Here is a 72,089-nt window from a genome sequence, read left to right as displayed (position 1 = left end):
CTTCCCAAATTGTGGACCAAATCCAACACAGCTGTTCCCACTGACGGCTATTGCATGAATTGACAACGATTATAGCCATTCATTAATCACAATACATTCCTGACGTCACATCATCCCTTTGACATTTATATGCGTGAAAGGCGGAGTTTAGTTTCAATGGCTGAAATGTGTATTTAAGAAGACTGCACTGCACAACTTCTCTACCCAAGGAAGCAGGAAGAAGTTTGATGTGGCAGGTAGGATCCCATCAGGGAACTGGCAATGCTCATAAGAAGGAAGACCGAATCTCCAAGTCCGTTGCATTGACCCAACTCGAACACTTGCTTGAATTTGAAAATAGTAAAGTGCTACTTGTTGGGGCAGTCAGACAGACATGATCGCCATGATTTGTGTCCACAGTGGCACTACATGGATGTGCCTTTAGACATTTCCAGGTGAGCAGGCGAATACGTCAGCAAGATTACTCAAACCTAAGCACTCACTTGTGTTCTCAAAACAGTAAGTGCTTCTCGTTGGGGTGGTCCTGGTGACTTTCCAATCTACCATTGGTCAAAATTGTTCAGTGCAATGTCTTGACCCCAACCAAGCTAAGTTGTCAGCAAAATTACTCAAACCTAAGCACTCACCTGTGTTCTGAAAGCAGTAAGTGCTTCTCGTTGGGGGAGTTCTGTTGGTTTTTCCTTCGACCATTGGTCAAAATTGATCAACGTAATGTCTTGACCCCAACCAAGCAGTAAGTGCTTCTCGTTGGGGTCGTCCTGGTGACTTTCCAATCTACCATTGGTCAAAATTGTTCAATGCAATGTCTTGACCCCAACCAAGCTTTGACATTTATATGCGTGAAAGGCGGAGTTTAGTTTCAATGGCTGAAATGTGTATTTAAGAAGACTGCATTGCACAACTTCTCTACCCAAGGAAGCAGGAAGAAGTTTGACGTGGCAGGTAGGATCCCATCAGGGAACTGGCAATGCTCATAAGAAGGAAGACCGAATCTCCAAGTCTGTTGCATTGACCCAACTCGAACACTTGCTTGAATTTGAAAATAGTAAAGTGCTACTTGTTGGGGCAGTCAGACAGACATGATCGCCATGATTTGTGTCCACAGTGGCACTACATGGATGTGCCTTTAGACATTTCCAGGTGAGCAGGCGAATACGTCAGCAAGATTACTCAAACCTAAGCACTCACTTGTGTTCTCAAAGCAGTAAGTACTTCTCGTTGGGGTGGTCCTGGTGACTTTCCAATCTACCATTGGTCAAAATTGTTCAATGCAATGTCTTGACCCCAACCAAGCTAAATTGTCAGCAAAATTACTCAAACCTAAGCACTCACCTGTGTTCTGAAAGCAGTAAGTGCTTCTCGTTGGGGGAGTTCTGTTGGTTTTTCCTTCGACCATTGGTCAAAATTGATCAACGTAATGTCTTGACCCCAACCAAGCAGTAAGTGCTTCTCGTTGGGGTCGTCCTGGTGACTTTCCAATCTACCATTGGTCAAAATTGTTCAATGCAATGTCTTGACCCCAACCAAGCTGAATTGTCAGCAAGATTACTCACACCTAAGCACTCACCGGTGTTCTAAAAGCAGTAAGTGCTTCTCGTTGGGGGAGTTCTGTTGGTTTTCCTTCTACCCTTGGTCAAAGTTGTTCACTTTAATGTCTTGACCTCAACCAAGTTGAGCATGCTGATATGTCAGCAAGATTACTCAAACCTAAGCACTCACTTGTGTTCTCAAAGCAGTAAGTGCTTCTCGTTGGGGTAGTCCTGGTGACTTTCCAATCTCCCGACCATTGGTCAAAATTGTTCAATGCAATGTCTTGAGCCCAACCAAGCTAAATTGTCAGCAAGATTACTCAAACCTAAGCACTCGACTGGTTTCTGAAAGCGGTAAGTGCTTTTCGTTGGGGTAGTCTTGGTGACTTCCCAATCTACCATTGGTCCAAATTCAAGTTCAATGCAATGTCTTGACCCCAACCAAGCGAAATTGTCAGCAAGATTACTCGAACCTAAGCACTCACCTGTGTTCTGAAAGCAGTAAGAGCTTCTCGTTGGGGTAGTTCTATTGGTTCTTCCTTCTACCACGATTGTTCGATTTAATGTCTTGACCTCAACCAAGTTGAGCATGCTAATATGTCAGCAAGATTACTCAAACTGAAGCACTTGCTTGTGTTCTGAAAGCAGTAAGTGCTTCTCATTGGGGTAGTCTTTGAACTTTCCAAACTGTCTTTTCAAAAGTTGATGATATCAAATCATGACCATGTCAAATGGAGGCCTTGACGATTTTTCTGTTCCAGAACCTATTCACGAGAGTTTCAGCATTCACTTGCAATAGCATGACGTTCTTGGTCATTAACACACCCCAAACAATTGTACCGACTGGGATTTTTACGGCACCAAGTGCTTTTGTTGGGGTATTGTTGCTGCACAAACATCAAGTTCCCGGCCGGCCATTGGGAGATGGTGAGAACTCAATTCCTGGATGATTTGTGCTGCTTTTGCATTACTGAAAAATATTCACGTAGTCACTTTGTGATGACCTCAAATTGAAACACCAATGTTTTTCTTTTCACAAGTGCTTCCTTTTGGGGTTGTCGCGCCAGTGAATTTCTCAGAAAACAGCTGTTTCCACTGATAACGATCGCATGAATTGACAACGATTATAGCCATCCATTAACCCCAATACATTCCTGACCCCCCCCCCCCCCCCCCTTTGACAGTGAAATGTGTGAAAGGCGGAGTTCAGTTTCAATGGCTGAAATTACATTTAAAAAGACCGCACAACTTCTCTACCCAAGGAAGCAGGAAGAAGTTTGACGTGGCAGGTCTGGTCCATCAGGGAACTGGCAATGCTCATAAGAAGGAAAACCTGCACTCCAAGTCCGTTGCATTGACCCAACTCGAAAGCTTGCTTGAATTTGGAAATGGTAAGTGCTGCTTGTTGGGGCAGTCAGACAGACATGATCGCCATGATTTGCGTCCATAGTGGCACTGTATGTTTGTGCCTTTAGACATTTCCAGGTGAGCATGCTAATATGTCAGCAAGATTACTCAAACCTAAGCACTCACCTGTGTTCTGAAAGCAGTAAGTGCTTCTCGTTGGGGGTAGTCCCGGTGATGTTCCAATCTACCTACCATTGGTCAAAATTGTTCAATGCAATGCATTGACCCCGACCAAGCCAAACTGTCAGCAAGATTACTCAAACCTAAGCACTCACTTGTGTTCTGAAATCAGTAAGTGCTTCTCGTTGGGGTAGTTCTGTTGGTTCTTCCTTCTACCACAATTGTTAAATTTAATGTCTTGACCTCAACCAAGTTGAGTATGCTAATATATCAGCAAGATTACTCAAACCGAAGCACTCGCTTGTGTTCTGAAAGCAGTAAGTGCTTCTCATTGGGGTAGTCTTTGAACTTTCCAAACTGTCTTTTCAAAAGTTGATGATATCAAATCATGACCATGTCAAATGGAGGCCTTGACGATTTTCCTGTTCCAGAACCTATTCACGAGAGTTTCAGCATTCACTTGCAATAGCATGACGTTCTTGGTCATTAACACACCCCAAACAATTGTACCGACTGGGATTTTTACGGCACCAAGTGCTTTTGTTGGGGTATTGTTGCTGCACAAACATCAAGTTCCCGGCCGGCCATTGGGAGATGGTGAGAACTCAATTCCTGGATGATTTGTGCTGCTTTTGCATTACTGAAAAATATTCACGTAGTCACTTTGTGATGACCTCAAATTGAAACACCAATGTTTTTCTTTTCACAAGTGCTTCCTTTTGGGGTTGTCGCGGCAGTGAACTTCTCAGAAAACTGCTGTTCCCACTGATAACGATCGCATGAATTGACAACGATTATAGCCACCCATTAACCCCAACACATTCCCGACGTCACCACCCCCCTTTGACATTGAAATGTGTGAAAGGCGGAGTTCAGTTTCAATGGCTGAAATTTGTATTTAAGAAGACCGCACAACTTCTCTACCCAAGGAAGCAGGAAGAAGTTTGACGTGGCAGGTCTGGTCCATCAGGGAACTGGCAGTGCTCATAAGAAGGAAGACCTGCACTCCAAGTCCGTTGCATTGACCCAACTCGAACGATTGCTTGAATTTGGAAATGGTAAGTGCTGCTTGTTGGGGCAGTCAGACAGACATGATCGCCATGATTTGTTGCCATAGTGGCACTGTGTTTGTGCCTTTAGAAATTTCCAGGTGAGCATGCTAATATGTCAGCAAGATTACTCAAACCTAAGCACTCACTTGTGTTCTGAAATCAGTAAGTGCTTCTCGTTGGGGTAGTCCTGGTGACTTTCCAAACTACCATTTGTCAAAATTGTTCAATGTCATGCCGAGCTAAATTGTCAGAAGTAAGTGCTTCTCGTTGGGGTCGTCCTGGTGACTTTCCAATCTACCATTGGTCAAAATTGTTCAATGCAATGTCTTGACCCCAACCAAGCTAAATTGTCAGCAAAATTACTCAAACCTAAGCACTCACCTGTGTTCTCAAAGCAGTAAGTGCTTCTCGTTGGGGGAGTTCTGTTGGTTTTTCCTTCGACCATTGGTCAAAATTGATCAACGTAATGTCTTGACCCCAACCAAGCAGTAAGTGCTTCTCGTTGGGGTCGTCCGGGTGACTTTCCAATCTACCATTGGTCAAAATTGTTCAATGCAATGTCTTGACCCCAACCAAGCTGAATTGTCAGCAAGATTACTCACACCTAAGCACTCACCTGTGTTCTAAAAACAGTAAGTGCTTCTCGTTGGGGGAGTTCTGTTGGTTCTCCTTCTACCCTTGGTCAAAGTTGTTCACTTTAATGTCTTGACCTCAACCAAGTTGAGCATGCTGATATGTCAGCAAGATTACTCAAACCTAAGCACTCACTTGTGTTCTCAAAGCAGTAAGTGCTTCTCGTTGGGGTAGTCCTGGTGACTTTCCAATCTCCCGACCATTGGTCAAAATTGTTCAATGCAATGTCTTGACCCCAACCAAGCTAAATTGTCAGCAAGATTACTCAAACCTAAGCACTCGACTGGTTTCTGAAAGCTGTAAGTGCTTTTCGTTGGGGTAGTCTTGGTGACTTCCCAATCTACCATTGGTCCAAATTCAAGTTCAATGCAATGTCTTGACCCCAACCAAGCGAAATTGTCAGCAAGATTACTCGAACCTAAGCACTCACCTGTGTCCTGAAAGCAGTAAGAGCTTCTCGTTGGGGTAGTTCTATTGGTTCTTCCTTCTACCACGATTGTTCGATTTAATGTCTTGACCTCAACCAAGTTGAGCATGCTAATATGTCAGCAAGATTACTCAAACTGAAGCACATGCTTGTGTTCTGAAAGCAGTAAGTGCTTCTCATTGGGGTAGTCTTTGAACTTTCCAAACTGTCTTTTCAAAAGTTGATGATATCAAATCATGACCATGTCAAATGGAGGCCTTGACGACTTTCCTGTTCCAGAACCTATTCACGGGAGTTTCCGCATTCATTTGCAATAGCATGACGTTCTTGGTCATTAAAACACCCCAAACAATTGTACTGACTGGGATTTTTACGGCACTAAGTGCTTTTGTTGGGGTATTGTTGCTGCACAAACATCAAGTTCCCGGCCGGCCCTTGGGACATGGTGGGAACTCAATTCCTGGATGATTTGTGCTGCTTTTGCATTACTGAAAAATATTCACGTAGTCACTTTGTGATGACCTCAAATTGAAACACCAATGTTTTTCTTTTCACAAGTGCTTCCTTTTGGGGTTGTCGCGCCAGTGAATTTCTCAGAAAACAGCTGTTTCCACTGATAACGATCGCATGAATTGACAACGATTATAGCCATCCATTAACCCCAATACATTCCTGACCCCCCCCCCCCCCCCCTTTGACAGTGAAATGTGTGAAAGGCGGAGTTCAGTTTCAATGGCTGAAATTACATTTAAAAAGACCGCACAACTTCTCTACCCAAGGAAGCAGGAAGAAGTTTGACGTGGCAGGTCTGGTCCATCAGGGAACTGGCAATGCTCATAAGAAGGAAGACCTGCACTCCAAGTCCGTTGCATTGACCCAACTCGAACGATTGCTTGAATTTGGAAATGGTAAGTGCTGCTTGTTGGGGCAGTCAGACAGACATGATCGCCATGATTTGTGTCCATAGTGGCACTGTGTTTGTGCCTTTAGAAATTTCCAGGTGAGCATGCTAATATGTCAGCAAGATTACTCAAACCGAAGCACTCACTTGTGTTCTGAAAGCAGTAAGTGCTTCTCGTTGGGGGTAGTCCCGGTGACGTTCCAATCTACCTACCATTGGTCAAAATTGTTCAATGCAATGTATTGACCCCGACCAAGCCAAACTGTCAGCAAGATTACTCAAACCTAAGCACTCACTTGTGTTCTGAAATCAGTAAGTGCTTCTCGTTGGGGTAGTCCTGGTGACTTTCCAAACTACCATTTGTCAAAATTGTTCAATGTCATGCCGAGCTAAATTGTCAGCAGTAAGTGCTTCTCGTTGGGGTCGTCCTGGTGACTTTCCAATCTACCATTGGTCAAAATTGTTCAATGCAATGTCTTGACCCCAACCAAGCTGAATTGTCAGCAAGATTACTCACACCTAAGCACTCACCAGTGTTCTAAAAGCAGTAAGTGCTTCTCGTTGGGGGAGTTCTGTTGGTTCTCCTTCTACCCTTGGTCAAAGTTGTTCACTTTAATGTCTTGACCTCAACCAAGTTGAGCATGCTGATATGTCAGCAAGATTACTCAAACCTAAGCACTCACTTGTGTTCTCAAAGCAGTAAGTGCTTCTCGTTGGGGTAGTCCTGGTGACTTTCCAATCTCCCGACCATTGGTCAAAATTGTTCAATGCAATGTCTTGACCCCAACCAAGCTAAATTGTCAGCAAGATTACTCAAACCTAAGCACTCGACTGGTTTCTGAAAGCGGTAAGTGCTTTTCGTTGGGGTAGTCTTGGTGACTTCCCAATCTACCATTGGTCCAAATTCAAGTTCAATGCAATGTCTTGACCCCAACCAAGCGAAATTGTCAGCAAGATTACTCGAACCTAAGCACTCACCTGTGTCCTGAAAGCAGTAAGAGCTTCTCGTTGGGGTAGTTCTATTGGTTCTCCCTTCTACCACGATTGTTCGATTTAATGTCTTGACCTCAACCAAGTTGAGCATGCTAATATGTCAGCAAGATTACTCAAACTGAAGCACTTGCTTGTGTTCTGAAAGCAGTAAGTGCTTCTCATTGGGGTAGTCTTTGAACTTTCCAAACTGTCTTTTCAAAAGTTGATCATATCAAATCATGACCATGTCAAATGGAGGCCTTGACGACTTTCCTGTTCCAGAACCTATTCACGGGAGTTTCCGCATTCATTTGCAATAGCATGACGTTCTTGGTCATTAACACACCCCAAACAATTGTACTGACTGGGATTTTTACGGCACTAAGTGCTTTTGTTGGGGTATTGTTGCTGCACAAACATCAAGTTCCCGGCCGGCCCTTGGGACATGGTGGGAACTCAATTCCTGGATGATTTGTGCTGCTTTTGCATTACTGAAAAATATTCACGTAGTCACTTTGTGATGACCTCAAATTGAAACACCAATGTTTTTCTTTTCACAAGTGCTTCCTTTTGGGGTTGTCGCGGCAGTGAATTTCTCAGAAAACAGCTGTTTCCACTGATAACGATCGCATGAATTGACAACGATTATAGCCATCCATTAACCCCAATACATTCCTGACCCCCCCCCCCACCCCCCCCCCCACCCCACCCCCCCCCCCCCCCACCCCCTTTGACAGTGAAATGTGTGAAAGGCGGAGTTCAGTTTCAATGGCTGAAATTACATTCAAAAAGACCGCACAACTTCTCTACCCAAGGAAGCAGGAAGAAGTTTGACGTGGCAGGTCTGGTCCATCAGGGAACTGGCAATGCTCATAAGAAGGAAAACCTGCACTCCAAGTCCGTTGCATTGACCCAACTCGAAAGCTTGCTTGAATTTGGAAATGGTAAGTGCTGCTTGTTGGGGCAGTCAGACAGACATGATCGCCATGATTTGCGTCCATAGTGGCACTGTATGTTTGTGCCTTTAGACATTTCCAGGTGAGCATGCTAATATGTCAGCAAGATGACTCAAACCGAAGCACTCACTTGTGTTCTGAAAGCAGTAAGTGCTTCTCGTTGGGGGCAGTCCTGGTGACTTTCCAATCTACCATTGGGTAAAATTGTTCAATGTAATGTCTTGACCCCGACCGACCAAGCTAAATTGTCAGCAAGATTACTCAAACCTAAGCATTCACCCATGTACTGAAAGCTTCTCGTTAGGGTGTTTCTTCCTTCTACCATTGGTCACAAACGTTCAATTTAATGTCTTGCCCTCGACCAAGTTGAGCATGCTAATATGTCAGCAAGATTACTCAGACCTAAGCACTCACTTGTGTTCTGAAAGCAGTAAGTGCTTCTCGTTGGGGTAGTCCTGGTGACTTTCCGATCTACCGTTGGTCACAATTGTTCAATTTAATGTCCTGGATGGTATTTGCTGCGTTTGCATTCCTGAAAAATAGTCACGTAGTCACTTTGTGATGACCTCAAATCGAAACGCCGATGTTTTTCTTTTAACAAGTGCTTCCTTTTGGGGTTGTCTCGCCAGTGAATTTCTCAGAAGACAGCTGAAGGAATGGGGTCAAAAAACAAAAATCCTGCGATAGCGCGCTTCCCAAATTGTGGACCAAATCCAACACAGCTGTTCCCACTGACGGCTATTGCATGAATTGACAACGATTATAGCCATTCATTAATCACAATACATTCCTGACGTCACATCATCCCTTTGACATTTATATGCGTGAAAGGCGGAGTTTAGTTTCAATGGCTGAAATGTGTATTTAAGAAGACTGCACTGCACAACTTCTCTACCCAAGGAAGCAGGAAGAAGTTTGATGTGGCAGGTAGGATCCCATCAGGGAACTGGCAATGCTCATAAGAAGGAAGACCGAATCTCCAAGTCCGTTGCATTGACCCAACTCGAACACTTGCTTGAATTTGAAAATAGTAAAGTGCTACTTGTTGGGGCAGTCAGACAGACATGATCGCCATGATTTGTGTCCACAGTGGCACTACATGGATGTGCCTTTAGACATTTCCAGGTGAGCAGGCGAATACGTCAGCAAGATTACTCAAACCTAAGCACTCACTTGTGATCTCAAAACAGTAAGTGCTTCTCGTTGGGGTGGTCCTGGTGACTTTCCAATCTACCATTGGTCAAAATTGTTCAGTGCAATGTCTTGACCCCAACCAAGCTAAGTTGTCAGCAAAATTACTCAAACCTAAGCACTCACCTGTGTTCTGAAAGCAGTAAGTGCTTCTCGTTGGGGGAGTTCTGTTGGTTTTTCCTTCGACCATTGGTCAAAATTGATCAACGTAATGTCTTGACCCCAACCAAGCAGTAAGTGCTTCTCGTTGGGGTCGTCCTGGTGACTTTCCAATCTACCATTGGTCAAAATTGTTCAATGCAATGTCTTGACCCCAACCAAGCTGAATTGTCAGCAAGATTACTCACACCTAAGCACTCACCAGTGTTCTAAAAGCAGTAAGTGCTTCTCGTTGGGGGAGTTCTGTTGGTTCTCCTTCTACCCTTGGTCAAAGTTGTTCACTTTAATGTCTTGACCTCAACCAAGTTGAGCATGCTGATATGTCAGCAAGATTACTCAAACCTAAGCACTCGACTGGTTTCTGAAAGTGGTAAGTGCTTTTCGTTGGGGTAGTCTTGGTGACTTCCCAATCTACCATTGGTCCAAATTCAAGTTCAATGCAATGTCTTGACCCCAACCAAGCGAAATTGTCAGCAAGATTACTCGAACCTAAGCACTCACCTGTGTCCTGAAAGCAGTAAGAGCTTCTCGTTGGGGTAGTTCTATTGGTTCTCCCTTCTACCACGATTGTTCGATTTAATGTCTTGACCTCAACCAAGTTGAGCATGCTAATATGTCAGCAAGATTACTCAAACTGAAGCACTTGCTTGTGTTCTGAAAGCAGTAAGTGCTTCTCATTGGGGTAGTCCTTGAACTTTCCAAACTGTCTTTTCAAAAGTTGATGATATCAAATCATGACCATGTCAAATGGAGGCCTTGACGACTTTCCTGTTCCAGAACCTATTCACGGGAGTTTCCGCATTCATTTGCAATAGCATGTTGTTCTTGGTCATTAACACACCCCAAACAATTGTACTGACTGGGATTTTTACGGCACTAAGTGCTTTTGTTGGGGTATTGTTGCTGCACAAACATGAAGTTCCCGGCCGGCCCTTGGGACATGGTGGGAACTCAATTCCTGGATGATTTGTGCTGCTTTTGCATTACTAAAAAATATTCACGTAGTCACTTTGTGATGACCTCAAATTGAAACATCAATGTTTTTCTTTTCACAAGTGCTTCCTTTTGGGGTTGTCGCGGCAGTGAACTTCTCAGAAAACTGCTGTTCCCACTGATAACGATCGCATGAATTGACAACGATTATAGCCACCCATTAACCCCAACACATTCCCGACGTCACCACCCCCCTTTGACATTGAAATGTGTGAAAGGCGGAGTTCAGTTTCAATGGCTGAAATTACATTTAAGAAGACCGCACAACTTCTCTACCCAAGGAAGCAGGAAGAAGTTTGACGTGGCAGGTCTGGTCCATCAGGGAACTGGCAATGCTCATAAGAAGGAAGACCTGCACTCCAAGTCCGTTGCATTGACCCAACTCGAAAGCTTGCTCAAATTTGGAAATGGTAAGTGCTGCTTGTTGGGGCAGTCAGACAGACATGATCGCCATGATTTGTGTCCATAGTGGCACTGTATGTTTGTGCCTTTAGACATTTCCAGGTGAGCATGCTAATATGTCAGCAAGATGACTCAAACCGAAGCACTCACTTGTGTTCTGAAAGCAGTAAGTGCTTCTCGTTTGGGGCAGTCCTGGTGACTTTCCAATCTACCATTGGGTAAAATTGTTCAATGTAATGTCTTGACCCCGACCGACCAAGCTAAATTGTCAGCAAGATTACTCAAACCTAAGCATTCACCCATGTACTGAAAGCTTCTCGTTAGGGTATTTCTTCCTTCTACCATTGGTCTCAAACGTTCAATTTAATGTCTTGCCCTCGACCAAGTTGAGCATGCTAATATGTCAGCAAGATTACTCAGACCTAAGCACTCACTTGTGTTCTGAAAGCAGTAAGTGCTTCTCGTTGGGGTAGTCCTGGTGACTTTCCAATCTACCGTTGGTCACAATTGTTCAATTCCTGAAAAATAGTCACGTAGTCACTTTGTGATGACCTCAAATCGAAACGCCGATGTTTTTCTTTTAACAAGTGCTTCCTTTTGGGGTTGTCTCGCCAGTGAATTTCTCAGAAGACAGCTGAAGGAATGGGGTCAAAAAACAAAAATCCTGGGATAGCGCGCTTCCCAAATTGTGGACCAAATCCAACACAGCTGTTCCCACTGACGGCTATTGCATGAATTGACAACGATTATAGCCATTCATTAACCACAATACATTCCTGACGTCACATCATCCCTTTGACATTTATATGCATGAAAGGCGGAGTTTAGTTTCAATGGCTGAAATGTGTATTTAAGAAGACTGCACTGCACAACTTCTCTACCCAAGGAAGCAGGAAGAAGTTTGACGTGGCAGGTAGGATCCCATCAGGGAACTGGCAATGCTCATAAGAAGGAAGACCGAATCTCCAAGTCCGTTGCATTGACCCAACTCGAACACTTGCTTGAATTTGAAAATAGTAAAGTGCTACTTGTTGGGGCAGTCAGACAGACATGATCGCCATGATTTGTGTCCACAGTGGCACTACATGGATGTGCCTTTAGACATTTCCAGGTGAGCAGGCGAATACGTCAGCAAGATTACTCAAACCTAAGCACTCACTTGTGTTCTCAAAGCAGTAAGTGCTTCTCGTTGGGGTGGTCCTGGTGACTTTCCAATCTACCATTGGTCAAAATTGTTCAATGCAATGTCTTGACCCCAACCAAGCTAAATTGTCAGCAAAATTACTCAAACCTAAGCACTCACCTGTGTTCTGAAAGCAGTAAGTGCTTCTCGTTGGGGGAGTTCTGTTGGTTTTTCCTTCGACCATTGGTCAAAATTGATCAATGTAATGTCTTGACCCCAACCAAGCAGTAAGTGCTTCTTGTTGGGGTCGTCCTGGTGACTTTCCAATATACCATTGGTCAAAATTGTTCAATGCAATGTCTTGACCCCAACCAAGCTGAATTATCAGCAAGATTACTCACACCTAAGCACTCCCCTGTGTTCTAAAAGCAGTAAGTGCATCTCGTTGGGGGAGTTCTGTTGGTTCTCCTTCTACCCTTGGTCAAAGTTGTTCACTTTAATGTCTTAACCTCAACCAAGTTGAGCATGCTGATATGTCAGCAAGATTACTCAAACCTAAGCACTCACTTGTGTTCTCAAAGCAGTAAGTGCTTCTCGTTGGGGTAGTCCTGGTGACTTTCCAATCTCCCGACCATTGGTCAAAATTGTTCAATGCAATGTCTTGACCCCAACCAAGCTAAATTGTCAGCAAGATTACTCAAACCTAAGCACTCGACTGGTTTCTGAAAGCTGTAAGTGCTTTTCGTTGGGGTAGTCTTGGTGACTTCCCAATCCACCATTGGTCCAAATTCAAGTTCAATGCAATGTCTTGACCCCAACCAAGCTAAATTGTCAGCAAGATTACTCAAACCTAAGCACTCGACTGGTTTCTGAAAGCTGTAAGTGCTTTTCGTTGGGGTAGTCTTGGTGACTTCCCAATCTACCATTGGTCCAAATTCAAGTTCAATGCAATGTCTTGACCCCAACCAAGCGAAATTGTCAGCAAGATTACTCGAACCTAAGCACTCACCTGTGTCCTGAAAGCAGTAAGAGCTTCTCGTTGGGGTAGTTCTATTGGTTCTCCCTTCTACCACGATTGTTCGATTTAATGTCTTGACCTCAACCAAGTTGAGCATGCTAATATGTCAGCAAGATTACTCAAATTGAAGCACTTGCTTGTGTTCTGAAAGCAGTAAGTGCTTCTCATTGGGGTAGTCTTTGAACTTTCCAAACTGTCTTTTCAAAAGTTGATGATATCAAATCATGACCATGTCAAATGGAGGCCTTGACAATTTTCCTGTTCCAGAACCTATTCACGAGAGTTTCAGCATTCACTTGCAATAGCATGACGTTCTTGGTCATTAACACACCCCAAACAATTGTACTGACTGGGATTTTTACGGCACCAAGTGCTTTTGTTGCGGTATTGTTGCTGCACAAACATCAAGTTCCCGGCCGGCCCTTGGGACATGGTGGGAACTCAATTCCTGGATGATTTGTGCTGCTTTTGCATTACTGAAAAATATTCACGTAGTCACTTTGTGATGACCTCAAATTGAAACACCAATGTTTTTCTTTTCACAAGTGCTTCCTTTTGGGGTTGTCGCGGCAGTGAACTTCTCAGAAAACTGCTGTTCCCACTGATAACGATCGCATGAATTGACAACGATTATAGCCACCCATTAACCCCAACACATTCCCGACGTCACCACCCCCCTTTGACATTGAAATGTGTGAAAGGCGGAGTTCAGTTTCAATGGCTGAAATTTGTATTTAAGAAGACCGCACAACTTCTCTACCCAAGGAAGCAGGAAGAAGTTTGACGTGGCAGGTCTGGTCCATCAGGGAACTGGCAGTGCTCATAAGAAGGAAGACCTGCACTCCAAGTCCGTTGCATTGACCCAACTCGAACGATTGCTTGAATTTGGAAATGGTAAGTGCTGCTTGTTGGGGCAGTCAGACAGACATGATCGCCATGATTTGTGTCCATAGTGGCACTGTGTTTGTGCCTTTAGAAATTTCCAGGTGAGCATGCTAATATGTCAGCAAGATTACTCAAACCGAAGCACTCACTTGTGTTCTGAAAGCAGTAAGTGCTTCTCGTTGGGGGTAGTCCCGGTGACGTTCCAATCTACCTACCATTGGTCAAAATTGTTCAATGCAATGTATTGACCCCGACCAAGCCAAACTGTCAGCAAGATTACTCAAACCTAAGCACTCACTTGTGTTCTGAAATCAGTAAGTGCTTCTCGTTGGGGTAGTCCTGGTGACTTTCCAAACTACCATTTGTCAAAATTGTTCAATGTCATGCCGAGCTAAATTGTCAGCAGTAAGTGCTTCTCGTTGGGGTCGTCCTGGTGACTTTCCAATCTACCATTGGTCAAAATTGTTCAATGCAATGTCTTGACCCCAACCAAGCTGAATTGTCAGCAAGATTACTCACACCTAAGCACTCACCGGTGTTCTAAAAGCAGTAAGTGCTTCTCGTTGGGGGAGTTCTGTTGGTTTTCCTTCTACCCTTGGTCAAAGTTGTTCACTTTAATGTCTTGACCTCAACCAAGTTGAGCATGCTGATATGTCAGCAAGATTACTCAAACCTAAGCACTCACTTGTGTTCTCAAAGCAGTAAGTGCTTCTCGTTGGGGTAGTCCTGGTGACTTTCCAATCTCCCGACCATTGGTCAAAATTGTTCAATGCAATGTCTTGAGCCCAACCAAGCTAAATTGTCAGCAAGATTACTCAAACCTAAGCACTCGACTGGTTTCTGAAAGCGGTAAGTGCTTTTCGTTGGGGTAGTCTTGGTGACTTCCCAATCTACCATTGGTCCAAATTCAAGTTCAATGCAATGTCTTGACCCCAACCAAGCGAAATTGTCAGCAAGATTACTCGAACCTAAGCACTCACCTGTGTTCTGAAAGCAGTAAGAGCTTCTCGTTGGGGTAGTTCTATTGGTTCTTCCTTCTACCACGATTGTTCGATTTAATGTCTTGACCTCAACCAAGTTGAGCATGCTAATATGTCAGCAAGATTACTCAAACTGAAGCACTTGCTTGTGTTCTGAAAGCAGTAAGTGCTTCTCATTGGGGTAGTCTTTGAACTTTCCAAACTGTCTTTTCAAAAGTTGATGATATCAAATCATGACCATGTCAAATGGAGGCCTTGACGATTTTTCTGTTCCAGAACCTATTCACGAGAGTTTCAGCATTCACTTGCAATAGCATGACGTTCTTGGTCATTAACACACCCCAAACAATTGTACCGACTGGGATTTTTACGGCACCAAGTGCTTTTGTTGGGGTATTGTTGCTGCACAAACATCAAGTTCCCGGCCGGCCATTGGGAGATGGTGAGAACTCAATTCCTGGATGATTTGTGCTGCTTTTGCATTACTGAAAAATATTCACGTAGTCACTTTGTGATGACCTCAAATTGAAACACCAATGTTTTTCTTTTCACAAGTGCTTCCTTTTGGGGTTGTCGCGGCAGTGAACTTCTCAGAAAACAGCTGTTCCCACTGATAACGATCGCATGAATTGACAACGATTATAGCCACCCATTAACCCCAACACATTCCTGACGTCACCAACCCCCTTTGACATTTAAATGCGTGAAAGGCGGAGTTCAGTTTCAATGGCTGAAATTTGTATTTAAGAAGACCGCACAACTTCTCTACCCAAGGAAGCAGGAAGAAGTTTGACGTGGCAGGTCTGGTCCATCAGGGAACTGGCAATGCTCATAAGAAATGCCGGTAGTACGTGGGGCCCTTCGTCATCTTCGTCATCCCGTGATCAATCTTTGTCCTTTTTGTAAACAACCGCCACGCACGCCGCGCCACTGCTGTCACTTGAAATTCAAATTACAGTAATCCCTTGCTACATCGCGGTTTCACTTTTTTTTGAGGGAAAAAAAAAACCATAATAAGTCCCTCCTTATTATAAGTCGCCCTCCCCCCCACCCAAACTGTGAAAAAAAACTGCGACTTAGGGTGTTTTCACACCTGGACCCTTTTAAAAGAACCGAACTGAGACCTCTTTAAGTGGACCAAAAAGTGGACCAAGAGGAAACGAACTCAGTTCTTTTTGTGTTCACATTGTGAAAGTGTTTCAAAGAGCACCGAGTTCTCTTTCTGGTTCAGTTCAGCCTTGATGGGGCCATCTTTCTGTTCACACTTGGTCCTCTAGAGCAGTGTTTCCCAACCAGTGTGCCGCGGCACACCGGTGTCACGTGAGAGATGTTCCGTGGGAAATTGTCCAACATTAAATACCGAGCGAATTGTAAACAGGATTACCAAACCACAGGTCAGTTTCCGCAAGGCTAATCGTGCATGCGTGGCAAATCGGAGAATTTTGGGATTTCATGTTGTGCCATCGGCACATACTCAATTTATGTGCGTGTTGCTGTTAGTGTTGGCTCGTGAGTGAACAATTCGTTCAAAAAAGGTTGGGAAACACTGCGCTAGAGCTCTCACACTCCCACTGCACTGCATTCTGGGTAGTTTTCATTTGGAGCAAAATGGCTGCCGCTGTGCTTGCACTGGTGTGTTTTCTTGTGATATTAGCGCACAAAACAAGGGAAAATAGTACATATGAACACAAAAAGCGTTTGAGGAAACTTCAAAGAAGACTGGCATGGCGGAGAAGAACTTTGTTGCAACAAAAAATGATCAATCAACATTTGATTCTGGCAACATTTTAGGTAGGTAGGTAGGTAGGTAGGTAGGTAGGTAGGTAGGTAGGTAGGTAGGTAGGTAGGTAGGTAGGTAGGTAGGTAGGTAGGTAGGTAGGTAGGTAGGTAGGTAGGTAGGTAGGTAGGTAGGTAGAACTGAAATAGACAGAATTGAGAGACATATAGAATTCGCTGTGGGCTTCACGAACCAGCAATGTTGAAAAACACTGTATGGTAAGAGGGGAACACTAACCCTGTCTTCATTGAAAGCCTGGACTCTCCCACCACAAACCAATAACTCAGTTTTTTCCTCCTTGAAGACTACCAGCCGGTCTGTTGTGGTGGTTGGAAAGGTCACACCCTCTTGTGCAGCAAGAAGAAGATCTCTTAAAGCATCTTGACGTTCTGTCACAGTAATAACTCCACCCAATGAAACTGCCTCCCACTTTGGAGTTTCCAGGCTCCTACTTTGAGCTGCAAAATGTTTTGCTGCCCTCCAGACCTGGGCGACAACCTTAACCAGGCGGGTCAGGTTGCTGAACCGTCCTTCATCCACCAGGTTTCGGGCAGTAATGCCAGCAGGTGGCCTCCGACACTCCAGATCTAGTGGGTCTTTCTTCACCTGTGCTCTTGTGAGCGCAGATGTAAATACTTTCTTCTGCATCTTCCCAACACTCTCTTTGGCAGTTGCTGATACATCCTTTGCAGACTTAACTGGCCACTCGTCAGCTGGAAGACTCAGGAACTTTGGGCCTTGCTGCCACAGTGAATTTTCCTCCAACTCTTTTGGGCCAGCCCCACCGAGTGATAATATCCGCAATGTTCAAAGTTCCAGGGATCCACCACCAGTCCTGAATCTGTGTGCTGCCCTGGATTTCTCCAATCCGGTTGGCGAAAAAAGTATGGAATCCATAGCTTTCACGTTGTATCGCACCCAGTACTGTTTGGCTGTCAACAAAGTGATACCACTGCTTGACTTGGATTCGGCCCTGTTGCTCGAAATACCTCTTCAACCGGGCAGCGAATACTGCTCCACAAAGCTCTGCCTTGACTGCCTCCCCCTTGTGGTCCAACGGAGTCAGCTTAGCATTGGACTCCACCAACCGCACTGTAATTCCTTGGTTGTAGGCCCACCGCAGGTACAGGACAGCACCATACCCATGCTCACTGCCATCGGAGAACGTGATTGCATCAGGCTTATCCAGCATGCCCGCTGGTGTCAGGGCTCTGTAAAACTTGACCTTCCTCAGCTGAGCGTATTCTTCAAAGAGGCAGATGGCATCTTCTCTGAGCTTTCCTGACAGCGGCAAGTCCCAAGTATCTTTGATGGTTCTAGACTTGGGTTTGGCCTCCTGAAAAGCTCTTCGAACCAAAATGGCCCGTTTTTGCTTAACAGGTGTTGTTAGACCAATAGGGTCATACAGTCCAGAAACTTGGCTCAGCAACTCTCGTCGTGTCAGTGGGTCTGGTGTCTGAGCTCTCACCTGTTCCAGATGAAGGTCTTGGCCCAGCCTCATTTTCCTCCTCCTCTTCGAGAAGTTTACTCTGACCATAACATGAAGCTTGTCGTCTTCCAGAGTGTAGCCGAGTCCAAGAGCTTTATTGTCCTCTTCTTTAAGTTGATTCGGCAGAATAACGGTCCTGGGAGTAGCCACCTGCTCCTGCTTTTCAGATGACTCCTTCCTATTTTGACCAGAGAAGACCCACGGCTTTAGCTCGAAGCCTCCTGCTCTCAGGATCTGCTCTACATTCTCCGTGATGACTTTAAGCTGTCTCAAGTTGCCATGAGAGGTCAAGATGTCATCAACGTAGCTATCTTCCTGCAGTACACGACGCACTTCCTCAAGGTGGCTGAACTGGGGGAGATTAGCAGTCTCTCTCATGGCAAGCCTGCTGGCTTGTCCCCAATGTTAACTCTCGTGACAGCGTATTCGCCCAGCTCCTCTTCCTCAGAATCACGCCACAGGAACCTATGCAGATGCACCTCTTGTTCTTCCAGCCAAACAGAGCTGTAAAATTTTTTTCTGTCTCCCAGCGCAGCAAACGCTCCCCTCCTGAATCTGAGAAGCACAGCGCGGATTGGGTTAAGGACATCTGGGCCCTTCAGAAGGAGATCATTTAGGCTCACCCCTCTGCACTTCTGACTACTGTTCCGAACCAGCCTCACCGGAGTTGTAACGGAGTGTGGGTTAGGTGCAATGAGGTGGCTAATATACCATACTGGGCCAGTCCATGCACGGAGGATGTCTTTGGTCAACTTCATAGCAGCTCGGCGTTCGACCATCTCATGGACTTGAGCTGCATAGGCGGCCTTCCACTCTGGTTCCCTGGCCAGCCGCCTCTCAATCCTCAAGAATGTGGCCTCAACTGCGTTCCTGTTCCTTGGCAATGTAGCTGGATCTTCGACCCAGGGGTACTTGGTGTGCCAGTGAGGGCTCTCACTGTGAACATCAGCAGCAACATAGGTGAGCCCACTCCTTACTACCTCCAGCTCCCTTTCTTCAGCGAGGGTCATTTCTTTACCACCTGGCTGACAGTTTCCACAACGACAGCCCCCACTCTCCTTGCCTCTGAAGGGCCTCCCAGTCTCTTTTCCAGCGATGAAAGTCTCGCCTGATGCCAGTGAACTTGGGGAGGGGGGTTGGCTTTAGCCTAATGGCTGTTGGGTAGCTGATGGAAGCTGCACTTACACTTCTTTCAACATCTTCTTTAGCTTTTGCTCCAATGAACCATGCTTTTCTGGACATTAACTTGGGAATGATGCTTTCAAGCTCCCTCACACGCAGTTGGAAGTCTTTCTGCTCGGCGGGAGGGGCCCAACACTTCCACTGTGTGTGCAGCTCCTTTGCTCTCTTAATCAATCTTTCCATGTAATGAAACAGAAAGTCAAAGGCCTCTTTACTTCCATCAGGTTCAAGGGACATCACAGTCTTTACTTTCTTCTCTGCAGCCTCTACTGCCATCGTCACTTCCTCTTCTCCGAAGTTAGCCCAGAGTGTCCTTTGAATGAGGTCCCTCAGCTCTTTCAGTTTCATCTCACACCCTTCCGCAGTTTTCACAATATCGGCCTTTTGCTGTTCGCTCAAACCGGGAACTTCATCAGGGTCCTCCTCCAGCTCCATCTCTGCAAGCTACTGGGTCTCCACATCCTCGTTTGCTTCCATGACTTTGCTGGACTCAATTATAAGGGTCTTGAAACTGTCTCTGAGCTCCTCTTCAGACATTATGGCATGCATCCGGACAATGTTGTTGGCCAGCCTGGAGAATTGCCGCTTTGCAGACGTCCTCTTGGCTTTGAGCTGCTCCAATGACTGAGTCGGCCATCTTTCCTTCCCACCAGGATTCAATTGGCGTGAGCTGATACTCAGCGTGTTACCAGGCCTCTGGATTTCCAGGCCTGGTCAGCTGCTGCTCAGGATACTCCGGTCTTCACACCGGTTTTTCACTGTCAAGTGGCCCACACTTTTGTGGGGTTAAACTGCAGCTCCCCACTTGAAAGGCGCTTGGACAAAAGGACTTGAACTGGACTTCACTCAGTGATCATGACTGGTTTTTCTTTCTTGTCTTTGTTTTATTTTTGATTATTTTCAGCCAAACACAGCCAAACACAGCCAACACAGCCAAACACAGGTGAAAAACCTTGAAATAAACACAAATAGATGGTCAAACTCTAAACCATAATTAAGCAATACAACCCAAAATCAAATACTTAAGTTTTAAATACTAAGTCAGAATGACTTAGCCAAACAGCTTTCAACCCTGGTAAGTACACACAAACTTTTTTCCCGATTTCTTTTTTAGCTTTTACTTTTTAAAATACACCACATAATTTACCACAATTTCACTATAATGTTTAGCATAACCATAACCCATATCAATTTTAAATATTAATTTCCAAAGGCACCCAGATATGAGCTGTAGCCCCATATTCAAATGTCCAAAGGCTCACCGGCTCCTTCTTTTGTTTCGTTTACCAAGCTTTCCGCTGCAGTCCTGCCCTTTTGTCCAAGCGCCTTTCAAGTGGGGAGCTGCAGTTTAACCCCACAAAAGTGTGGGCCACTTGACAGCTGTCGTCGTTCCAAATTTCCAAAAGACATTCTATTTCATCTTCTCCCCAAACTATGCCGCGTCCAGGTGGCGTGGCAGAACTTTGAACGGCACACTCTATACATTTACTATTACCACGGTCACGACTACGACTTGCTGCTGCCATTGGATTTTCTGTTCTCTACAGTCTTGTCTTCGCGCCTACCTGCAGTCACGTGACCAATCTACGGCAAGCCAAGGAGGTTACAATACAGTGCAAAAAGGCGAAGTGAACCCAGTGCGCTTTGTGTTCACAATGCAAGATTAGGCGAACCGCACCGTTGACTTTTTAGCGAACCGTACTGAGACCACCTTCTGAGGAGGTCTCAGTACGGTTCGTTTTAAAGGGGTCTGAGTACGGTTGGCGCGTTCACATATGCGCAAAAAATGCTGAGTCATCGATCTGAGTTCGCTTCGAGGGCTGAAAGGGACCAAGTGTGAAAACACCCTTATAGACCGAAAATTACGCTAATAAATTGTTTTGCCACATCTTGTGGCTTCTGGGGGCCAAGGGACTATGTGATGAGGATCTTAATTTGTACAACAGCAGTGGGCAATAGTGATAATTTGGGGAGAAAATCTGGCAAACAACGGTTGACATGGCACCCATATGCACGTTAGGTTAACTTTAGGCTCTAAATTGCCCATATGTGTGAATGCTCAGTTTGACAATTAAAGCATGAAACACAGCTGTGACATTCCATTTAATGTTGCACTATGATCATGACAAAGTGGAATAAATACATTAAAGTGGATATATGGCACACAAAAGCGTGCATTTTGGCATTCAAAACATCGCATCACCTGCAGCAAAGCTATGACAAAAATGTTGTGCACACCTGTACATGTACATTAACATTCAACTCTTCAGTTGATTTTTTAACGACATGATTACCGTATTTTCCGGACTATAAGTCGCTCCGGAGTACAAGTCGCACCAGCCATAAAATGCCCCAAAAAGTGAAAAAAACATATACCGTATTTGCCGGTGTATTGGTCGACCTTTTTCGATCCAAAATCGACCGAAAAAAATCGACCTCGACTTATACACCGAGTCATAAAATTTAACTTCGTATTCATCGCTTCAAATGTGATGGTAACCAAGGCCGTTTCTCATGCATCTCATTGTGCGTTGCACTTAGAAAATTTGAACCGGGCGGCGTGCGTGAGTGCGCGGCCCGCTGGAAGTCGAATGAGGCTCAGCGATCTCCTCTGCGGTGCTTATAAACAGCCGATCCGCTCGGCGGGGGCTATTTTCGGCCACTCGGCGCGTGCGCACGGCCTCCCGGATGTGCCGGGCGGCGTGCGCGAGTGCGCGGCCCGCTGGAAGTCGAATGAGGCTCAGCGATCTCCTCCGCGGTGCTTATAAACAGCCGATCCGCTCGGGGGGGGCTATTTTCGGCCACTCGGCGCGTGCGCACGGCCTCCCGGATGTGCCGGGCGGCGTGCGCGAGCGCGCGGCCCGCTGGAAGTCGAATGAGGCTCAGCGATCTCCTCCGCGGTGCTTATAAACAGCTGATCTGCTCGGCGGGGGCTATTTTCGGCCACTTGGCGCGTGCGCACGGCCTCCCGGATGTGCCGGGCGGGTGCGCGAGCTCGCCGGCCGCTGGAAGTCGAATGAGGCTCCGCGATCTCCTCCGCGGTGCTTATAAAGTGCCGATCCGCTCGGCTTGGAGCTATTTCCGGCCTCCCGTTGGTGCCGGGCGGCGTGCGCGAGCTCGCCGACCGCTGGAAGTCGAATGAGGCTCCGCGATCTCCTCCGGCGGTGCTTATAAACAGCCGCATACGCACGGCCTCCCGGAATTTGAACACATTTCGTCAATAAATTTCGCATATTGAATTTTGAAGTTTAATATAATGCAACAATTGAGCTCGACTTATACAAAGGATATATCATAAAATCGTAAATTTCCGTCGAATTTTAGGGGGTCGACTTATACACCGAGTCGACCTGTACACCGGCAAATACGGTATAAGTCGCTCCGGAGTATGTCGCATTTTGGGGGGCAATTTATTCGACAAAATCCCACACCAAAAACAGTCATGAACGAGCAACAACAGGCTAAACAATAGCAACAACAGGCTAAACGATAGGTATGCTAACGTGACAAATACAAACAAAGAGCTGAGAACGGGCCTGACGTAACATATAGAGTGATTAAGGACAACTATTACATGAATAACATGTTTATAAAACCATCGGTGTCACTCCAATTCATTAAATAGCAACAACAGGCTAAACGATAGGTATGCTAACGTGACAAACACAAACAAAGAGCTGAGAACGGGCCAAATAATAATAAATAATAAATATAAGAGGAGCAAAAATAGAGCAAGTGTACATACAGCAGACAGTGGACTTGGATATGGTGCTTTAAAGTGTTAATTGCTTTATTTGATGTTTCTCTATTTTTTATGTTTTGAATATGTTCAAGATAAAGATATAAAAGCATGTGAAGTGATCAACTATACTAAAAATAACATGGGAAGTGGTCAACTATACTTGTAAGTAAGTGATGTCTTAATGCTCAAGTAAATATTTGTGAAATAAAACATATATAAGTCGCTCCTGAGTATAAGTCGCCCCCCCACCCAAACTATGAAAAAAAGCGCGACTTATAGTCCGGAAATTACGGTACCCGCAGTGCAATTATAATCAGGGCATTCCATGTTCTTACTTTCTACGAGATTAGATGAAATTAGAAACATTGGTCATAAATTGAAGTTTTTCTTTATGTTAATATGTAAATAACGTAATGTAATAATAATATGTAAAGTGACACCATATAACATTATTATAATCAAACACGTGATCAGTAGTCACTAGCTGGATATGGGCACTTTGATTCACTTAAATTAGGATTCTGCACAGCAAAAAAAGGAAAAGAAAAAAGCGCTTCATCAGAAAGAACATCCTGACACTAACCAGAAAGAATTTCTTATTGTTCTCTGGAAAGAACATTGTTGTTATTTTTGTGTAACACTGACTTTGACCTTGTATGAGGGTATGATTTACCGAAACTATGGAGCAGGAACCCAACAAACCAGATTCAGTTATGATGTTATTTAATATTATTATTATTACCGAGCAACTGTCAGTGTAAAATAGTGTAAACTACATGGTTGATTGTCAAGTAAACACACACAAATTTGGCAAAATGCTTATAATATAGCTCAAGCTCGCTGGATCATTTATTATCGGTTTAAGAACAATATGTTGACGTTATGGCAGCACATGGTTATATTTTAGTAGGTTTGGGTTCTGAGCGGGAATTGAATTTCCAGTGTGCATCTTGAACTGGAAAGGTTTGGGAAACCATGAGTGTGGGGGGGGGGGGGGCAAGATGTGTAACAGCTCATTTGGGTTGTCTTCTCAAAGAACATTGTTGTTATTTTTGTGTAACACTGACTTTGACCTTGTATGAGGGTATGATTTACCGAAACTATGGAGCAGGAACCCAACAAACCAGATTCAGTTATGATGTTATTTAATATTATTATTATTACCGAGCAACTGTCAGTGTAAAATAGTGTAAACTACATGGTTGATTGTCAAGTAAACACACACAAATTTGGCAAAATGCTTATAATATAGCTCAAGCTCGCTGGATCATTTATTATCGGTTTAAGAACAATATGTTGACGTTATGGCAGCACATGGTTATATTTGAGTAGGTTTGGGTTCTGAGCGGGAATTGAATTTCCAGTGTGTATCTTGAACTGGAAAGGTTTGGGAAACCATGAGTGTGGGGGGGGGGGAGATGTGTAACAGCTCATTTGGGTTGTCTTCTCATGCCACAAGTTTTTCTGGGTTTTTGGAAAGGCTTTGCAGCAAACTACTTTGAAAGCTTTGCTCTGGTAATTCAGGAACCAGGAACTCCACTAAAAGGTCACAGATGCTGTAAACCAGATGTCTAGCAAAACAGAACACAGGAATTTAATTAGAACAGCAATTGACTACTGAATCACTAGAATCAGATCATTAAACTTTAATTCACATGATGCGTTCATTGGGTCCACACTTACCTGTTAATGTAGGGGTTTTGGAACGAATCAAAGACAGACTCCCAACTGAGTTTGTACTTTGTGGAGCTGAGCAAATCTGTGACTATGTCTGTGAACACAAAGGCGAGGAAAGGAAATAAAATGACTGCCTAAATTATTTTCATATCAAAGTATGGGAAGCACCTGTTCCTTGTGTACATTTGGGTTTGGCTATGAAAAAAACAGCAGTGTTGACTTCAACAAATTTGACACATCCATCCATCCATCCATCCATCCATCCATCCATCCATCCATCCATCCATCCATCCATCCATCCATCCATCCATCCATCTTCTTCCGCTTATCCGGGGTCGGGTCGCGGGGGCAGCAGCTTTAGGAGGGACTCCCAGACTTCCCTCTCCCCAGCCACTTCATCCAGCTCATCCCGGGGGATCCCAAGGCGTTCCCAGGCCAGCTGAGAGACATAGTCTCTCCAGCGTGTCCTGGGTCGTCCCCGGGGTCTCCTACCGGTGGGACATGCCCGGAACACCTCCCCAGGGAGGCGTCCAGGAGGCATCCTGATAAGATGCCCGAGCCACCTCATCTGGCTCCTCTCAACGTGGAGGAGTAGCGACTCTACTCCGAGTCTCTCCCGGATGACCGAGCTTCTCACCCTATCTCTAAGGGAGAGCCCGGACATCCTGCGGAGAAAACTCATTTCGGCCGCTTGTATCCGAGATCTCGTTCTTTCGGTCACGACCCATAGCTCGTGACCATAGGTGAGGGTAGGAGCGTAAATCGACCGGTAAATTGAGAGCTTTGCCTTTTGGCTCAGCTCTCTCTTCACCACAACGGACCGGTACAGGGTCCGCATTACTGCCGACGCTGCACCGATCCGCCTGTCGATCTCACGCTCCATCCTCCCCTCACTCGTGAACAAGACTCCAAGATACTTGAACTCCTCCACTTGGGGCAGGATCTCATCCCCGATCCGGAGAGGGCATTCCACCCTTTTCCGATCGAGGACCATGGACTCGGATTTGGAGGTGCTGACCCTCATCCCGACCGCTTCACACTCGGCTGCGAACCGTTCCAGCGAGAGCTGGAGATCACGGCCTGAAGAAGCCAACAGCACCACGTCATCTGCAAAAAGCAGAGACGCGATGCTGAGGTCCCCAAACCGGACCCCCTCAACGCCTCGGCTGCGCCTAGAAATTCTGTCCATAAAAATTATGAACAGAATCGGTGACAAAGGGCAGCCTTGACGGAGTCCAACCCTCACTGGGAACGAATCCGACTTACTGCCGGAAATGCGGACCAGACTCTGGCATCGGTGATACAGGGACCGAACCGCCCTTATCAGTTGGCTCGGCACCCCGTACTCCCGAAGCACCCTCCACAGAACCTCCCGAGGGACACTGTCGAACGCCTTCTCCAAGTCCACAAAACACATGTGGACTGGTTGGGCGAACTCCCATGCACCCTCGAGGATCCTGCCGAGGGTGTAGAGCTGGTCCACTGTTCCACGGCCAGGACGAAAGCCACACTGCTCCTCCTGAATCCGAGGTTCGACCTCCCGACGGACCCTCCTCTCCAGCACCCCTGAATAGACCTTACCAGGGAGGCTGAGGAGTGTGATTCCCCTGTAATTGGAACACACCCTCCGGTCCCCCTTCTTAAAGAGGGGAACCACCACCCCAGTCTGCCAATCCAGAGGCACTGTCCCCGATGTCCACGCAACGTTGTAGAGGCATGTCAGCCATGACAGCCCCACAACATCCAGAGCCTTTAAGAACTCCGGGCGGATCTCATCCACCCCCGGGGCCTTGCCACCGAGGAGTTTTTTAACTACCTCAGTGACTTCGACCCCAGAGATTGGAGAATCCGCCTCAGAGTCTCCAGGCCCTGCTTCCTCAATGGAAGGCGTGTAGGTGGAATTGAGGAGGTCTTCGAAGTATTCTCTCCACCGACTCACGACGTCCCGAGTCGAGGTCAGCAGCACGCCATCCCCACTGTAAACAGTGTTGACGTTGCACTGCTTCCCCCTCCTGAGACGCCGGATGGTGGACCAGAATTTCCTCGAAGCCGTCCGAAAGTCATTCTCCATGGCCTCACCGAACTCCTCCCACGCCCGGGTTTTTGCCTCAGCAACCGCCGAAGCCGCGTTCCGCTTGGCCATCCGGTACCTGTCAGCTGCCTCCGGAGTCCCGCAGGCCAAAACGGCCCGATAGGACTCCTTCTTCAGCTTGACGGCATCCCTTACCGCCGGTGTCCACCAGCGGGTTCGGGGATTGCCGCCACGACAGGCACCAACGACCTTACGGCCACAGCTCCGGTCGGCCGCCTCAACAATGGAGGCGCGGAACATGGTCCACTCAGACTCAATGTCCCCCGCCTCCCCCGGGACGTAGGAAAAGCTCTGCCAGAGGTGGGAGTTGAAGCTCTTCCTGACAGGAGATTCTGCCAGACGTTCCCAGCAGACCCTCACAGAGCGTTTGGGTCTGCCAGGTCGGACCGGCATCTTCCCCCACCACCGGAGCCAACCCACCACCAGGTGGTGATCAGTTGACAGCTCCGCCCCTCTCTTCACCCGAGTGTCCAAAACATGCGGCCGCAAATCCGATGACACGACTACAAAGTCGATCATCGAACTGCGGCCTAGGGTGTCCTGGTGCCAAGTGCACACATGGACACCCTTATGTTTGAACATGGTGTTCATTATTGAAAATCCGTGTCGAGCACAGAAGTCCAACAATAGAACACCGCTCGGGTTCAGATCAGGGGGGCCGTTCCTCCCAATCACGCCCTTCCAGGTCTCACTGTCATTGCCCACGTGAGCATTGAAGTCACCCAGTAGAACGATAGAGTCCCCAGAAGGAGCGCTCTCCAGCACTTCCTCCAGGGACCCCAAGAAGGGTGGGTACTCTGAGCTGCCGTTTGGTGCATAGACACAAACAACAGTCAGGACCCGTCCCCCCACCCGAAGGCGGAGGGAGGCTACCCTCTCGTTCAGTGGGGTGAACCCCAATGTGCAGGCGCCCAGCCGGGGGGCAATAAGTATACCCACACCTGCTCGACGCCTCTCACCGTGGGCAACTCCAGAGTGGAAGAGAGTCCAGCCCCTCTCGAGAGGGCTTGTACCGGAACCCAAACTGTGCGTGGAGGCTAGTCCGACTACATATATCTAGTCGGAATCTTTCTGCCTCGCACACCAGCTCGGGCTCCTTTCCAGCCAGAGAGGTGACATTCCATGTCCCAAGAGCCAGCTTCTGCAGCCGGGGATCAGACCGCCAAGGTCCCTGCCTTTGGCTGCCGCCCAGCTCACATTGCACCCGACCCCTTCGGCCCCTCCCACAGGTGGTGAGCCCATGGGAAGGGGGACCCACGTTTCCATTTCGGGCTATGCCCGGCCGGGCCCCATGGGCGAAGGCCCGGCCACCAGACGCTCGCCTTCGAGCCCCGCCTCCAGGCCTCGCTCCAGAGGGAGGCCCCGGTGACCCGCGTCAGGGCGAGGGAAAACAAAGTCCATTTATGTTTTTCATCATAAGGGGCTTGGGTGAGCCGTGCTTTGTCCTGACCCCTCACCTAGGACCCGTTTGCCATGGGTGACCCTACCAGGGGCATGAAGCCCCCGACAACATGGCTCCTAGGATCATAGGAGCACGCAAACCCCTCCACCACGATAAGGTGACGACTCGCGGAGGGGATTTGACACATTCAGGATTTATGTGGTCTATCACTAATCACAAAGTTATTAAAAAAAAAAACATATCACCAATCGATTTACAAGGTGGGGAAATGTGCTGTTTTAAATGACTTGTTTATTTCCTTCACTTGTGTATTACTGCGTATGAACTTTTTACCACGTTTAACAATGTCTGCCATGCCAGTTGAAGAATCTTTTCTAAAGACATACTGGAGCAGCCTACTAAGAGAGCACGGAAGTAAGCCTAGTGGTCATGAACCAGTGTATTAGTTTTTCAGCATTAGTGAATTGCAAGAAAGTTTGAATAATGCAATTCAAAGTTACGCAAGTGAGAAAATGCTCCCTTTGACACTTTTTTGGACACGAGTGTTAAATGGTATCCTCCTGGTCAGAAGGTCAAAATTGGAATCAAATGATTGGCTCCCTAACACTTTTTACATTAAATAAAGTTTTGCAATTTTCAGAATAACAGATGGTGATATTTCACTTATCTTTGTTTTTTAAAAGTTCCTCTCTAATATTTCAAACAGTGGCACTTAATGAAATAGTTATAAACTTACTTGATTTAAAATTCCTGATTGTTTGGCAGACTTTGGCCCACCCACATTTAGGCTGAAAACTGCGACGTCAGACTGATATTAGTGTCAGAAGAGTGTATTTCTTTATATTAGTACATGCCACTTGGTTTCTTCACAAATCAATCCAATTGTTATGTCTCCACAGCAACTATTATTTTTAACTACTTTAAAGTGGTCAAAAATAGCTCCAGAATAAATCTATGAAAGCTCTTGAATGTTGAAAATGTCTGAGAAAGGTTGTAAAATGGCATTTTGTAAAAAGGGCATTAAGGGGCAATTACTTTTTTTTTTTTTTAGCTCCGAAACTGATTGATATTTTCATAAGTGACTGCTGAGCAAACAAAATACCTAAACCGGGCTTGTTCTTGAAAATTGGACCATCTGGTTGTTAGCGGTCTTTTAAATTCTACCAAAATCAAAAAGTGAAAAGTGTCAACAGCATCTCTAATAGGGCGTTCAGAATTGGAAAAACAAAAAAAGGACTCTGAAGTTTTACATCAATCTCAATGGCTCTTGGATTAAAAAAGAATCAGTACCGTATTGGCCCGAATACAAGACGAACCTGATTATAAGACGACCCCCTCTTTTTCAAGACTCAAGTTTGAAGTCTTTTTGAACACGAAATTTAATATTTATACAGAAAATAAGTACAGTGCATCTGAAACAAATGATTATAACAATATATTCGAGAGAAAAAGCATGTTATTTTGCCTCATTCAAATCATGCAAAAACTGTCTATCACATCTTAATATCTGAACATTTAAATATGCAAACTAAAGTGCAATCGCATTTGTAAATAAATGGCTTCTGTTTTTTGAAATGTAAATAAACCTGTTTCTCTATTTTCTGTTATCGCTTCTCTTATTTTCTTCTCTTTTCTTTCTTACCGCCAGTGTTTCCTCTAAGCTGCGCAATTGTGCACTGGTCACGCAGTCTCTGCGCACAAGAAAGTCCATGCTACGCACACAAAAAAAAATCTGCATAAACTGAGTGATTAATATGTAATGTTAGACGTAATCTCACCTAATTAGATTAATCAATTAAGTGGACGAATGATTTTCTTTCTGTGCTTTCAGGAATTGACGGGTGTCCAGCCAATGATATGGTTCACTTATGCTACATAGCGAATCATAGGATTGACAGTGCTTGAACATGTGTCCTGCCCATCTGTGCCGCGCAGGTTAGCTAGCTAACGACTGTGCGGCGGAGTCAAGTGATGCAAATGCTAAATTAGCTAATGGTGGCGAAACGAATGAGCAGCGACACATCCACTGGCCAAGCCAAAATAAATAAGAGATGCGGCAGTTCTTGTAAGATTGAATGGCTGTCGGAGTGTGTGCAAGTACAAGAGGAAACGGTGAAACTGGGTGAGATTTTTTCGAATGAGGAAGGTCTCCTCTGCAAAACATGGAGTGAAGCCAAAGTGGCGGGCGAGTTTACGGAGGGAAAAATATGGAAGGAATGGAAGTTGGACTACCTCAAGCGTCACATTCAGCAGAAATGTCATTTGAAAGCTGTTGGAATTGTACAAAGACTCAAGATGGAACGGGATCGGTACATTATTGCAAGAGAGCGCAAAAGACCGACAGAAAAGGACAAAACACAAAACAAAATCCGATCCCCCGAGCAAGTTAAAGTTCGCATTGACAATATTTTATTTATTTATGTGGATATGTATGTAGGTAGGTAGGTAATTATTTATGTATTTATTTATTATTTAATCTGGTGGTGCACAAAGTGGTCCACAGTGTGCACAGGGACCTTGTGTGTTTGCACAGACACTTTAAAAAGTAGAGGGAACACTGCTTACCGCTATTTTTTATTTTTCTTCTTCGTGCTACCGCTATTTTTATTTTTAGTCTTCGTGACAGGGGTTCACTTTGGCCTGGGGAATTAAGTTCAGCATTCGCTTCAAAGATATTTGGCGCCATCTAGCGATGTGAATGGGTATAACATCTAGACCCCGAATGTAAGATGATCCCCACTTTTTCAGTCTTATTTCAATGCAAAAAACACCGTCATATATTTGGGCCAATACGGTATGTGCCAAAATGCCAAATATCACATTTAATAATCAGTTTATACCTAAACAAAACAACTTGAAATGAAATCATAAAAATCATAGCCAAGCAAAAAAGCCTCATCCACACATCATTGCTGTGAAAACTTGCAAGTGACAGTGTTGCAACAGTTATCTTGTAGTATTTGGATTGATTTCATTCAACCTTAGCGCTTCCACTATAGTGAAACTCAAATTGTGTACCTGGCAGAAGATTCATAAGACAATAATAGGCTTGATTCTTGGTGTTGTCCTTCTGCTGCTGACTTCGTTCTATTTGAGGTGAGGTGGGCAAAACTCCTCCTGGCCATACAGACTCCTGGATAACCTGAAGGTAATGGACCCAATATCTGGTACATGTCAGATTGGCCACACTCACATCCAGCCATCTGAAATTTGAAAATATACAAGAGTTTCAGGTTTGAAACATTGAAGAAAACTGGATTTTAGGTTAATCATATTTTATAATAATACATTTATTTGTATTTTCTATTTTTTTTCAGGCTAAGAAAGACACTTTATTAAAAAAAAAAACAGAAAAAGTGATATCATGCAAACGCCAGTCTGTTGCACTCACGTCACGACAGGTTAACACAACGGTCATCGAGGTCATTGTGCTGTGACCTTGTCATTGAGCCTGACTTGAGCGACACTGAACAATCAGCTCAGAACAGGATATCCATTTGCGATGCGGCCAATGCCTCATTGCATCCCTATACAGATATAAAACTTTAAGTAGGGCAGAGTTCCCACTTGGCATTATTAAATTGTGACCTAGACCATTTCAAATAAGGAAAAAATATATATCTTTGTATAAATTTCCAGGTGAGCATGCTAATATATCGAAAGATTAGTCAAACCTAACCATTCACGTGTGTTCTGAAAGCAGTAAGTGCTTCTCGTTGGGTTAGTCCTGGTGACTATTTGGTCAAAATTGTTCAATGCAATGTTTTGACCCCAACCAAGCCAAATTGTCAACAAGATTACTCGAACCTAAGCACCCGCCTGTGTTTTGAAAGCAGTAAATGATTCTTGTTGGGGCAATTCTGTTGGTTTTTCCTTCTACCATTGGTCAAAATTGTTCACTTTAATGTCTTGGACCTCAACCAAGTTGAGCATGCTAAGTTGTAGGAAAGATTACTCAAACCTAAGCACTCATTTGTGTTCTGAAAGCAGTAAGTGCTTCTCATTGGGGTAGTCTTGGTGACTTTTCAAACTATCTTTTCAAAAGTTGATGATATCAAATCATGACCATATCAAATGGAGGCCTTGACGAGTCTCCTGTTCCAAAACCTATTCTCGGGAGTTTCAGCATTCATTTGCAATAGCATGACGTTCTTGGTCATTAACACACCCAATACAATTGTACTGATTGGTATTTTATCTGCAGTAATTGCTTTTGTTGGGGTATTGTTGCTGCACAAACATAAAGTTCCTGGCCATTGGGAAATGGCGGGAATTCAATTCTTGGATGATTTTTGCTGGTTTTGCATGCATCAAAATATTCACGTAGTCACTTTGTGATGACCTCGAATTGAAACAACAATGGTTTTCTTTTCACAAGTGCTTCCTTTTGGGGTCGTCGCGGAGGTGAATTACTCAGAAACAGCTGTTCTCACTGATAACGATTGCATGAATTTACAACGATTATAGCCCATTCATTATACGCAATACATTCCTGAAAACACATCATCCTTTTTACATTTATATGCATGAAAGGCTGAGTTTAGTTTCAATGGCTGAAATTTGTATTTAGGAAGACTGCACAACTTCTCTACCCAAGAGAAGACTTAAACTTAGTGTCAAACGGTACCAAGATCGAACGAGTTAATGAGTATCAAATGCTTGGCATAACACTTGATTGTTTACTTAACTGGAAACAACAAATTACAAACTTGTGCAAACAAATATCAAGAAATATGGCCATTCTGTGGAGGCTGCAAAATAAAATTAGTACATCTGCTTTAAGAATAATGTATTTGACACTCATAGAGCCACATCTACATTATTGTTCAGAGGTCTGGGGTCACGCATACCAGACATCAATAGAACCACTTTACAAACAACAGAAAAGAGCACTGAGGATCATTTGCAAAAAGCCGTACAATTCTCACACGAACAACCTCTTTATAAACACTGGAATACTGAAGCTCCAAGACTTAATCACTTTTGCAGGACTGTTAAATGTGTACAAAGCTTCTAGATGTATGCTACCAGCAAATATTCAAAGCCTATTCACCCTGAGGGACACAAAACACGACCTCAAAGGATTATTAAACTTTGACCAACGACAAGTGTCCAGTACACTCAGAGGTCAATCGCTGACGGTTGCCGGTGTAAGAAATTGGAACAAACTAAACTCTGACCTAAAACTATCCGAAAATTTCAAGGACTTCAAGAAAAAACTGAGAGCCTCTCTCATATCAAATTACGTAAGCTGAGTCCGCGGCAACCCTGGGACGAAAGCATTGATAGCTGTTTGTTACACTCGATACAAATCATTCAAATTCCAAATATTAGCATCATACATAACCATAAATTTTTGATGTTGGCTATTTTGAAACTAAATGTGTAAATGCACTAATGTACAAATATTAGCATCATACATAACCAGAAATTTTTATGTTGACTATTTTAAAATTAATGTGTTACATAATATCTGTGAAGACTCTCATGAAATTGCTGTGTGATAAATATCTGTGAAAACACGAAAAATCTTTGGATGAAAGTTTTGGGACGGGACTCGATAAGCAAGACTGCTTCCACCCGTTCCGTTTTCGGCAAGTACGAAACGAACTCTAAGCTTTGTAAAGAAAGTGTGACTTTGATGATGTCTGCGTACAAGCTGAAATAAACAAAAAAAAAAAAGGAAGCAGGAAGAAGTTTGACGAATTAAAACTGGCAATGCTCATAGGAAGGAAGACCCGAACTCTAAGTCTGTTGCATTTGCCACACTTATTAGAACAGACACTTGCTTGAATCTGAAAATAGTAAGTGCTGCTTGTTGGTGCAGTCAGGCAGACAAGATCGCCAATATTTATGTCCATAGTGGCACTATAAGGATGTACCTTTAGAAATTTCCAGCAAGATTACTCAAACCTAAGCACTCAATTGTGTTCTCAAAGCAGTAAGTGCTTCTCGTTGGGGTAGTCCTGGTGACTTTCCAATCTCCCGACCATTGGTCAAAATTGTTCAATGCAATGTCTTGACCCCGACCAAGTTAAATTGTCAGCAAGATTACTCAAACCTAAGCACTCGACTGGTTTCTGAAAGCTGGAAGTGCTTCTCGTTGGGGTAGTCTTGGTGACTTCCCAATCTACCATTGGTCCAAATTCAAGTTCAATGCAATGTCTTGACCCCAACCAAGCGAAATTGTCAGCAAGATTACTCGAACCTAAGCACTCACCTGTGTCCTGAAAGCAGCAAGAGCTTCTCGTTGGGGTAGTTCTATTGGTTCTTCCTTCTACCACGATTGTTCGATTTAATGTCTTGACCTCAACCAAGTTGAGCACGCTAATATGTCAGCAAGATTACTCAAACTGAAGCACTTGCTTGTGTTCTGAAAGCAGTAAGTGCTTCTCATTGGGGTAGTCTTTGAACTTTCCAAACTGTCTTTTCAAAAGTTGATGATATCAAATCATGACCATGTCAAATGGAGGCCTTGACGATTTTCCTGTTCCAGAACCTATTCACGAGAGTTTCAGCATTCACTTGCAATAGCATGACGTTCTTGGTCATTAACACACCCCAAACAATTGTACTGACTGGGATTTTTACGGCACCAAGTGCTTTTGTTGGGGTATTGTTGCTGCACAAACATCAAGTTCCCGGCCGGCCATTGGGAGATGGTGAGAACTCAATTCCTGGATGATTTGTGCTGCTTTTGCATTACTGAAAAATATTCACGTAGTCACTTTGTGATGACCTCAAATTGAAACACCAATGTTTTTCTTTTCACAAGTGCTTCCTTTTGGGGTTGTCGCGGCAGTGAATTTCTCAGAAAACAGCTGTTCCCACTGATAACGATCGCATGAATTGACAACGATTATAGCCATCCATTAACCCCAACACATTCCTGACGTCACCACCCCCCTTTGACATTTAAATGCGTGAAAGGCGGAGTTCAGTTTCAATGGCTGAAATTTGTATTTAAGAAGACCGCACAACTTCTCTACCCAAGGAAGCAGGAAGAAGTTTGACGTGGCAGGTCTGGTCCATCAGGGAACTGGCAGTGCTCATAAGAAGGAAGACCTGCACTCCAAGTCCGTTGCATTGACCCAACTCGAACGATTGCTTGAATTTGGAAATGGTAAGTGCTGCTTGTTGGGGCAGTCAGACAGACATGATCGCCATGATTTGTGTCCATAGTGGCACTGTGTTTGTGCCTTTAGAAATTTCCAGGTGAGCATGCTAATATGTCAGCAAGATTACTCAAACCGAAGCACTCACTTGTGTTCTGAAAGCAGTAAGTGCTTCTCGTTGGGGGTAGTCCCGGTGACGTTCCAATCTACCTACCATTGGTCACAATTGTTCAATGCAATGTATTGACCCCGACCAAGCCAAACTGTCAGCAAGATTACTCAAACCTAAGCACTCACTTGTGTTCTGAAATCAGTAAGTGCTTCTCGTTGGGGTAGTCCTGGTGACTTTCCAAACTACCATTTGTCAAAATTGTTCAATGTCATGCCGAGTTGAATCGTCAGCAAGATTACTCAAACCTAAGCATTCACCCGTGCTCTGAAAGCAGTAAGTGCTTCTTGTTGGGGTAGTCTTGGTGACTTCCCAATCTACCATTGCACAACTAAACAAAAGGAGGAGTTAAGTTTCAATGGCTGAAATTGGTATTTAAGAAGATTGCACAACTTCTCTCTACCAAGGAAGCATGAAGAAGTTTGACGTGGCAGGTATGTCCATCAGGGAACTGGTAATGCTCATAGGAAGGAAGACCTGCTCTCCAAGTCCGTTGCATTGACCCAACTCGAACACTGGCTTGAATTTGGAAATAGTAAGTGCTACTTGTTGGGGCAGTCAGACAGACAGACACGATCGCCATGATTTGTGTCCATTGTGGCACTATATGGATGTGATCTAGACCATATAGAATGAGGGAAAAAACTGTATTTTAGAAATTTCCAGTTGAGCATGCTTAGTTGTCAGCAGGATTACTCAAACCGAAGCACTCACTTGTGTTCTGAAAGCAGTAAGTGCTTCTCGTTGGGGGCAGTCCTTCCCAAATTGTGGACCAAATCCAACACAGCTGTTCCCACTGACGGCTATTGCATGAATTGACAACGATTATAGCCATTCATTAACCACAATACATTCCTGATGTCACATCATCCCTTTGACTTTCCAATCTACCATTGGTCCAAATTCAAGTTCAATGCAATGTCTTGACCCCAACCAAGCGAAATTGTCAGCAAGATTACTCGAACCTAAGCACTCACCTGTGTCCTGAAAGCAGTAAGAGCTTCTCATTGGGGTAGTTCTGTTGGTTCTTCCTTCTACCACGATTGTTCGATTTAATGTCTTGACCTCAACCAAGTTGAGCACGCTAATATATCAGCAAGATTACTCAAACCGAAGCACTCGCTTGTGTTCTGAAAGCAGTAAGTGCTTCTCATTGGGGTAGTCTTTGAACTTTCCAAACTGTCTTTTCAAAAGTTGATGATATCAAATCATGACCATGTCAAATGGAGGCCTTGACGACTTTCCTGTTCCAGAACCTATTCACGGGAGTTTCCGCATTCATTTGCAATAGCATGACGTTCTTGGTCATTAACACACCCCAAACAATTGTACTGACTGGGATTTTTACGGCACTAAGTGCTTTTGTTGGGGTATTGTTGCTGCACAAACATCAAGTTCCCGGCCGGCCCTTGGGACATGGTGGGAACTCAATTCCTGGATGATTTGTGCTGCTTTTGCATTACTGAAAAAGAAAAATATTCACGTAGTCACTTTGTGATGACCTCAAATTGAAACACCAATGTTTTTCTTTTCACAAGTGCTTCCTTTTGGGGTTGTCGCGGCAGACGTGTATGACCTTAAATTAAAAAAGGCATTACTTCCTGGACTTAATACCGTAATTTTCTGACTAAAAGTTGCTCCGGAATATAGGTCACATTACCCATAAAATGCACAATAGCGTGAAAAAAAACATATAAGTCGCTCTGGAGCATAAGTTGCATTTTGGGGGTAAATTTATTCAACAAAATCCAACACCAAGAACAGACATGAACGAGCAACACCAGGCTAAACGATAGGTATGCTAACGTGACAAACACAAACGAAGAGCTGAGAACAGGCCTGACGTAACATTCAGAGTTATTAAAAAAAACTATTACATAAACACGTTTATAAAACCATGTGTCACTCCAATTCATTAAATCCATCGATCGTTCTTTGTCAACAATGGGTGCGCGCCGCTGATATATAAATATTCCACAGGCCCATATAATATAAGATATATAAATTTGATATCAAATAACTATTATATAAGCAATATTATCAAACTATCTGTGCACTCTAAATCATTAAATCCATCGATCAAATTCCTCGTCCTTTGTCAACAATGCCGCGCGTGCGCCCTGACGTCAGCCCTGACGTCAGCCCGTCGTTATTCCACAGATCTAGTATATAACTATATTGTAGCGTTAACGAACAACAAGGAAAGACGTGGGTTTGGTAAACGGCTCTTTATTTAACAAAACAAACTTCCAGGCGTGTGGCGGCATGGACTTCCAGCCACGGAGGTGGAAGAGAGTTACATAGAATAGGAAAAGCCATGACCGAGCCCCATCCACCCAGCCACCCGGCCGAGCGCCGGCCGCCGACTTCTATCCACGGAGGTGAAAGAGAGCACCGTAGAGTAGGACCGGGCGTGCATAAAAGCCATAATAGTTTTTCAAACCTTCTGTGTCACTCCAAATCCTTAAATCCTTCAAACTCTTCATCCTCCGTGTCACTTAGAAACAAAGCCTCTAATGATGCCGGTAGTACATGGGGCCCTTCGTCATCTTCGTCATCCCGTGATCAATCTTTGTCCTTTTTGTAAACAACCGCCACGCCGCGTCGCGCTGCTGACGTCACTTGAAATTCAAATAACAGTAATCCCTTGCTACATCGCGGTTCGTTTATCGCGGTTTCACTTTTTTTTTTAAGTTTTTGAAAAAAAAACATAAGTCGCTCCTTATTATAAGTTGCCCTCCCACCCAAACTATGAAAAAAGACGCGACTTATAGTCCGAAAATTACGGTAATTAGTTGCACCAAACCTTGGCAGTAATAAAAGAAATCAAGTGTGACAGATCTGACAGTGGGTTTAAAGTTAATGAGGATTATATAGTTGTTGATTTAAAGTGGTTTATTTTTAATAATGTGTTTTCACGTATTTCTTTGTTGACATATATTTACTTCTATTCACACAATGGTATCAACAAACTGGAATGTATTAATTGTACTGGCATTCATTTCCATTACAAACATTAACTCGATTTATGAACGTTTCAGTGTACAAACGGAGTCACACAACCAATTTTGGTAAATTCGTTATTTGAGGTTCCACTGTACTATGTGTATACTTTGTAGAGCTGAGGTCTAGACTTGCCCCCAGTAACAGTATATTTTGGTCATGGTTAAAGCTCAATAATATTTGTGGTTTTCAGCATCTTAGACAAAAATCACACTATTCAACTAAGTTATGTGTCACTGTAAACACATTCACAGGGTACTGCTTGTACCCTGACAGTAAAAAAAAAAAAAACATTTTGCCATCAGGACAAATTTACAATTTGTGTGAGATTCCACTGTAACTTACTCGCAATGTCAGTTACGTTTGTAAAACAATGTAAACCAGTCTTTGGCAACAAATGTACACCCATGGTGGCAAGCAACTGGTGGTCGTACCTGCATCTATACAGCCTGGCACAACCCAATGAGGCATTAAATGCTCCTTGCCTGACCAGGCCAGTACAAATTTAAAAAAATTTATACAATGAAGTCGACATGTTCATTGCTTCTTAATATTAAATATTCAAAATTTTGGGGTATGTCCACTTAAATTGCTAAATCATAAGCGACTCAGAGAATGAATGGATGGATCGTTTCCCGTACTGTGCACATTTATTCGTGTGTCAATCTTAATCCTTAAGGCATGAACAAGATATAACACCCAGGAAATGTAAAATATTCTGTTAGATTTTATACTGAGGGGGGAAAAACAACATTCAACAAAAGTAACTTCACAGAACTAAAACAGATTATACAGGATTATACATTATCATGAATACACAGGGCCATTTAAATATTCTGGCACGACTACCTTTTGGCTCATGGTGGTCCACCCAAAAATGCTTCATGTAATACCCAGCATAGTCACTTCAAAGCAAAAAGGTCAACAGTTCATTCCGTTAGTGTACCAGAAAAATATTGAGGTGTGACTTAATTCGGACCGAACAGCTATTGAATGTACAGTTAGCACGGTTTCTAATTAGGAGCTTGGTCGGTCATCGCTTGTGAGAACAATACCACAGGAACATCCTGAAAACAGTTTACATTTCGAGATAAAATCATTCTGGAGCCTGTGAGCAAAAAGGAAGAAATCACCAGTCATTATGCGGATGTGGCAGGACCATAACTAAAGAATTCCTGGGTAAAAAGAACACTACTTCTTTATTTGATTACCCACAAAAACCACAAAGATCAAAGCCTATTGTTAGAGTGAAGGCACGTCAGCGTACAAAATGACAAGCGCTTGGTTGAAATAAGAAATGTTATTCAGCAAAGGTTCTACAGGGAATTTGAGCAAGTCAATCAAGACGGTTTTGAACATTAGCATCACAAAGAGGCAAGTTTGTCTTGGATAGATCCTGATTTTATATTCCCTTGAAGGCCAGAAAGTTTTTTTTTTTTTACAAATTATCCGAGCTAATTAATATGTGGGGGCACAACAACAGATAAATGTGTAAGGAAAGAGACGATTGTTGGAATACATTCTTAAAACGCTGTCACGTTACAAAATTCTCCTTCAAAAACGCATGCCAATGGGAATAACATTCCATACCTGCAAGGCGTCCAGTCACTTCAGAACAGTGAGATGTGCTCTAATTTGCTCAGATTTATTGACTTTCCAGATTTAAAGGCCTGGAGAATAATTATGTGGAAAAATGAAAAATTGACCCTGTTGATGTCAACTTCTATTGACTTAAATTGCTAAAAAATACCCTAAATCTGACACAATACTTAATGCAGTAGAGAGGACACGCATTCACTACGAAACAAAGTGATACAGCTGCAAAGAATCTCCTGACACTGCACTGATTTTCTTGGAAAATAATTAAAAAAAAAAAGATGTAGCACCAGGTACTGAGTAAAATCAGCTCTACTTAAAATGAGAGGTGGAAACAAAATGTCATATCGGTCAGTAAGCCCAAGTGTAAGTTAATTGGCCAGCTGTAAATCAGTCAAGGCACTGCAAGCTTTCTATACATCCTAAATGTTCCACTTTGACAGCTATTTTAAAGGGTGTATGCGTAATTACTTATACACTCGTTGTCCACAAAATTAGGCTTGTATTTAAAATAAAATATGACCAAACAATATCTTTATCAAAATAACACATTTAATAACCTATTAATAATCAGTTTGGTTTGACAAATGAGCTATTGTGTTGTGGTTAAAAAGTAAATTGCATCAATTTAGTGATATACTGGTACTACTTCTTGTACAAGTATTTTATTGTTCAGGTGTATCTAATAAAAAGTCCACTAAACGTACCAGCCAATGCAGTTGAAAAACTAACAGTTTTAAGGGGGAAGTAAACCCCCAAAATGTCTTTATTATAATATGTTGTATGTTCCTCCACTAGTCGAAACACTGCATTGTGATTAACATTTCATTTTGGGAATACGAGTCAACTAGCAAAATTCACCCATTTTTTCCATCTCAGCGGTGACCATTTTGCCACTTCCTGTCGACTGAAAATGACATCACAGTTTCGCCAGGTCATGGGTTACAACCAGTGAGTCAGCTTCAGAAAACTAGTGAGATGTGATTGGTTGTGACCTGAGACCTGGCGACTCTGATGTCATTTCCAGTCAACATCAAGTGTTAAAATGGCTGTCTCCTGAGATATTAAAAATAGGTGGATTTTGCCTGTTAATTTTCTATTTGACAAACAAACCATTAATCAGAACATTGTGTTCTGGCTAGTTGTGCTGCACGGAACATATTATTACAAAGAACATTTTGGGGTTGACTTCCTCTTTAACACCTACTGAAGTGGTTTTCACCTCGCTGTGATGTCTGCTCCCAGCGAAGCATACAGCTCAATCAGGCAGTCTGGTTCACCAGTGCCACCTTTAATCAGGCCATGGTGAAAAGCTTGAGTCATAAATGCCCCTTCCATTTCATTTGTGGTTTGAATGTGGACACATGCAGTTTGATTGGGACTGTCATGGTGCCTTGATTCACACGAAGGTCAAATCATAAACATAGCATCTGAGCTGTGGCCCAGAACATCACATACGGTACACACAAATTTATATTAACACTGTCTTGGTTCAGGGCATATCACATTATATACACTGGGGGCGGCTCGGTGGAGCACTGGCTAGCACAACCGCCTCACGGTTAGGAGGGTGCGGGTTCGATTCCACCTCTGGCCCTCCCTCTGTGGAGTTTGCATGTTCTCCCCGGGCCCACGTGGGTTTTCTCCGGGCACTCCGGTTTCCTCCCACATCCCAAAAACATGCTTGGTAGGCAGATTGAGCACTCCAAATTGTCCCTAGGTGTGAGTGTGAGTGCGAATGGTCGTTCGTCTCTGTGTGCCCTGCGATTGGCTGGCAACCAGTTCAGGGTGTCCCCCGCCTACTGCCCGATGACTGCTGGGATAGGCTCCAGCACACCGGCGAGCCCAGTGGGGACAAGCGGTACAGATAATGGATGGATGGACTATATACACTATAAATATCTAGCTGCTACTAGATCTCTGCCATTACTACAATAACATTCATCAAATTAAATTTGTGCTATCATCCCCACTTGAGTCTTATTGCAATTACTGTGGGGATTCATTTCCCATTGGCCCAAGAAAATCCACACACAGTTTTCAGCCAATTAAAGCAAACGAATGCCAAGTAATGCTATATCAGATGTTGCGTTCTGGTGGAGTCTTCGTCTCGACTGCGTTATTGCTACTGCAAAACCCACCAGAGTGATTTTCTAGCTCAACTGTCAAATAAATATTCGTAAGCCGGGAAAATGGACAGAAAAATACCACAGCTTGTCGATCGACCTACAAAACTGCATAAAAATTGGATTTTTAGGTATAGCAACTGTCTTACCACTCAGTTACAAATACAAAACACAGAAGGAACACACTTAAGCCACAAATATGTTGCCCAAACTCCACACTCCATAACGGCAGATGTTTGGACAACAATTCAGGCAAGGAGGTCTGCAGGGGTGTCAAACTCATTTTTTGTCACGGGGCCGCATCATAATCGTAGTTTCCCTCGGAGGGCCGTTATGATTGTCAACTCGTAAGACTAGTAAAAACGGTTCAAATATTTTAAAAAGACAAACAGTAATAAAATTGCAAGCAATATCTCTGTTTTTTTTAAAGTGAAGACAATTTGGAACAGCCATGTCCAAAGTCCGGCCAGCGGGCCAAATCCGGCCCCCGGTCATATTTCATACGGCCCACAGCTTCGGTCTTATAATGTATTATTCATGGCCCGCCTGCACTGTCAAACTGAATTTTAAAAAAAAATCATGAAACTTGAAAATGTAATTCCTCCTATTACCAAAAGGTGGCAGCACCAGCCCTCTCCGCTCATTTCTGCCATGGCGACTGCAACGAAAACGAGGAAAGTTGACATTGAGGGCCGCCGCTTTCAAGAGAAATGGGAATTACAATACTTCACTGAAAATCAAGGCAATTGTGTTTGTCTAATTCGTAAAGAGACTGTTGCCTTGTTTAAGGATTTCAACCTAAAGAGACACCATCAGACTAAACATGCTAACACATACGACAAGCTAAGAGGGAGTGACCGCCCTGATAAAGTGAAGCAGCTCCAAGCTGAACTGGCATCACAACAGCGATTCATCACGTGGGGCTGTGAGTCAAAAGTAAATCAAAAGTAAATGTTAGGTTCAAAATCAGCAAAAGGATCAGCAGACAAAACCAGTGAGGCAGAATATTGAGTCTTTTCTCGCGAGGAGTGCATTCAGACTTACAGCAATCCGACTACACTAAAAATCTGTTTTACACTCCTCGCTCTTTTTATTTGGAATGCCCTACTCACAGTGTGAGACGATTAGCCCTTAAGGGGGGGGGGGGGGGGGGGGTTAGGGTTAGGGTTAGGGGGGGGGGGGAGAGATTGTGGCTTCGTCTCGTAAGAAACAAAAAGTAACGCACAAAGTGTTGCGTGCAGATATGGCTATATCAGCAAAACAGTTTAAGCGATATTCTGAGAGATAAAAAGAGAAAGTGTCGTTCTTTAACAAAGATCAGAAGGTTCATGACGCATTGTTTGACGTGTTGTTTTCACGATCTGTTCTGGTGGACGCTGAGCTGTCAGCAGCATCTTGTTTGACACAACCGTCATCTCGCCCCTGACCCAGCCGTAATCCTTCTGTTCTGTTGTACAAGATAAGAATAAGCAAGGCAAAGCAGCAAGCATACTGAACAGTAATATTGTGAATAAGTACTCATTAGAGAACGCATGATAACATATATATACAATTTTTCTAACAATTCCCCCCTGTTTATCATAAGTTCTCGGGGACTAACTTATCACCCAAATGGCCACTTCAAAAGATTTTCAGCCAAGGGATCACATTTCGCAAGAACTAACTTACACTTGGGAGGAAATTGAGTCTTAATCGTCAAAGCCAGAGTCACGAAACAAATCGGACAGGTTTACCACAATGGATTCGCTGACAGAGTCGTCACTAGAGAAAGAACTCCCGTCGATCGAAAGGTCATCCCTTTGGAGTAACGGAAAAGTCTCAGCTGGTGGAGAGATAGCAGTTGTAATTAGCTTAATAATTAAGGATCGGAGACAAGGAATGCAGCAACATCCACACAGGGTTAAAATGGCAGAGAAAACGGCAATGGAGACCAGGACCGAGGAAACCAGGGTGCGGTACTTTCCAAACACGTTCAACCAGTCGGTCCAAACCTCCGTGTTCACCCCACTGTGTTCCTTCATCCTCCCATTCAAGGTCCTCAGACCCTCAAGGGCCCGGGACAGGCTTCCGTCGGCTGCAGTATTATTTGGAATAAATGTGCAACATTGCTCACCAAACATGGCGCAGACACCGCCCTCTTTTGAGAGTAGCATGTCAAGGGCCATTCGATTCTGGAAAGCCATGAGGGAAGTAGCGGCCAGTTGGGAGTGGACCGCCTTGAAACTCGCCTCGGTCCAGTTTCCAAGCCTCTGCACGTTGTAGTGGATGTAGTTAATCCTGTCAACATTTTTGTTAAGAGTACACCACCAACACAGGGCGGATTCAAAACCAGCTGCTATCTGATTCACCAGCCTATACTCATCCGGTACTCCTCTAGGAACACCAATGGCATCTATGTAAGTTGGATTAACTGCGCCCTGCCATTCGGCGTTTCGCTTCGTTCTCGGCCAGTATTCGGGCACTACGGACTTAGCAAAAGATGTTAGATCATAAGACATTGGTATCAAATGAACAGGAAACAATAGGCCTAACAAAGCGCAAATTCCAGAGCTGTTTAAAGGCAACCTATCATAAAGTTTTTTACTATTACACCAAAACCAAATATCACTACGAGCAATGGGCAAAAAGGGGCAGTGACATTGGTCATGGACCCACACCATGGAGTAGGTAGGGCGCCGAGCTTCTCACCGGTACCAGGTAATCTAATGCATGTAAAATTACCCTTATCTACATCGGACGAAAAAAGGGGTTTATATTTTGTCATAGAGGCAACAGGGTAAACCTTATCCCATTTAAAACAATCATGAGTGGGTGAAATGGATGAGTTTAACATTAAAACAACAGCACACTTAGGAACTATATTTGCAAGTATTTTCAAAAGAGGTCTTGGACCCATACATGCAATGCAACTGGTGTTAGCCATTTTTGCGGCTTGCTCAGCCATAAGAAGCCAGTTGTTGGTTTGACCGCTTATTCCTGTGGAAGCTACAAAATAGCTGTCTATATCAGTGAGGAGCATACTTGTGATTTTTGCTCCTGCTGACAAGGTGTAATTATTTGTAACGGGACGGTCTGCGATCGACATTGTTTTATTAAGGCAAATAGCAATAGGAAAGTGAGGATCGATTCCAGAGGACCAGGCCCACAGTTGAAAACCCCAACAAGAAGTGTCAAACAAGGTGGCATTTGGAGGACGAATTTGACCATCAGGGAGTGTAAGAGTCAAAAGGAGGCTTGTGCCCTGATTTTTAGCAAAGAACACAGCCTCTTCACTGGAACCAGAGGGCCAAAAATCTTGCGTTTGTGTGGTGACAAGGGTGCCCCAGTCGGTGCTAACCGGGTGACCAGTTAAATACCACCAATATCCGAGCCATTTATCCCCAGAAGTGGGGTGACCATTTCGAAAACCCTTCAAACTTTTCATTGGTAAAATAATAGAAGAAGATGTATTAGGAGCCACAGTAAACATTAATGAGTTATTGTAAGTCCAAGACAAAAGCCATGGTACGCAAGTTGGAACGCGGACGGTTTCTGGTGTACAAACAACATGATCGAAAGAGGATTTTTTGTTGCGCTTATGTCTAGCAATTTTTCCCCATGAGCCGTATTGATTAGAATCAGTGTTGGTAGTTGCCTGAGAGAAGAATGTTCGAGGCTCATGGTACTCCATCTCTCCAAATAAAATAACCCCCGAAAAAAAAATACAATGGTAACACAAACCAGCAAAAGCAACCAAAAACACATGGCAGACTTTGCGCAGGCCACAGCCGGATTAAAGTACTCACCAAATGACTTTCTAATGCTCATGTTTTTGGATCTCCTCAGAGTCAACACCCTGAGCTTCGGGTTGGTGTCTTGGAAATTGGCTTCTGCTAGCTTTCGTGTCAACCCTGGATCTTGGCACCAGGATCAGGCACTATTACCAGACTTTGCTCACCTTCCGTACTTAGGTTGAGTCTGCGGAGATCACCTTTTTACAATAAGATAAATGCAGAAAACAAATAAATGCAGAAAAAAAACAATATTCTTTCCCTTCACATTTATGTAATTGGATATAAACCATATGTATTGTCTGAAGCGGATACAATGGAGTCGGGAACTTTCCTCTCTGAGGTCTTAAATTGCCTCGTGAAAAAGCTGCAAAACCGTATGTCGTATAAATAGCTTCAACTTGTTTCACCATACCCCCCGTCGAGACATGGGTGACCCCATGACTCGAAATAGCAGCCCATTTGAACAAGTTACGAGGCAAGATAGGTTTGCCCAAAGGTCACACAAAAAGACCATCAGTGTTTTTAGTTGCACCCCGTTTTTCCCAAGAGAGTCGTTCCTGGGAGGGGCTCTGAGACTGCATGTCAAGCAACACATCAGGGGAGATGTGTGACATCGAATCATGATCAGTGAGAGACGAGAGGACATGGAGCAGGCCTTCTGCAGCGGCCTTAGCGGATTTGTCAGCAAAAGCGTTACCAAGAGAAACAGGATCAGATCTTGCAGTGTGAGCAGCACATTTGCAAACCGCCACCTTTAAAGGTAGCTGGACAGCGTCCAAAAGTTGAGTTAGTAATGTGGAATGGGTGACGGACTTCCCTGTAGAAGTTATCATGCCACGGTTGCTCCACTGCTGAGCAAAAACGTGCACTGTAGCAAAAGCATACTGACTATCAGTCCAGATAGTGACGGACTTGTTTGCAAACAATTTGCAGGCCCCAGTCAAAGCAATGAGCTCAGCGGCCTGTGCTGACATATAGGATGGCAGTTTAGCAGCCTCCAAGACTTCGTCGGCAGTAACAATGGCATACCCAGTAAGGGTCACACCAGATTCATTTTCTTAGAAGACCCATCAACAAAACCCACATGACCATCTGGCAGAGGCGTATCTTCCAAATCAGGCCGAGCCTTTGCAATCTGTTGGGCAGCATCGACACAATCATGGAATCCGCCGTCGTCAGGAAGGGGAATGAGAGTGGCAGGATTGAGAGCAGCTGAGACAGCAACGTAGCCATGCAAGAAAGGTGACGTGCAGGCGACAGAAAACTCACTCACTCACTCACTCACTCACTCACTCACTCACTCACTCACTCACTCACTCACTCACTCACTCACTCACTCACTCACTCACTCACTCACTCACTCACTCACTCACTCACTCACTCACTCACTCACTCTGACAATCAATTAATCAATCAATCAATCAATCACACAGGTGTTAACTAATTTGTAATTATATTGCAAGCAATTCCTAATCCTACTTTACCTTTGTATAAGGCACAGGTGTCAAATTGTGCTTCATATTCATGTCATTACTCCAATTGCAAATTATCTTCCCTCTTAATAATGTTGTAAGTTTAAATATTAGACCAGTTTGTATTTGTCTGATTTGAAAGCGAGTTACTCGTCAGCTTGTTTTGCAACTCCCACAATATGAGGCGCTCACACATCTACTCGGGTATGACAGTCATACCGGCCCTCCAAAAGAAGCCATGACTACACCGCGGCCCTTGAACAAATGAGTTTGACACCCCTGGCACAAGGGATAGCCTTCTCATTGATCAATCGCGTATCTTAAATCATGCTTTTCCTCCTTTGAAGCGACTATGTACTTCAAACCCAAACGGCACCATTTTATAGGGAAAAATTTGTCGAATTTATTCGTTGTCGACATAATACTGGTCGCAAATTTGCATGTAGAGCATTTTTGAGTTGTTGATCATAGACATCAGTTGAACACTCTTTCTGGTCTGTGTCTAAAGTCTTCAAACAACTTATCTTGTTTTTGTTTAGTTCGGCCAATGTCTGTGTAATTTGCTCTACGTTGGAATTTTATTTTTATCCTGCCCAATAGTTGGTCAATTCGTATTTGTAATGGCACCCTGTTATATTCCAATGGACGGCCCTGGAGATCAAAAGGACTCCAGGTGCCTTTAACGCTTGCCCAATGTTTGGTTAAGGATGCCATGAAAACCTGTTGTACTTCATCACCTCTCAAATTACAGGAAGCAATGAGTTGTTTAATTTGGGGTACAAAGACGGAAAGGATGGTTCGCTTTGCCGTGCCACAACATCTGTCTTTGTAATTTGATCATTTTTCTCATCTTCATTCATCACATTCTTAGCTGCGATTCTTAAGCGAGCTCGCGCTGACACTGTGTCATCATCTTCCTGTCTGTGCAACAGCAAGTTCTTTTTTATCTTTTCTTCGTCTTCCTTATCTTTCAATTTTCCTCTCATCTGGGAAAATGAGAATGTAATTTTGCTTTTTAATTTTTAATTTTAAGTCTTGCAAAATTGCTATATCCTTACTGCACCGAGATAAACTGTTAAACATATCTTTAAACAAAAACAATCTATGCTCCTGCAGAGACTCTTCAAAATGGGACCCAAATGTCAGATTACAAATCAAACCTCCTCCTTCACTCTCACATTTTTTGATAGAACAGTCTACTTAGCTAGACACTGTCATATTGTACTAAATAATGGCCTGCAAATTAAATATAATGTTGTTGCTGTGGTCCCTCAAAACATGTGACTAGAATTTGGACAATTACTAACCCCCATCAATTGATAAATTATCTCCTCACTAAAGTCCTAGCCTGTTAACCTATCTGCATCAAGAAGACATTTGCAATGCAGGGGATTAGAGAATAATAATAACACCATTGATTTCTAATCATTAATCTAATTTTATCCAGTTCTACAATGTATGTTTTCTCTTACTCTCACATTTTTATAAGGGTTGGGCACTCTCCTCGTCGGATGAGTTTCTGCCCACAACCGTCATATTATTCTATAATTTCTAATTTTTACATTTAACAATGCAAATCTGATAAACCATTGTCTAGCACACCGTTTTCGTGCACCAATTTAGCGCAATTCCAACCTTTATAACGAACTGATACACAAAGACAAACATACACAGAAACAAACACACGGGCCCACAACATAGACATGACAATCTTCCCAGCTGATAACAAGGGTGGGGGGGGGCAACTGAAGTGCGGAGAGCCTCGCCACCGCCACGTCGCATAATGCAACCACCTCTGTCCAAAATATGCATTTGTCAAGATATTTTATATTTTCGGTGTCGACCCCTTGCATTTTAATTCATGTCGGGGTAGCGGCTTTTGTTTGCTATTTGATTTTCCCATGGTTTATTTCTCTAAATTTCGGAGTTGGCAATTCGAATGGCACCTACAGTGTCCGAAAGCCAATTTAATTCACAGGACAGTGGTAAAATATTCAGTGGTAAGTCTCCTTTCCTCTGCTTCCACACAAAGCCACTGTCTACAATCCTGTTTTATATAAAGGAGAGCTCAAATGAGATCACTCTCAGTCAAAACATACACACACACACACAATGCGCACTCTTATCGTCTCACAGGCAAGCAGGGGAGTCCGCCCTCCCGTGGATTTTAAAAAACTCTTTAACCTTCCTATTGTGTAATAAAAAACTTATTTTTGCCTTATTCTTAAAGTAGATCTGTCATGGATAAAGAAGCCAAACCAGCTAAACAAGAGTTAAGAAAAACACCACAGATGGCAGCAGAAAGCTAACACATTAGGAAGGTTAAGTTAGGAGGCCCCACGACACCTCAGCGGAATTTAACTGCTCCAAATTACCTGTACTTCTTTAGAAAACAGATGGGTCCGCTCTCCCATGGAATTTAACTGACTTATCAGTCAGGGGACTCCATCATCCCAGCGGAATTTACTGTTTCTAATTGCACTTGATAGGGTCTAGAATTGTCAAGGTTTTAAGTGACCTCTTGTCACTGCACTTTCATTACTTTCAACAGAATCAAGATTCGTACTCACAGTCTGCTGGGCCTTCTCCTCGGATGATCTCGTCAACCACTCCGGCGTCCAGCTGACTGATCGAGTCAGCCCCGTGAAAAGGGTTTCCTCTATATGCCTTGGCCAAGGACTTGTCCTGGGTCGAAAAGTCAGCTGGAATCCCGAAATAGGTCTATTGAGACCCCGGAACGAGCCCCCAAAAATCTGTTAGGTTCAAAATCAGCAAAAGGATCAGCAGACAAAACCAGTGAGGCAGAATATTGAGTCTTTTCTCGCGAGGAGTGCATTCAGACTTACAGCAATCCGACTACACTAAAAATCTGTTTTACACTCCTCGCTCTTTTTATTTGGAATGCCCTACCCACAGTGTGAGACGATTAGCCCTTAAGGGGGGGGGGGGGGGAAGAGATTATGGCTTCGTCTCGTAAGAAACAAAAAGTAACGCACAAAGTGTTGCGTGCAGATATGGCTATATCAGCAAAACAGTTTAAGCGATATTCTGAGAGATAAAAAGAGAAAGTGTCATTCTTTAACAAAGATCAGAAGGTTCATGACGCATTGTTTGACGTGTTGTTTTCACGATCTGTTCTGGTGGACGCTGAGCTGTCAGCAGCATCTTGTTTGACACAACCGTCATCTCGCCCCTGACCCAGCCGTAATCCTTCTGTTCTGTTGTACAAGATAAGAATAAGCAAGGCAAAGCAGCAAGCATACTGAACAGTAATATTGTGAATAAGTACTCATTAGAGAACGCATGATAACATATATATACAATTTTTCTAACAGTAAAAATTACTTAATATTAAATATTACAAAGTGGCCATGTTAATACAGTTTAGTTTAGTTTAGTTTAGTTTATTGTTTAGCACATATTATTATAGCAATAACAGTGCAAAGGAGGGAGACGAAGCCTAGGGCTTGTAAGAAGCTCCACTCCTGTTATATATACAAAAAGTGCAGAACAAACAAAGTGCTGTGCAGTCAAATGTCATTCAAGTGTTTAAGAAAAAAAATTATATATATATATATATATAAGTAAATAAACAAAAGCATAACAAGCTAAATATTAATTTGTTATATTTATATATGCATATATACGAGTGTGTATGTATACATACATAAACAGATACACGATACAAAAATAAGAAACAAGCGAAACAAAATAGACACTTATCGATGTTGAAGCAATCAAAGAGACACCAGGTAGGAATAGCTAAAAGGAAACAGAAGAACTGTAAACAGAAAATAACAAAACAAAACAAGGAAGAATCTGAGTCAAAATTGTGGTTTAAGTTGATGATCATAGTATGGATCAGCTGAGTGCGGTGGAGTAATTATGGACTGGTAGGATCATGAGTGGAGAAGGTGGTGTTTCAGGTGCTTTGTAAAAGCATCCTGTGCAGATATGGATCAGATGTGGATTGGTAGCTTATTCCAGAGTGAGGGCCCTCTAAAGTGGATATTATATTGATGGCGTGATGTTCGACAGAAAGGTGGGTGAAGATTGTCCCTCTGACTTGTTGGATAAGAATGAAAGTCTGATGCAAATGTGAAGAAATTATGAAAAGTGGCTGGAAGACAGTGTTTCCTATATATGTATTTATGGATGAGTAGACAGGTTTGATGAATGTTTACTTTATCAATTGGCAGTAATGAATAATTTCTAAACAGTGGTGCCGATGGTTCATATCTATTTGAAAAAGAGATTATTCTTAGGAACTTCTTTTGTAAGATGAGTAATTTGTTGAGGTATGTTGGATATGTGGCTGCCCAGATTATGTTGCAGTAATTGAGTAAAGGAAACAGGAAACTATAATACAGAGTGAGATGAGCAGAAGGATGAACCAAGGGAGAAACTTTTCATAAAATACCTAGCATTTTCATAGATCATTTGCAAACCAAATCAATGTGTTCGGACCAATTTAAGTGTTCGTCTACGAATCTAACTCCTAGGAATTTGGTGCTAGTAACTTGATGGATTTCGTTATTATTAATGTAAATTTTGGTCTGTTCTTTGGGGTAAGATTTGTTTATATTGCAGAAGATCATGAAGTTACATTTTTTTATATTGAGTGTCAACTTATTTGTTTTGAACCATTTTGTAATAGCGTACAACTCAGCATTCACACTTGGAATGAGGGAATTAAAATCATCGTGGGTGGCAATGAGGTTGGTATCGTCCGCAAATAACAAAGGGGGAAAATTTGAACAAGACATGGAAAAATCATTTATGTACACCACAAATAATAGAGGACCCAATATTGAGCCCTGCGGGACCCCAAATAGTATTTTAGATCTGTTGGAAGAACAACCATTTAAATATACATATTGTTCTCTGTTGGCAAGATAGTTTGTGAACCATTTCAGGGCAGAATCGTTCACTCCATATCTCTCTAGCTTAGCGATAAGGATCTTATGGTCGACAGTATCAAATGCTTTAGTTAGATCTAGAAAGACACCAAGAGCGAATTACTTATTGTCAAGAGCTGTTGAGATATGGTTGACAAGCTGAAGCAGTGCATGCTCAGTGGAAAACTTTTTGCGGAAACCATATTGATGCTTGTAGAGAATATTATTTGTTTCTAGGTGCTTTGCCAATCTTGAATAAACCAATTTTTCTAGAATCTTGGAGAAGCATGGAAGAATGAATATAGGCCGAAAATTACCATATTCATTTGTCTCGCCAGCTTTGAAAATAGGAATGACTTTAGCAATTTTTAGTTCTTGGCCAAATTCCAAATTTTAAAGATAAGGAGAAAATGTGTGTTAGTGGGATTATTATTGAATGGATGATTTTCTTAAGTAAGCTTCTGATCTCGTCATGGCCAGGGGCCGAGTTTTTCAAGCTCATGACAATGCTGTAAACTTCCTCAACACTAGGAGGGTCAAGAATGGAGAGTGAAGGAAACTGCCCTTTAATTAGGCAACAGGGGCTTGTATCAGAGGTTGAGAAGCTAGATGCCAAGGTAGCGCCAACATTTACGAAGAAATCATTGAAACCATTAGAAATATCTACTGGGTTTGAATGGGCTCCATTTTCCCCCAGCATCTCATTTGGGGTAGATGTTTTAGATTTTTTGCGATGTAATATATGGTTGATAAGATTCCATGTTGTTTTGATGTCACCAGAGGCTTGAGTAAATTTATCAGCATAGTAAGTTTGTTTGGTTTTCCTTAGTAATACTGTAAATTTATTTTTATATTTCTTGTATGTTTCTATATTTATAGGGGTGGGATTTCCAATAGATTTTCTATAAAGTTTTTTTTTTTTTACGTGAAGATTTTTTTATTTCATCCGTTATCCATGGTTTCCCTTTGGAGTTATTTTTACGATTAGAAATTAAAGGAAATGAGGACTCTAATGCATTTGTGAGTATTGTTAGAAAGGAGTGATAGGCTTTGTTGACATCTTGCAACAGGATAACCTCATCCCATGACACAGAGCTGATGATAGATATAAAAGATACCATGTTTTTCTCGGTAAATTTGCGGAATTTCATTTGATCACCAGTATGACCTTTGATTTTGTGGATGAAATTGAAGACAGGGAGATGATCAGATACATCACAGATCAACAGGCCAGATGTTATTTTGTAGTCTAGAGAATTAAATAAAATGTTGTCAATGAGAGTGGCCGTTGAGCTTGTGATCTTGGAGGGTTTGTTAATAAGAGGGAAAAAGTTACTGGAGTATAATGTATTAAGGAAGTCTGCTGTATGTGACTACTTAGTTTCAAGCAAATTAATATTATAGTCACCAAGTAGGACACACAATTTGTTTTCTTTGTTCATGATTTCTAGAGTGGAGTCGAGGGCTTCATTGAAAGTGATTTTATCAGAGTCTGGTGGTCTATATATACCGTAATTTCCGGACTATAAGCCGCGACTTTTTTCCAAAATTTTGAACCCTGCGGCTTGTAGTCAGGTGCGGCTTATATACGATTTTTTCGTGATTTTTGTGATGATTTGATCACTTTTATACACTCGCAAAAAGGCTGTGGACCACTGTTGTGCGGTATCTTGAAGAACAAAACAACAACAAAAATACTATTCTGAAACACTAATATGGCTGCTGCTTATTCTGTCTGTGTTGCTTGTGACTATTATGAGCTTTAGTAGGAATGCACGCTAGGTGACCTGCGTCAAAGGGCTCTAAACCCTTTTTCATACTCTGCCATGTGACTCAGAGATTACACAAAGCAGTGGCGCTGTTTGGACCATCTGCATTGTATTAAAACCCAATCAATCAGCATTTAAATTCAATTCTTCTGACATTTTGCTCACCAAAAACAAGTTGTAATGAATGTGAACTTTTAATGCATTTTATTCAGAAGGTTACTTTGAACCCTGAGGCTTAAATGGCGGCGCGGTGTATTTATGGATTTTTACGGCTTTCTGTGTACTGTCTTTCTTTGTAAAAAACTCATGTGCACGTGCGGTTTATAGTCCGGTGCGGCTTATGTAAGAAAAAAACTAAAATATCCCTGAATATTAGCTCGTGCGGCTTATAGTCCGGAAATTACGGTACATCCAATTATCACATTTTTGTTGTTTATAAGTGAGCAAGATGAAAGTTCTATAAACACAGATTCGGCTACAGTCATATCAAAGTTAACACTTAGATCCTTTCTGGGAGAGAAATTATCAATCACATACAGTGAGACTCCTCCACCTTGCTTGTTTGGTCTACATGAGTGTATAGGAGTTTAGTGAGAGAGAGGGTAGCTAGATGTATTATCAACCATCCAGGTTTCAGTAAGAGCTATTACTGAAAAGGAATGTGTTAAGGTTGATAAATAGGTTTGCAGACCATCATGATTTTTAGAGATACTCCGTACATTAAAGTGGACAGTGGAGAATACATTTGTTTGGCAGTGGCCAGGAGGAGTATTGCACAGTTTGTTAAACATATCTTCAGAAAAATATTCGCATGACAACTCAACAGATTTTAGGGAAGTGTAATTAATATCTGGGTTCAAGAAGGACTCATAAATACCAGCAGTAACATTCTCTAGGTCAAATGAATTAAATAATAAAGATTCGGTGGGACAGAAATTCCTGCATTATTGAGAGTGTCACTGGATGGCATGAAGGGTGTAAGGGGACGGTCTACCTGAGTTGGATGTCCTCCCCGCCAGTTTCTGTTTGCCATGTTGTGCTCCGCTGTAATCCACCATTCTCGTCAGGAGGGTCCAATAGGTACCACCAGGCCATAGATCTTCAGTTCCTCCAGTTCACTCACAACGAGGGTTTTGACATCTTCTGGTGTTGCTCCGTTTGTTTTAATCCATACTTTGCAGTTTCTGACCCACGTTGCGAGAATCTTGTTTTTCTTCTTCAGTTTGCGTGCGTTCCAGGCTATCTCAGCATTCTTCGTAGTGAGGTGTTCATTTAGGTAAACACCCGTTCCTTTTAGTTTCCTCCCTTGCTTGACGAACCGAATGATAATTTTCGGAGCATCTTTTGGTCGTTTTCGGTTTCTTAGGAGTGTGTGACAAGCGGCAATGTTTCCTTTCTGGAGTTCCATATGCTTACTCTCGAAAAACTGTACTACCTGATTTTCAAGCGTTGATAGTTCGTCCGATGGAGAGTCATCTGTCGAGGGATCCGGAGGACCCGCCGCCCTGGCATAGGAGCGGTGTGTTGTTTTAAGACCAGTGATTATGAGGTCTTCTTGTCGGGAGTACTGCTCCAGTGCATCTACTCTCCGTACAAGCGACATTTTCTCATCTTTCTCCTTGGATAATTTCTTAAGCTCCGTTAGTTCAGACGTTAGCTGGAGCAGGGTGGCTTGCTGCTCTAAGAGTGTGGTAAGGTCTTGCCGTATCAAGTCTATGGATGATTTGAGTTCATCGTAGCACTCATTTTTTTGGGGCGGCATGGCGTAAAGTTTGGAAATGAAAAACCAGCTAGCCGCTGCAACTCGCCTACCTCAACCTTGTCTGGAAGGGAGCTGTTGTCCAGGTAGGTGTCTTCGTGGTTAAGGCACCGAAAAGTTAAAATAATCGCTCTTTGTTTCTTACGTAGAGCTTTCAATGCTCAATCTGTCAGCATGAGCTCAAGAAAACAAGCGGCGTTGAATCACTTTGAAGTTATGAACCTGTAGACGTGACACAAACTATTACTTTTGGAAAAATATTTTAAATGACAAGAGCAAAATTCACTTGTTTTAAGTTTTAATAATAACAGACAACTTTGCATTACTTATAAATCCTGTTTAAAATGTTCATGAGGCAAAAATAATTTTAAACTCTTTTAAATTAAATTATTTCATACAGTTTGTTCAATGTTATTTGACTCTTCAGATATAAATGAAAGGCAGAATTTGTGTATGTATTTGCATGAAATTTCTGTAGTTAAAAATGTCTGAAAAAAGTATTGGGCCCCGGGCCACTTCACTTTATCAAATCTGGCCCTCCTTGCAAAAAGTTTGGACACCCCTGATTTGGAATGTTAGTAATGATACAAAGTCTTTGCAAAATTTGTCTTTGCGGGCTACATAACATGATGAGGCGGGCAGTATCTGGCCCCCGGGCCTGGAGTTTGACACCAATGGTCTACAGTATACATATATGCCGAGCTGACAAACAACTGTTCCGTTGATTTCTTCTGCCATTTATGGTAAACACAGACGAGTAAACACAGACGAGTAAAACGCAGTTCTGTTTGAGCTAAAATAAGCCAACGTTTTTCAACACACAATGTCATTGCACAAGTATGTCTCTGGCGACAGAAGACGAACCATAACTTCGGAGGCACATCTCAGGGCCCCGACTCAGGTGCGTAGCGAAAACAGACACAGAGAGGAGAGGGGGGCCTATGAGCTGCTGCATGACTTCATAACACTCCCGTCTTTATTTACAACACAGTATTTATCCCTCATCAAGATCGTTTTGCAAGCATCCAAGGGGTGTCTGGTTGCGTCCTACTTGCTTTTCATGTAACTCGATTAACGATAATTAGGTGTCGTATTCACTTGTTGTGACATGTTGTGACAACAGCGTTGTGTGTATTTCATAACCTTAACAAGAATTCACTTACTAGCATATAAATTAGCCTTTAAATAATTATTTTTGCTTTATTCTAACATTAGCAGGACATACGAGCAAGCTAATTGAATTTGTACACTGAATATTTATAATCAGTTGCAGCATAAAGAAATGACTCCAAAATGCTATAAACATAATGACCAATAAGTCAAACAAACCTTGACGGAATCTACTATGCATGTGTTTATGTCTGTGAAGTAATCTGGGATTTAGATAGTATGATTCAAACAACTGACTGGACAATGTGACTAAAATTGGCAATGTCATCTCAGCATGCCTTTCGTGATTATTGCTTTAACTCTGACCTGACACAAACCACAAAGACAGCCTGCTTCCACATTGAGTGTCTAGGTATGGCCGAGGAACAGCATGTACGGAGATGTCACACCTCCTCAGTCTAACAAAGCTGAGCACATCTTATGTAACAACCATCTTTTTATCCAATTCTCTCGTCGCATCTTATCAATTGCACATTTGTTACGTATAGCTTACTGGTCAGACAAAAACTGCCAGGGAGTGAATTCCTGCTGCCATTAGGACTGAGATTAATGACCCAATATAACCAATGAACGAGCCAAAACCTTAAAAAAAAAAAAAAAAAGGCATCTGAACTGCAAAAACCAACTCATCAAATAATAAAGACCAGATTTCTAGGGAATCATGTTTAACTTACCATTTTACTGACAAGCATGTTGTGTTAGCGTATGGTGAAAAAAAAAAAAAAAAAAAGGCTCTCTTCGTAAGAAGTGCCGGTTGAAACACTGTGTCCAAAATCCTAGACCCTTGGAACAACTGCTGTTAAAATCCCGTCTGGAAGACCGTTAGTCATATGACGGGTAACAAATCAGGCCTCATCAAACCCAAACACAAATGGCTACACTAGGAAGCCTACTAATACTGTAAATCAAAAACAGATACATGGTAATAAATATTTTTGGATGTGGTAAATTTGGTGAATCTGGGCTTTTCCTCAACTTTTCCAAGTCTGCAGCTGACTAAACGACCTGTTACTGCAAATTGATCTGGTCAACATGGTATTAGAAGAGACACAGTTGTGTTGTGTCTAAGGTCATTAGTATCACACATTGCTTTTTTCTTCTCCACTAATAAGCACCTTTTTACCATCCCAATTAAATAAACCTGTGCATTGTGTAAAAAGTAACCATAACCAATTACTATAATGAGCAAATTAGACATTGCCTATAATTTGAGAAAAAACCCATGTTTATATGGCCTTAATATATAGAACAGTCCTTACAAAAATAGGCCTTTTACCACGTGTAGGCAAATAACCACATACTCAGAAACGGGGTTTTGGGGTTTAGGTTCAAAAACAATGTTATGGTCATTGAGTCCTTACTACAGTAAGATGTCACATTCATTTACAGCAATTGAACCTCAAGCAAAAATTCAATGCCAGAGAAACATCCCTCCAATAGTGAAGCAGAAACAGCGACACAAACAGTGGAGGGGTGTGTGTGTGTGTGTGTGGGGGGGGGGGGGGGGGGGGGGGGGGGGTCACAGAAGGATTGAGGTCATTCCCAAAGGACAACTGCTGACAGGCTTTGAATCCTCCACTCATCCTCACCTAGGATATCAAGTTGTCATCAAAGACTCGCAGTCCAATTGGAAGTGTTTATATGAGCATTAATATGCCATTTTAGGAAGTAAAAATAAAGAATCACTCCGTCATTTAGAGACAGGTGCAGAAGAGGACTGGGGGCACTGCAGCACCATTTGAACTTCAGAGAGGATAAATATATTGTAATGTAAAGGAAGCAAACACACATTCCAAAACAAAGCCAGAGAGGGGTAAATTGATATACTTCCTACATAACTTGGAAATGAAACACTAAATAAGTTTACTATAAATTAACTAGATCGCTGACTAGATCTCAAATGTTGGAAGGGGGAGGACCACTACAACATGTTGAAACACAGTGAAATACTTTAAGGTTTGTTGATCTTTGTGCCAGGATTTGGAATCAAATTTAGGCAACTGTATTAAGTAATCACATCCCATGCCAAAGGGGTTACTCTGAAAACCTTATTGTAAAATTAGGATCATAACAACAAGCCAGATTGTCTCCACAGCTGGAACCAGTGTTTCTTCCTGATAGCATTCTAAGAAGAAAAATCCCACCGATTCTTAAATGTAGGGGAGAAGATGCTCCTGTGTGCTGTCCAACAATATGATAAATGAGAGGAAAAACCTGCCACACAAAGCTGTCACTGAAGCGCTGACAGACTGCTGCCTAATATAGGCGAGGTCAAACAAAAGCACAAGGCCTGTCATGCTTGGCCATTGGAACTATTTAAAATAGCGGACACCGTATCAAAATGAAGCAACAATATTTTGGTACCGACACCCTCGGGAGCATCAGGTCACACACTATTAGACTAGAAGGCCAGAAGTGGACGGCACCGTCGGCATATTAGTTTACTGGCAGCTATTTGACATACCTATCGAAACAAATGTTTGGGTACTTTATCACGGGACAACTTCTTCAAGGTCACTGGTGCTGTAATGTACAGACAGTGTTTCATTGCAGTTTTTATTTTACAACAAATCTAAAATGGAAGATCATAAAAATATCAAAAATCAAAGCAACCTCCACTAACATTGCTTATTTTTGGAAAAACATTGCAGCGGCCAGTAATTCAGTTTTCATCAACCCTATAAACTCTCCCAACACCCATAATGTCCGCTGTGTCTCTCTGGCTTGTAATCTCCCCTCTCTGTGGAATCTCCACTAGGAAAAACGTTTTTTCAAGTCCCGGCCTGGCAAAATCTACCGTCTGAGTTCAAACGTAGTTTCCAGCAATTCTCTGTGCTGAAAGAAAAAAAAAAACTTGAAAAAACATCTACACTGAAAGCCAAGAGTGATCCAACGTAAAAGTCAAGTCTAAATTCCAGCTGGAATGTTCAAAACATATTTTGTTCTTATTAAAATTACATTTTTGTCATACATCTGGTTAGGAAGTCCAATGTGACAGCCCAGTAAGCACTGGTGAAATATTGTGGAATCTTCCAATGTTTATAAGTTGCTCATCCCTGCTTTAAAGTGTTATTTTCTGTGTTAGTATCACAGAGTTAATTTCATTTAAAAAAAAAAAATAAATAATAATATTTCTCTCCACTTACACAATCATTGAGACCGTAAACATTTTGCTTTCAGTGCTTAACCTTAATTTCTGCATGGAAGTTGCTATAAATGTAGCAGATAAGTCAAAATAATTCTCTAAACACGTCTAAGTGTGGGCAAGTCAACTTTCAAAATGTTCATTTACTTCCACAATGAATTGTCATTTTTCAAATCCAATTTATTTTCATTTACTTTCACATTCAATTGATGTCATTTTTCAAATCCAATGTATTAGCCAAAGCCAAAGAAGTATCACTTAAACCCCTAGCTTCTCTCACTCACTCTACATTTGCTCACTGTGGATTTTTTTGATTTATTGGAACTCTGATGTGAATGATGACACAATTTATTAACGTCACTAAATTGTACTTAACGTTATGTTAAAATACAGAAACTGGTTATTATTATTTTATTCATTTGGCTGAAGCAACTCAAGTATATTATTTGTTGGTAGTATAGTTTGACTATTCTCGATTTAAAAAAATATGCTTCTTACTAAATTAGTTTCTTCATTTAATATCACCTGTTAATAAGGGTCCCAAACAGCAACCTGATGGTCCTTTGAATGTTCTCAGTGCACAGCCAACTCCACTGCTCTCTCATGATCAGACACAGGATGTTCAAAGTGACGTCAGCCAATGCCATCTCAGCTGCACCTGTGCCCGCTGCATGCAAAACATAATTTGCCGTTATTGATATCTAATCCAAATATAACAACATTGCTTCATATTAAACATGCCAAGGTATGATGGCTTACAATCATGCAGCAGACACGGCGTTGGTTTCTCTATTTTATCTCTACAATAACACTGCCCTCTAGTGTAACAATTACAATACTTCGTCTCCAACAATTAACGTTGGAGATGAAGTATTGTTCCATAGTGTTTTGTGGAACTGGATTATGTATTTTAGGGATATTCAAACCTTTTCCTCCAAGTGCTGCATGAAGACAAATGGATGAATGAAAGGACCACTTTGACCTCCTTAATAATAATTTATCAAAGCAAGTTAAAACAACTAAATCAAGAAATTATGCATTGTTTTCATATATATTATAGTTACTTCAGAAAAAAATTAACATCATAGCTGTTTGTTAAATGTAGCAAATATTTTAGAATTTTTCTGAATTTTGGGGTGGCCCACTAAATTAGATCCACCACTGCACTAAGCAGCAACCGAATCGCCAAATTAAAAAAATAAAATAAAAGCAAACTTCAAACTAAATTGCCAAAATCAAAATAAAAGCAAACTTAAATCTTTAAAGCATTTTTTACTTTTTTAAATAGCGCTGTGTTATGTGTAAAATGTCATTTTTAGCATCAGCCACATGCCACTGTAACACAAATGGCAGGCCATAAATGTCTCATGGACTGTACTTTGGAATAGCATTGAGAGGTCATCGCGTGACATAAGTTTTCATTAAATGGAGCGTCTGTCATCGCGCCGTGCGACTATGACTGGGGTTGTCAAATCCTTTCCCCTGCCTATCCAAGCCTCAGTGTGTTTAGCGGGGTTTTATTTTGAAGTCCAAGAAGAGAAAACCTGGCATCCTTGAATGAAAGTAAACTGCCCTTCAAAACCATTCAATGGCCCCAAAATGAGCACGTTCACAAAAATGCCCACGGAGCAAAAATGTGATATATACGTTCAGTTTACGTTGGCTCAAAATATGAACAAGTTCATGAACTTTAGTTCATTGAACACATTCAGGTACAACACTGACTGTTAACATGGCCAGGATCTAAACTCTTCACACACACGAGGGCGGGGGCGTATCGGTTGAGTTGCGCATGCACGTCTTAGAACGGAAACCCCAAATAATCATTTGTCCTCGATTATATGAATTTAGAGATCGTCTGGAGCCAAAATCATGATTATGATCAAAATTCAATTAATTGAGCAGCCCTACATAATTGGCTAATTAAACTAAAACTAACTAGGGAGGTACAGGTGGAATTACATGCACTCACATTTACCAGCCATAACAACAATACCATTAAGTACCGTATTTTCTGGACTATAAGTTGCAGCTTTTTCCAGTTTGGCCGGGGGTGCAATTTATACCCAGGAGCGACTTATGTGTGAAATTATTGTCACATTATATTATTTCACATGTTATTTTCACACTACACCGCATGAGGGTGCTCTAGGCCTGTGGAATAATTGGAACTGAAACTGATGATGAGTCTGACGTAAACCACATAGAAGAGGAAGCACTGCGTCTTCTACTTCCAGAGTTAGCGAAGTTGTTTATACTAAGTGAGAGAGGATGAAGATTTTGTTGGATTTAATAATTTGGAGTGACACGGGTGGTTCGATAAACTGGTTAGCATGTTATTTATGCTATAGTTATTTGAATAACTCTTAATATATTATGTCAGGCACAATTCTCAATTCCTTGTTTATGTGTTTATGTAACGTTAGCATACCGTACCGTTCAGCCTGTTGTTGCGTATTCTATTTTAATTTCAAATTGCCTTTCAAGATGAGATATATGTTCTTGGTGTTGGATTTCATCAAATAAATTTACCCCAAAAATGCGACTTATACTCCGGTGCGACGTATGTCTTTTTGTTCTTTATTATGCATTTTATGGCTGGTGCGACTTATACTCCGGAAAATACGGTAATTACTTTTAGCTTTGTCTAGTTTTTGCATAGTTAACTTGTCTAAAGTGTTGATAACAACAATAATGCCATTACAATGAGAGTCCCACCCCCTTACCATGTCCTTGTCTTTGCTTTCTGATGGTACAGTCATTCTGTCTGTATAGTGTAACAATTGGACTGTCCCTGCAATTTGGCAAAGATGTGGCAGACAGATTCTCTTCTCTACTGATAAAATTTTGAAGGTCCTCCAAAGACATCCCATTAAACACCTGTGAGTGTACAGCAAATAAAAAATAAAAAACATTACCAAAACAATAAAATGCCACTGTGGAAAAGTCAAAATAATTTGTGGCTTACTGTATGGGTTTGTTCCAGGCTAAACAGGACAGGTGCTCTTATATCAGAGCCATTCATAAATGGGATGCTTTTGCTGGGAAATTTCAGCCGTGACCTAAAAAGAGGAAAAGAAAATCCCTTGTCATCTTGCAATACTTTATGTTGACAAGTACACAAAATTGTATACTGTTAGTGTTATGGAAGTATTAATGGTAATTCAAAGTCGTATGTAACTATCAAACTGTGTGTTTCATGAGTTGAAAAAGCAACGTAAATATTAGTGTAGTCAAGTTCACATTGATGAGTGAACTGTACCTGCGTGAAGCTGTCTGTTTGTGCATCGTTTGTGCTGGTGTGTGCCGTAATTTCATTTGGGTTCATTTGGAGCAGAACTCTAGATGACCTATAAAGTAATCTCTTATAACTACAAAAACGTAGCAGCAAAAAAAAAAAGTGTTTACGGCACAAACCAGCACAAATGAAGCACAAACGAAACAGACTCACTTGTGGTAAGGAAGCCATACCTTCCTTCAGAAGTGGGGGTACTATCGCTTACCATCAAAACCACAACTGCATCTTGTCATTGCAAAATAACATTAGGGTTATTGCTTGACTTTCATCCACAAAGTGGATGCATATGTGCCAATTCAGCACAATCAGAGACCGACACAACATGAAATCTCAAGATCCTCCGATTAGCCACACATGCTCGATTAGCAAGTGGCTGACCAGGCCTTATGCTAACTAACCAGTGGTTTGCCGATCCTATTTACAATGCACACCGTAATTAATATTGAACAATTTCCCACGGCAGAGCTGAATATCTCTCACGGCACACCAGTGTGCCGCGGCACAGTGGTTGGGAAACACTGCTGTACAGGGAAGGAAGGTTGCAAATCTTATAATGCACGTCTCAACATTCACATTTGTTATGTTGAAGGCATTTTCTATTTTGGGATTTTTTTTCTCAAATCACATACTTGCTCTTTTTATCAGTATTAAGTTTCCCCCCATCCAGCTCGCCTTCATTTTCGTCAGTTGGGCTCTGAGGCTCTGAACGAGGAAACGCTGTCTTCAGAGTGTCCACGATTGCATTCACCACAATCTACATCGACACACAATATTACAAACAAGCAATCATTGCAGCATGTGCATTCATCAAGCTCCTAATATTGCATCTACGACAAGTCAACCTAATGATAATTATTTCAATGGCAAAATAAGGCAACTACCGTACTTTTCGGACTATAAGCCGCAACTTTTTACTCAAATTTTGAACCCTGCGGTTTAATAGTCCAGTGTGGGTTATCTATGGATTTTTTCCGTTATTTTTGTGATGACTTGATCACTTTTATACACTCGTAAAAAGGCTGTGGACCGCTGTTGTGCAGCACCGCATTGCTGGGCGGAGGGATATGTGACACGGTCACTGGGGAGAGAAGTGGTGGTTGATCGCATGTCCATCCGCCAGGCAAATAGTGCCGTATAATTCACACAAAGGAGAGAACGAGATCAAGACGGATATTACTGAAAGGAAGCTTTAATACACAAACCGTCATTATGGGGTACAAAAGAAATGCATATTATACTGCTCTTAAGTTAAAGGCAGTCGATTTGGCCCATTGTTGATGACATCGTGTTGCGTCATCCTTTTCTTTCTTTATTTCCCAGTCACATCTACTCTGGAGCTATACGTGTAGTTCGCTAGTTTAATGTAACTTAGCGCTTCATGCATGAATAAAATTAGCATGAACAGACGCTCATCATGGAAAATGCATAAAAGCGACGGCGAAAGAGAGACTGAGAAAGTGTGTGGCGAAGGATCTCTAATGCTATTCCAATCGGACACTGAGGAGGAAGACTTTGATGGTTTCAGTGCACAGGAGGAAGATGAAGACGGCTCTTTTACTGGCTCTTCTATTTACTTTTACTGGTATATTTTTTTAACCAGCCCTGTTAGGGCTGTGCTACCGTGTTACTGCTGTATTACCGCCACGTCTCAGTGACTTTTACCGGTATGTTTTTTTTAATCCAGCCCTATTAGTGCTGTGTTACCTCCGTGTTGCTGCGGTATTACTGCCACATCACAGGCAGTGTTCGGAAAGAAATGTTAAGGTATGTTATTAAAACTTTGAAAAGGCTTTCTGTGTACCGTCTTTCTTTTTAAATAACTCGCGTGCACACTTCCGTGTTGCTGCAGTACTACTGCTGCGTCACAGGCAGCGTTTAGAAAGACATGTTAAAGTATGTTATTAAAACTTTAAAAAAGGCTTTCTGTGGACTGTCTTTCTTTATAAATAATTCGTGCGCACGTGCGGCTTATAGTCCGGTGCGGCTCATATGAGAAAAAAATGAAATATCCCCAAATTTTAGCTGGTGCGGTTTATAGTCTGAAAATTACGGTAATTAGCATTACTACCCTACAAAGAAGTACTGGACTGTCTAGCCAGACTACAGAACATTATCTTTAAATGAGTGTAATTAAATGTGTGTACTGCACGCATTTTTATAGTGTGCACAGCAACTCTTCAGTTAAGGCCAATGCAAACAAACCTTGTCAATGCGGGAAACTATAAAAGGTTTCTTGACGAAGGCAATCCGGGCATCGGTATTAAGCGCCAGAAACTCCTGCATCTGTTCACTGTTGGCTATTTCAGGAATAGCACAAAGATGCTAGGGGAAATCAAAAACATGTAGTTGTTTTTTTAGGAAAAACAAATAAGCATTACATTGGGCTCGATTTAATGAAATATAAATGACTAACACACCTTTAGAAAGGTCTCCAGCATTCCTTTTCTGGCCTCTATCTTGTCACTGTCCATGTTTCCAAAGGGCATGTCCGGGAATATTTTCTTTGGACCTTTTACACCTTCAAAAGTATAAATGGGAAATAATATACATGTGGGCACATACTGTACATTTTGATTAGAAGGCCCAATTCAAAATCGAATAATCTTCTAAACATACCTTTGATGAGTTTCTTTAGTTCTGTTCTCTCTTCCACGCGTGCTTGTAGGTTAAGAAATTCACTGTATCGTCTGTTGACCATATGGTAGGCCACTGGGTGAATGGAAGATGGACTTTCAAAACTTGAGTGCAATGTGTCTCCATCCTCTGAGAATGACTGGATACGCTCTGGTTTATCACAACACATCGCTGTCTCATACTGAAAGACATCAATAAAAAATACAGCTTGACATAAATCTATATACTGTATAGTTAAGGGTCACCCAGACAATTTAGTCTTGTTTTCTGTGAAAACTAACACAATTGCACAAGGGTTTTCAAGGGTTTCCTAACCAAATTAGCAAACAAAGCACTGGAGGGACGGTTGCTGGAAATGAGCCGTTATACACGTATGTAGATATTGCATTAAAAACCAGACGTTTGCAGTTAGAATTTACCACATTAACAAGGTGTAGAGTGTATTCCTGATTAGTTTTAGCTATTTTTTAATATATATATATATATATATATATATATATATATATATATATATATATATATATATATATATATATATATATATATATATATATACACATATATATATATACATATATATATATATACATATGTACGTACATACATACATACATACATACATACATACATACATACACACATACACACACACGTGCCTATTCACTTTCTCTGAATTGTTTTGCTATGTGGTACGCCATGAATTTTTTTGTGACGTGAAATATGTGCATTGGCTTAGCTTCAGGTGTTTCAGGCTTGATGTTTTAACATGTGTGTCTTTTTGACTGGCTGACAGGATTCAGCCTTCATTACTTTGGCAATGTCTCTGGTCACACCTTGTAGTTGTGGGACCTCCATGTAGGTTATACAGTACGTCCTGACGACACCTAGACTGGAGGGCAATCTGTTCCTATCGTGTATCAGTCTTTGTAAATATTTGGCAGTTACCGGCAATTTGACTTTGTTTTTGTTTTTGTTTTAACTTGTTTCTTTTTGACTGGCTGACAGAATTCAGCCTTCATTACTTTGGCAATGTCTCTGTCACACCTTGTACTTCTGGGAACTTCATGTACGTTATACAGTAAGTGCAGAATATATTTGCACTGGAGGGCAATCTGTTCCTATCATGTGTAATAAGTCTGTGTAAGTATTTGGCAGTTACCAGTAATTTGACTTTTTTTTTTCCTCAACATGTTTCATCTAAAAATGTTTGTTGCAATTGAACCATAATGAATGACAGACTGTATTTCTTCACATCTGAACACTGACAACTTGTTGTTGTTGTTGCTGCTGCTGTTTTAAATGCTGTTCTTACCTTGATTGTGTAAAGTGTGTACGGGTGTGACCCAGTCCCACGGTGTTCCTTAGCTGTGATTGTGCCAGTAATACGAAGGTTTTGGATAATTATCGGTCCATCGGGGCTGCTTAGAGGCTCAAAACTAAATGAAGGCAAGGGGGACGAACCATGCAATGGGCTTATGACAGTTGGTTCATTGGTGTTCCTCATTGGTTCAACACCCAGCGGAAGCTCCTTTGCTTGGCTTTCTGAAGAGAAGCTACCTTCACTTTCCAAGTTCTGAAGGCTGCTGACTGAGGGATTTTTCATTCCTTCCAATGAGCAATTTGAGTGCTCTGATGTGTCTGAATTCAACAAGACTATTGGGCAGAAAACATCTAATTGATTGGAGCAAAGACCCTCCAAGTTTTGACCATTATTGCTTTCAATTCCACATTCCTTAGGTTGGTCACAGAAAGCATCCTCTTCTGTCATGACCAAGGAGTTGATGGAACTCAGTTTGTAGTTGCCTAATGGAGATTCCAAGTCGGAATCATTTTCTTGATAAAAGGAATTCGAGTTGATTCCACTCAAAGAATTTCTTAAAGTCTGACATGTCTCTTCAATATTGTTCTGTTGACAATAGACCTCCTCTGAATCCGTCCCATCGTGCATAGAGAGTTCAGGCAAGATCATATCTACAGAATGTTCCCTTTCTGTTTGAGCTTTTGGAGGAGGGACATCAGAATTGCTTTGCTGGGCGTTAGGAGTCTCTTGTGGTAAAGTGAGCTCTAATTCGGCACAGGGAAGCGGTACTAACAAATCCTGTGTCTCTTTTCTAATCATCTCCCTTGATTTATCAGAACTGCCAAATATGTCTATCATGAGAAGATTCAACCAGTCGGGTTCAGACATTTTATCAAAAAGAGGGAGCAGGACATTGCAGGTGATGAGTTCTCCAACAACAAATCGTCCTGTGCCTGTTTCCAAGTGAGGCGGGGGTACTAAAACATGCAGCAATAAGTCCACCAGAGTTCTTGTGTAATTGACTTCCACTGTCTCGCTGGTCATAACACAATGAGGTGTGGTAACCCTGGAATAGGCCTGCCACAACTTTTCCCTCTCACTATTCACTTTTGTAGTTGGAGACCCCTGCCGTTGGGAAACCAGCTCCTTGGCTCGAAGGTAATCCTGCAGATGGCAGCCAAACATTTCCAAGATCCTCTGGCTCAGTCTCTGCAGCAATACAAAAGACCAATAAATGTGAATGGCCTATTGATCTAGCCATACATCTTCAATCCCACTTATCAACCAGCTAGTTGCCACCTGGGTGTTGTTTTCTTAACAATTATAGTTACAAAATAATTGTTAAGTACAGAAAATAATTTACAGTCTAAATTAAACAAATGGTGCATTTCAGTTTCATAGCCATCAATATTATTGCCACAGAATTCAATGCATTCTGTATTTGGGTATTAGATTACATTTGACAGAATTATGGTGAGTTACAGGCGTGAAATTAAATGGTAAAATGTTATTACGTTTGCACAATATGTACAACATTTTTCCTTATAAGCCAAGTATATCCATTACCCAGCTATAGTGACAAAATACCGATAGTACCTTTCTGTCTAATTGCTTTGCACGGATCTTCAGCTCCATGCCCATAGAAATCATAGCCTCTTGAACCTCCTTTTCAAAGCCACTCTCAGAGGAAACAGTCTTGTACCAAGAAGAAACAAAGTCCCTGATAATCTTCCTCACTGAATTGTGGATTTCTTGGTCCAAGAGATGCTCATCCTCCTCAGTGGAAAGAATCTGAAAATGAGCAACAAGTGAGAGAAATTGGGGGTGTAGTATATAAGGGCTTAAGTGTCAAAACAAGTTCGTGTGATATATTAAAAAAAAAAACACAAGATAAAAAAAACTAGATGCACCCCATTTCACAAACAATTTTGTTAAACTGAGCTACTGGCTATGTTCAAAACTAATTGATTGCATCAACACATTAAAAGGGAGTCAGCACAAATATGGCACCATTCAAACTGCCTATGATTAACCCCAAATAAAGATCATATGCCCTAGTATAATTTATTTTTTTCATTTTTGTCATTGGAAGCCATGATCCGCAAAAAATTCCACAGCACAAGAGGTGTGTAATTTTTCAAAGCCATCAGTCTGGTGAAAGATACAAAACAATTTCCAAGATATTAAATAGCACATTGAACACAATGAAGACAGTCATCAAGCGGAGAAAATAGGGGCACCAGTGGCATCGCCAAACTTGGTTGCCTTTCTAAAACTGATGGGGGAAAAAAACAAGAAGAAAACTGTTCAGGGAGGATACCAGGAGAACAGCAACAACATTGAATCAATTGCAGGAATTTCTGGTCATTGAGCGCATCCAACAACAACCTTCCTTCACATTCAAATGTGTTTGGACGATTGAGTAGAGTGGCATGAAAGAATCCTTACAGTATCTCACAAAAACAACCAAGCCTGAGTATAAATCACAAAAACGCTGTTAAAATGCCCCCCCCCCCCCCCCCCCCCTAATGAATGTAGGAGGAAAATGTCTCATTAGTCTCCTAAAGCAAACTGAATATTTTGGCCACATTCCAGAAGGTTTGATGCCTTCATAACTGAATTGAATATTAAATATTGACAAAAATAACTTGTTGCTTCCATCATATTTATTCATGAAATTTGTACTGGCCCACTCAAGCAAGCGTCGTTGAATTTTAGGGGGCCTGTGACCTGTCAACGGGCCCGGGGTTACCTGACCAGCATTTAAGTGTGCAGAATATTTTAATGCTATCTAGTGGTGAACAAACAGAATGCAAAAACCTAAATTCAAAGCGTGTGCATGACAGTGCCTCAGAGAGCACACTTCACAAGCCTACCACCAGTGTCTTTAGCAGAAGTGAAAGCAAAATGTCATCACATATGTCTTGTGGTATTCCCTCAACTGATGAAGTGCATTGCAACACATGCTGTAATCATTGATCCAGCAAATTTCTGAGTGATTTGTCTCCTTTGGGTATCAGAGAGATGCCAGCAAAACATGTCAGCCTCCTGTGCATGTAAGATAATTATCAATTATTGGATCTACAATGATATTTTTAAAAAATGTACATTGATGTGATAGAACTTTTTTGTTTTGCATATTATTGATTTTAATTGTGGGTTTTTAAAACGAATGAACAGTACAGAATCAAAACATTCTACACACTGTCCATTTAATGTATAACCCTGCTTGTAATGTAAACTCGCTGACAGTTTTGCTTTTTATTAACTTGCATTGGGATTCATCAGAGAAGAGGGCCAATGGGATATATTGCTGTGAGGTCACTTTTAAAACAAATCAAATGTATAACACTTACTTATTTGGAGTATATAAGTGATTATTTTTACCTGTTCCAGAGTGAAAAACCTCTCCAAGTGAATCACGCTGTTGGATTCCAGGATGGCCTGTGAGCCCAGCCAGCCCCCAAGTACCACAAGCAGGCTGGTGAACACGCACAGCAGCCAGATGTTAACAAGCAGATGGAAAAGAACAAGCCAAGCCAACAGTACGCCAAGGCCCAATAAACATCTCTGTCCCAGCACCTCTGCCATACTGAGGAATGCTTGTCAATCATGCATCAGACCTAAAAAACAAGAGGGAGACACTATGAGATGGGTATTGGTCACACACTGAAAAGAAAAAACATTCTACCATCTTATATTGTGTGAGAAAAATAGATATATTTTAAAAGTCAAAATAGTAGGAGAATAAATTCTCATCTCCTGGTGTCACTTTTTTGTCAACTCCAAGTCCATTTTTCATGCAAAGTAAGTTTTTGAAGAACGCATGAACATACACTCCCTCAACCATCCTGCTGAGTTCCACGGCATTACTAGCATGGTTATATCCATTCCATAATCAATCGGTTTTGAACATCGAATGCCAGTTAGCGAAGCGATTGCCTATTTAAGCTTATTTGTTGCTTAAATGAGACTCAATCGCACATAAACACAGACGAGGGTCGTGTTATGCTAATTTTTAACGTTTTAATATTAACATGTAACTAGTCGTTGCAATTGTAGTAGTGTAGCAGGGTAAATATGCGACGCGTTTATCTACACTTGTGATGCTGCACGTTAGAGTTGAAAACCGTTATGTATCTAAATGTAATATCCTTTCACGTTAACACTGGCGAAGAAACAAAATGACGAAATATTTGTCAGTGGTCGAAAAATACACTAACGATAACGTGGTTCCTTCATTGAATTGGTCAGAACGACATAGATATTGCTTACCTTACAGCATGCTTAGTATACTTAAAACAGAACAACAGTAACGTCCAAACAGTTTCAATCTCTCAATGAACAAGACCTCTCTTGTGAGCTGTGTACTTCCTGTAGCGTGACGTCATTGCCGGATGAAACGCCCACTAAAAAAATATGTTCATTACATTACATTACATTACATTACATTACATTACATTACATTACATATAATAATGTACGACCATTTATGTATGGCAAACGCTGTTTTTATTGTACTGTGTCCTGGATAACTTATGGTGTTTGAATTATTGACGATTTTCGTGTAATAAAGTTTAAATACTTGCAAAGTTTCGACTGCCGATTTTCAACCCTATATTCTGCCTGACCTCTGATCTGTAATTTCTCCTGCTCATCTCCCCCGACGTTCCAGTGACGTCAACCGTTTATATTGTGGGGAACGCACGCCGCGCAAGCAGGTGGGCTCCATCCGAACGGCTGATGTTGCTCT

General features: G+C 42.3%; 1 protein-coding gene across 5 annotated transcripts; it reads right to left on the bottom strand.

Moving 5' to 3' along the window:
* Positions 1 to 21,286: 21,286 nt before the first annotated feature.
* snx19b (sorting nexin 19b) lies at positions 21,287 to 71,746 on the bottom strand. 5 transcript variants are annotated; one of them, XM_049725688.1, is made up of 14 exons: positions 71,612 to 71,746; positions 70,724 to 70,959; positions 68,933 to 69,127; positions 67,349 to 68,545; positions 66,019 to 66,217; positions 65,820 to 65,920; positions 65,605 to 65,724; positions 64,032 to 64,156; positions 63,073 to 63,166; positions 62,831 to 62,984; positions 60,630 to 60,771; positions 31,128 to 31,312; positions 24,622 to 24,709; positions 21,287 to 24,509 (listed from the first exon to the last, which is right to left on the bottom strand). In XM_049725688.1, exons 2-14 carry the CDS (start codon positions 70,925 to 70,927, stop codon positions 24,386 to 24,388), a joined length of 2,928 nt encoding a protein of 975 aa, XP_049581645.1. In that variant the 5' UTR covers positions 70,928 to 70,959; positions 71,612 to 71,746; the 3' UTR covers positions 21,287 to 24,385. The 5 variants fall into 5 exon arrangements, 2 of the variants coding, with proteins under 2 accessions (XP_049581645.1, XP_049581651.1); XR_011087074.1 differs by lacking the exons at positions 21,287 to 24,509; positions 24,622 to 24,709 and adding exons at positions 49,934 to 50,581; positions 55,025 to 56,011 and having other exon boundaries at positions 31,191 to 31,312; XR_007482718.1 differs by lacking the exons at positions 21,287 to 24,509; positions 24,622 to 24,709 and adding an exon at positions 55,025 to 56,011 and having other exon boundaries at positions 31,191 to 31,312.
* Positions 71,747 to 72,089: the final 343 nt, after the last annotated feature.

The sequence above is a fragment of the Syngnathus scovelli genome, chromosome 7, assembly GCF_024217435.2.
Source record: "Syngnathus scovelli strain Florida chromosome 7, RoL_Ssco_1.2, whole genome shotgun sequence".
Taxonomy (NCBI): domain Eukaryota; kingdom Metazoa; phylum Chordata; class Actinopteri; order Syngnathiformes; family Syngnathidae; genus Syngnathus; species Syngnathus scovelli.
This window is presented reverse-complemented; position numbering and strand designations above follow the sequence as displayed.

Coding starts and splice junctions, on each gene's coding strand:
- snx19b (XM_049725688.1), bottom strand. CDS start 70,927: ATGGCAGAGGTGCTGGGACAGAGATGTTTATTGGGCCTTGGCGTACTG. Junction 69,128..70,723: donor GGTTTTTCACTCTGGAACAG/GTAAAAATAATC, acceptor GCTCATTTTCAG/ATTCTTTCCACTGAGGAGGA. Junction 24,710..31,127: donor TCTTATGAATCTTCTGCCAG/GTACACAATTTG, acceptor TTGTGTTCACAG/ACATAGTCACAGATTTGCTC.